At 39.1% G+C, this 60948-nt stretch overlaps 2 protein-coding genes across 2 annotated transcripts; one reads left to right on the top strand and one right to left on the bottom strand.

Annotated features, from left to right (window-relative positions):
• Positions 1-32020: 32020 nt before the first annotated feature.
• tsc1b (TSC complex subunit 1b) lies at positions 32021-46776 on the bottom strand. Its single transcript, XM_028462162.1, is given in 23 exon segments — positions 32021-33350; positions 33815-33988; positions 34076-34165; positions 34167-34261; positions 34340-34462; positions 34621-34731; positions 35303-35485; positions 35556-35722; positions 36471-36514; positions 37375-37981; positions 39337-39444; positions 39503-39596; positions 40031-40137; positions 40251-40416; positions 40724-40842; positions 41465-41643; positions 41716-41789; positions 41861-42015; positions 42695-42839; positions 42961-43113; positions 44467-44570; positions 44660-44843; positions 46664-46776. Coding segments are annotated over 22 exon segments (3627 nt in total). The 5' UTR covers positions 44769-44843; positions 46664-46776; the 3' UTR covers positions 32021-32830.
• Positions 46777-54667: 7891 nt separating this feature from the next.
• gfi1b (growth factor independent 1B transcription repressor) lies at positions 54668-59792 on the top strand. The gene is made up of 7 exons (XM_028462180.1): positions 54668-54870; positions 55708-55811; positions 56696-56851; positions 56922-57127; positions 57198-57335; positions 58468-58633; positions 59467-59792. Exons 2-7 carry the CDS (start codon positions 55715-55717, stop codon positions 59643-59645), a joined length of 942 nt encoding a protein of 313 aa, XP_028317981.1. The 5' UTR covers positions 54668-54870; positions 55708-55714; the 3' UTR covers positions 59646-59792.
• Positions 59793-60948: the final 1156 nt, after the last annotated feature.

A 60948-nucleotide genomic window follows, 5' to 3' on the forward strand; every position in this document is an offset into this window, starting at 1 on the left:
TGAATGGTTTGTGTCATTAGGAGAATAAGGCAAACAGGGGGAGCTGTTCTCAGGAACCTGCCGCTAGATTTTCTGAGGGGAAGGAAAGATTAAGGAGATGTTCAGAGGCCCTCGTCTGTCAGCACTTCAAAGGCCGCGTCGACACCCCTTGTTTCTGCCGACGCAGCGACCAAATCGCACACACTCCGCTGCCTCTGTGGCTGTCAGAGCTGCTCTGACATCCCCTTCATCAGGTGCACACGCTTTAATCCACACACACATCAATAAACCAACACACGGGGGCCCTTTAGAGCGCCCCCTGGTGGAAGGGTGTGTGTGTGTGTGTGTGTGCGTATACAGCCAGAGAGAAACAGAGAAGTCATTAGTCGTCTGCTGGGATCCAAAGAAAGGCCAATTACAGAGAACTGATACATCATACTCGAGTACTGGTACGTAAATAAAACAGTACAATAATAATGGCTAGGATTTATAAAGCACTTTTTCCAAGGAGACGTAAAGCGCATTACAGAAATCATTATTCATTCACACCATAGTCACTCACATTAGTCATACCGGTGGTGTTAAGCTACAATGTAGCCACAGCTGCCCTGGGGCATACTGACAGAAACGTGGCTGCCATTTCACCACCAACATTCAGGCACAATTCACACCCATTCACATGAGGCAATGTGGCTAGAGTGGGATTCAAACCCCCAACCCTTTGGTTTTTGAACGACCCACTCTACCACTTATCCACAGTCGTCCAAGTAAGTCATACATAAAATACTCAAGAACAAGTAAAAAGTAACTCAGTTAAATAGTTATCAAAGTAAAAGTTATGAATTACTTTCACCGTCTACGTTTATTGTTGGTAATAAATCTTGGTACGGGTCCTTTCTACATCTCATGTAGAAACTTCAAAAGGAAAAGACCAAATATTCCATAATTGGAACTTCATTTATTTTCTACAGACATCTGTATAAACTTAACAAAAGTTAATTTAATTAAAATTTTAATGTATATATATAAGTGTATATATATATATATATATATATATATATGTGTGTGTGTGTGTGTAGATACATTTATCATTTATAAAACACATCTTGAAAAGACAATGAAACAGTAATAAAAAAATCAAAAATAATAAAAATGTACTCACTCATAATTGGGTGTAGATATTTAACTGAATAATTTACTTTGTTTAGAACATACTTAAGTAAAATGACTGATTTAGAAATATACTGTAAAAGTACAGTTAATAAAAACAACTCAATTACCGTAACGTGAGCATTTGTAATCTGTTACTTTCACATCTGGAACAAAATCACACGACTCGAGCGCCAAAAAAATTACAAATGAATTCCTTTATATTTGGTACAGTCACTGTTTTTTATGGCACTTAATAAAATATTTGTATATTATGTACATTATATTAAGAATTGTATTTTTCCAAATGAATTTGGGAAAACTGTACAATTTTTTAAAAATAAAACAACACCAATGAATTAAATTCAAAATAATAAAATTATATAAAGTTTAGCTACATTTATGAACTATAAACAACCTCCATTTAATGCTGTTTTGGTAACGGTTGGGTGTAGAAATGTAACTAATTACTTTTCTTCTTTTAAAACGTACTCAAGTACAAGTAAAATGACTGATTTAGAAATATACTAAAAATAAAAGTACAAGTACCATAAAAACAACTCAGTTACAGTGTTTGTAATCTGTTACTTTCACCTCTGATAATTAAAGCCATGTTGTTATGGGAACGGTGAATTGTTGTTCCTCCTGCTGTAGTCGGACCAAATGATTGGCTGTGAATTAGAAATAAGGAATAAAAGGAGCCGCTGAGATGGGATCACTTCCTGTCTCACGCCTCAGAGGAATTTCAAAGTCCATCTTTCAGTTCCGACAAACACGGAAATGTGTTTTGTTTCCTGTCGTTTTAAAAATCCACGGAGCAGACGAAGAACAGAGGAGTGTGAATTAGAGCCGACACCACCGTGTCCATCCGACGCTAGCTCCGACCTACCAGCACAAATGGAATTCTGAGTGTGATTGGAAAAGAACAGCGAGAGTGAAGGAGGAGAATGTAATAAACGCAGAGGGAAGCGTTCCCAAACACAAACACAACACGCTCAACCACACGTTTCCTGGGAAGTGAAACAATCACAGAATGTGGGAGAAACACACGTGTCTGCGTGTGTTTCCACTGATTCCTTTTACTTCATTTCAACAGCGACAGAGATCACCACAACAGGAAACGCTCCGTGTGAACTGAGATGAGAGCTTTGCTGCTCTATTGTTCTGTCTGTTTGTTTTAAAAAAGACCAGTGAAGGAGAAGATGACGACAAAAGATGCCTTAGAGGCAGTAGCAGTGAACTTCTATGCTGATGACTGACTGGTTGACAAACATGAGGGTAAAACTACATCTCTGTTGTGTAACGCTTGAAGGAGGGGGGGGGGGGGGGGGCATGCATACCTGGATAATGGGTAAATAACTACAAGAAAAACACAAGGTTAAAAAAAGGAGGACTGAGAGGACCAAAAACCCTCATTTATATCTGATGAGAGAATTGTGAGTCGCCCAGTGGGGGCCTCTAAGTTGTGAAAAATTAAAGGAGATGGATTCAAACTGTCCAATTTCCACATCAAACAAACCCTGGGTGCTGAGCTCCAGGAGAGTCTGACTCGCTCCAGCTCTGAGAGACGGAAAGAGGAGAGAAAGACCCCCCCACCAGCACCCCAGCATGGAATATACCACATTGGCCACAGTTACATGATGTTTTTTAATTCAGATTGAGTTATTCCGAATGAAATTAATTGGAATTAAAGTGTTCTGTTTTGTGTTTACATGGAAATAGTCATTCTGAATTGAGGTTTCGATGGAAAACCGATTTATTCTGCTTTATTTAATTCTGATTTAGGTCTGGGGGTTGGGAAGGTTCTGATTGGACAGGGGGCAAACGTGACGTATTCACGTCTATCAGGAAAAAACACACAACAGACCTTTTCTTTTAAGCGACAACATAGAAGACCATATGATGAGAACTGTTTTCACTTTATTTTGATGTCGTTTTGAAGCAGCAGCTGGACAATAACACGGTTTCACTTTGCTCTGCGGAGCAGGAGAGAGATAGAAGACGTGCTTTGGTCAATCAAAGCCAGTAGTTAATGTTCTATCTCCACGATACAGGATGTTGAGTGAAAAATGAACTTTATAATCATCTGCGGATCATTAGCGAAGCTCTGGTGCTTCATGTTCCGTTTGTTGAATGTCCACATGTTTATTCTTCCGTTCATTCACTGTTTTCATTATATCCATGTCTCGGCTTCAGTCCAGGCGCCATCTTGGACTATGTCGTCACCAGTGGCGCATGCTCAGAACGACCGGACTTAACTTAAAGCAGAATTTAGTATTTACAAGAAAGAAGAATTATTTAATTTGGAATTAAAATTGGAATAAACCAGCCACCTAATCCAGATTTAAGTTTAATTTGGAATTAAATTAGCTTTAGGAATTGTGTTTACAAGGTCAGTTTAAAGAGGATTTAACTTTGATTTAGAATTAAAGAGGAATTAATGCTCCCATGTAAACGTGGCCAATCTTTATCACCACCTTTAAAAAGCAAACCCTAGACTGTATATAAATATATATACACATATGACCCCAGTCTTTAATCCCCTTAGCAAAGCACTGGTTCCACTGGTTCCACTGGTTCCACTGGTTCTATCCTGTCTAATTATACCCTGGTGACTCCGTTAATCAACTTGTGAATTATTGAAGACGAGGAGCTCTTGTGCCTGTAACTGGCTTTGACAAAGTGAAGCAGAGACTGAAAGGAAAGACAGCGGTGATGGGATTGGTTATGGTTGGCTGGGGGGGCTGGGGGGGCGGGGGGACGAGGGCGACAGTGGGTGGGTGGAAGGATGAGAAAAGCAGTAAAATGGAAGAATATGGAGGAAGTGTAGATGGAACCAGGGTCTTGGTGCGAATGTCCCTGGAGGAGAAGCTTTTCTGTGCACACGCTGCACCCAGACGAGAAGAACTCCCCCCCCCACACACACACACACCCCCACCAACCACTCACCCCTTTTTTCCTGTTGTTTGTGTTGTTTTTTCCACTCCTACCCTCTATTTTCATGCATAAGTTTTTCATGATAAACAGGAAAGTCATGAATATATGGAGTTATGCAGTTGTTGGGGGGGGGGGTGAAAAGAAATAGAGTCAAAGAGTGAGGTGCGACCGAGGGGGGAGTGGGTAGACAGCATAATACACACACACACAGGTCCTGTTTGCTGTGTGACAGGAGGCAGCAGAGGAAATGTGGTGTTGCTGGTTGTGGTGATGATGATGATGATGATGATGAAGATGATGATGGTGGCTGTTACTGAGGAAGCAGACACCCCCCCACCCAACCACCCTCCTCTGACCCCTGTGATGACACCCATCCACACTGACACCATCACATGGAGATTTCATCTAAGAAAGGAAGTGATTTATAATGTGACTCAGAGCAAAACCGTTTCTGATCTTTAATGTTTTTTATTTCATTCTACAAGTAATATATGATTTGTCTTTCAATAAATAAATGGAAATGGGAATATTGTTATCATTCATTATTTCATTTAGATAATTATAATTTATTTTATTCTCATTTATTTGAATAATTCCAGCAAGATTATTTTGTCTTCCTTTTTAATAACTTTCTTTTTGAATAATAATTTTTATGCGGAACTCAAGGAAACTTCAAAGGACACATCAAAGGGATTAGCAGACGCCTCTGACAAAGACTGGCAGTTGACAGTCAAAACGTGTCAGGAGATCAAGGTGGATTTTCCATGTTAATTTAATTTAATTTTAATTTTATTTACTTATTATATTTATCCATTCGTATCCATTTTCTTTATCAGGGTCATAGGGTTAATTTAATTTAATTTAATCTGATTTAATTTGATTTTAGAAAATAAAGTGTTAATTGCAATCTGATAATGAATAAAGTCTCACATGCATGTTTAGTAGCACTCAGTCTCTCAGTCCAGTAAAGACAGATCTACTATTCTTCACCTTCATTAATGTGATCCTAAGGAGAAACACTGAACTATTCCTGATTCATTCATGCTGTAATTTTACCTTAAACATTTAGCGTTAGCATTTAGCGTTAGCATTTAGCGTTAGCTCACTGATTGTGAATCTTTTCCAGTGTCTTATATGTCATTCACCTGCAAACACTGGGACATCTGTGTGATTTAAATCCCTCTGAACTCTTACTTTAAGCACTCCAGCCTGTGTTAGTGAGACCAGTGTGTAAATTGTAAATTTGTCTCATTAGCCATTTGTCTGAGGGTGAACATCTCGCCTGTCTCCGTTGGATGTTTATGAAATTAATAAAAACGAGCGACGTCCAGGAGAGCTCAGGCCCTGATTGGCAGCCTACGTTCTCCCTCTGGGTCCATTTGTGTTTGCTTTGACTAATGAGCCATGACTGAGGAGAACAGGCTTTCACACAGAGAGACCACCACCACCACCACCAGCTGATCAACATTCACAACTCAAGTCCACAACACTATTTAAAGTACAAACTTCAGGAAGAAACATAATCAACTGTAAAATTTTAATTTTACACATTTCCAATATAAGTTAGGTGAAGTAACCGCCCCCCCCCCCCCCCCCCAACAATACTTTTTTACTTTGTCCTCACATGCTGTCAAAGGTCAACACTATAAGAAGTGTAATCTTTTAATGACAGCAATGCATGTTTTGTTATTGCAATTAAATGAATGAATTTATTTTAATAAATTCATTCATTCATTCAATGCATAATTGTGACCATCACCAGCCCTCCATAAGGAAGGGTGAAAAATACTTTATTATAGGGAGGATATAAAAAGGGAGAGCAGTGTTACACCTGGGTGAGGGGGAAAGGAACAGGGAAGAGGAAGTCAGGGTAGGACAATGAAAGTGTGGATAATAGAGTTGACTGTAGTTGTACATATTGTGTTGCGTAATCAGTATAATGGTGGTGTCTGTGGACAGAGGGAAAGAGTCAGTGGTAAAACCTAAAACAGGTATTTAGGATCAACGTGTCTAAAGATAAGCCCACTACCAATTTTATCCCACAGTCTAAGACATGTCAGTGCATCATAGACCAGTGTATGTGTAAGAACCACTTCTGAGAACCCAGGCGCCGCCCCGTGCCCGAAGATGCAGCCTAGCTCCAGAGTCAGCAAGGACTGGACCCCAGGCCATAAAGAACTAGCCCAGCCAGGGCCCGAGGGAACCCCACCAGCACCAAGTGCAGCAGCCCCCAGCCAAGGGCGCCCGGACCCACCCATCAGCCTGCTGACAGCCAGACAGTCCTACCAGGTGATTGACAGTGCCCCCAACTGTCAGAACAGCAAGCGCCACCCCTCAGCAAACAGCAACATCCCAAAGGGCCACGCAACCCCGCCCCAACCCTGAAGCCAGCACCTCTCCAACATGCCCACCCCCCCACACCGGCGCTACGGGCCGCCCCAAGCCAACACACTATAGAGACCACCCCCAAGACCACCAGGAGAGAAGGCCAGCACCCAGCCACACCAGAAGAGGAGAGGTACCCCCTCACCCCGCAAGGCGGACACAGCACGGAGAGACCCCGCCAAGAAAAGAACCTTGATGAGGTTAAAGTTGGTGTGAGAACAGGATCGTCTACAAATGTTTCACAAAGTAGAAAACTTTCTTTAAAACCTCACATTTACACTTCAGATGATAACGAGAGATTGTTCTGTTCCGTTATGCTGTGTTTAGTCTTTTACATTTTCAGACAATCTGGTATTTTTTATGAAGAAAGGAAACAGAAAGAAAAATTAAAATATATCAACCTCTTTCAAAAATAAACAAGACAAAGACAAACAACACAACAGGAATGTTTCACACTGATTCCTTCACTTCTGATTCCTGCGTCTAGCTAGCTCGCTCGCTAGGCGTGCGACTCTCCTGAGGAGGAGGAGGAGGAGGAGGAAGACTCATTTACATATAAACTGTGAGAAGCCGGTACTGTCGTCAGTGGCTCGGTAGACGCAGGGAGCACGAAGGCACAAAAGATTTTCATGTGCAAATTTCAGCCTCAACAACTGTGTGCATTATTATTTCATCAGCTCCTGAGAAAGAAAAACCGTGTTCGGTCCCTGAACGCACCGTCCTCCCCGCGGACGCTTGAAGATTTAGACCCAATCCCCAGATGTTTCCTGTCCTCAGAAGACCCTCGCACGCAGCAGGGTATCTGTTCACGCCGAGGCCCAGACGGGTCGGATCAGATCAGGTCATACTGTATATATACGCATCAGTCTAATCCTGTCTGGATGGTCCTTTGCACTAATCGCCCGTAAACAGCGAAGATGGAGGTTCACTGGCTTTTAATTTTTATAAAAGAGATTATAGCCAATTAGCAGATTCTCTGAAGACCCTTTAGTGCCTGGGGATTAGCATCTGATCTCTGATGTAGGACAGCAGTGAGCAACAAAGGAACTGTGACAACTCCTCTTCTTTGAAAACACACACACACACACAGACACACACACACACACACACACACACACACAGACATATCATCTGACATGCAAACAAAAAGGAGCAAGTGATTGATAACAATAGCTGAGAAGAGCCATTAAAACCATTAAAAATGAATGAGTGCATAAATGTGGCAGCAAACAGACTAAAGGAAAACGTGTGTGTGTGTGTGTGTGTGTGTGTGTGTGTGTGTGTGTGTGTGTGCGTGTGTGTGTGTGTGTGTGTGTGTGTGTTCCCAAAGTGACACAAGCACTAAGAGGCACGGAGGTAAATATGTTTGAAAAGGTGCGGGAAAAAAGGTTTGTATCTCATCCTCTTAAATCAATTTGTCAGGCTGCTTTTGGAGCCACTTTCCCAGCAGCGCCGAGTGTTTCTCTGTAAAATGCCATCTTTAATTTCTTTGTGTGACACGCGCTCTACTGTACCACGACACACCAGAGACGAGCGTGAGGTGAGCAGAAGGTTCAAAGCCCGGCTGGGAGCAGAGCCTGTGCACCCCTGAGTACCGTGGATTACCTCATGCACTCTCATGTCAAACAGAAGGAGGAGGAGGAGGAACACAAAGTCTAAAGATCTCCACACGCTCCGTAATCTACCGCGATTCATTCGTCTCGCTTATTTCCTTCTTCCTCTTTTTCCTGATACCTTTCATTCCTCTCTTGTGTTTTTGTCTTTGCTGTCACCCATCACCACCTCCACCCCTGCTCCCCCAGCCCCACACATCAACTCAGAGAACTAACCTCAGTCCTCCTGGAACACATCTGGTACCATCAGGATTATTGGGGTGTTGATCTGTTTTGTCTGACCAGCAAAGTTTGCACAAGACTTCAGACATTATTTTAGAGTTATTTTAAGATGAATAAAAACCAAAAAAAAACCTAATTAAGACTATTTTATCACTGGGAAAGTCCTGGACCTGGACTGAATATTTGGAGAACTGCTGATGTTTCTCTCGGGTTCTTTTATTTCTGGTAGGCCCTGACACTCTGTCGCTTTGGTTTGAACACTCACAACTGTGCACTGTTTTCATGACCTTAAGGTCACGGTGAGCTAGACTGTGATATATGTCCCGGCCTCCTCTGTACGGTGCCAGGAGGGCCCAGCCATGAAGATAACTGTGACAGACATAGATATAGATACACAGGCATAGAGACACTTAGGTGTCTTCCTGTAACTAGAATAAACTCCTCAGAGCTGTTCAACTCAAAGATCCAGTGTTCACACTTCCTGATCCACTCCAAACAGCCTCTGGTGCAGTTACATAAGTTAGTCACTTGGTGGCGCTGTTCCTGGAGTAGAGACTTCTCTAGGCAGACGAGCAGAAAAGAGAAGAAGAGGTTCTCATCTATGGGTCAAAGTGAGCTTGTAAGAGTGTGCACAACAGTCAACAACAGAGCAGCAACAAGTTGTCGTGTTTTTAATGGTTTTAAAGCCCTGGTTTGGGCCCTCACCGGTTCTCCCACAATGGCATGCGCTCTACTTGATCTCCAATACTTCCTGTGTTTGATCCAATGAGAGCGGTTGTGTTCACGGCGTTCCTAATCGCTCTAGACTTTGTTTGCGTGTTCGAGGGTCCGTCAGTGTGAATGCACCCTAAAAGCTCAAACATACTTGGGCGGACCCCATGCACAGACTGTCAACAGAGCTAACATACTGGGGCCGACCGCCGCGTAGTAGTTTTCATTAAAATCCTACATGTCCCATGATTCTTAGTGGTTCTCTGTAGTCCTTGTTCTCCTGGGACGTGTTTTAAAGGCGTTTCTACTGTCGTAGCTCGTGTGTTAGTCTCTCCTCTAAGCTGGTGTTCATCTCTCCGCTGTTTCACCAGGAGGTGAAATACAGGTGTGTTACATTTAATGATGGTCGACACAATACTGAGCATTGTTTACTGTGACACCAACTACACAGAGAAGTCAGCGCTGTGGTGAAATCTGAGCTTTGCATTTAATTGGCCTGGTGGATTCCGTTTTGCGAGTGTCTGCGTGAGTATGTTTGAGCCGTTAGAACATCCCTGTGTGTGTACCCCGCTCAGCACAAAAATGGATACAAAATTGGATGTGGACATGTTTCATGAAAATGCAAATATTTTCTAATCGGCAGCAGTGTCGACGCAGAGCTTTTCAAGTTGAAGAACATGGAAAAGATGAAGTCAGATCAGACTGTTTGTGTCTCTTTTAGTTTCTGTGTCTGAGTCTGTAATTGTCAGTGTGTGTGTGTTTTGGTCTGAATGCTCACAGGGAAGCAAACAGCGTCTCCCTGCCTTGCTCAGAGGCCATCAGACCATTTATCAGCCTTTAACACACCCCAGTTTTCCACTTCCTCCGCGGTGAGGACGTGAAATAAAAAGTGTGTGAGACGCTGACCAGAGGCTGATATGATTCTAACCTTCTCATCAAACAGCATTTTTTAATTAAAACATAATCAATATTCAAAGCAAACGCGATTAGCACAGCTCAGACACCCATTAAATATCATCAATATTTCATGTTTTAAAAGTGGACAAAACCCAACACTCCCAAATTTTTATTCCCTAAGTTTGTAGCAGAAATGATGAATTATATATGGATCCATTACAGAGAGCTTCACAGGCTCGTAGCGTTCACTCAGCCATGGGTTCGTTTGGTAACGAACTCGTGTGTAAAAAAGTCACCGCGTTTTCTGACTCGACTTTGCTCCGCGTTGTTTCATTTAGATCAAAAACACAAGAAGAATCAGAGGAAATCCAGAATATGTGATCATCAGGAGAACAGGAAGCCGCTGTGCAAACACAGTCTCATTAAATCCCAGATAAAGAGAATCACACGACAACATCCTCACTGTTGTACGAGTCACACTCAGGAGGTGGAAAACACACGTGGACAACGTAAAACACAAAGACTTTCATTTCCCAGAAAAGAAAAACCACGACCAGAAGTGATAAAAGTACTGATATATCCACTACTTAAGTAGAAATACTAAGAGGAAAGTTACATTTAAACCTTCTAAACAACTTTGAAAAGTTTGTGTCAATTTGTGGAATAAAACTATGGAACAAAATGAATGTGAAGCTGAAACAATGTTCAAATATAATTCAGTTTAAAAACAGGAATAAATAAATGATTTTCACAAGGTACAGGAATATATCTGATCACTAATCAGCAGATGGTTTTTTCTGTTTTCATGATTATTTATTAACTATTTGTGAATATTCAGATGGTTCGTTTAATGATATATGGGTAATTAATTGTATTATCATATGTGCTTAAAAGAGCTAAATCGGTATTGATTACTACTCCTTTTTAAGTGTTTGTGGATCATATCATTGGTTTATATCTGCTGTTGTAATTCATCATTTTTTGTTTTCTAAACTATTGTTTCTTTATCATTGAAGCTGTTATAGTTATATATATATAGATATATATATATATATAGATATATATATAGATATAGATATATATGTCTGGCCTCTGGAAACACTGGCATTTTAGTCTTACATGAATTTTATTGTAAGCTATGTTATTTATTAGGGATGTAACGATTAATCGTAAGGCAGTTAAAAATCGATTCATAGGTATCACGTTCACATCGATTCTCTGAAAATTGAATCGCAGTACTTTTTTATATATTTATCCTTCTCTTGTCCAAATGCTGAGGCCACGGGCGAAATCCGATACTACTTTCTTTCTGGCCGCCTTCTACTTTTAAACATGTTCATAAATGATTCCTTACCCCTTTAGCACCGAAAGAATATCTGTAATATTACGTGAATATCTGTAAAAGTCACGTTTTTCTATTAGCTCTATCTGCTAGCATAGCATCTCTTCTTCACTGCACAGAATTGCTACATCTCAACCAACCACTGGGTTACAGCGCCCTCTGCTGGTCCAAACAAATATCTGATGTGAATACAGTGCAGACTGTTTTTTTTTTTTTTTTTAAAGTCCAATTGTTAAGGCACAAAATACATTTTCAGTTGCACTTTTAAAAAGAAAAAGAACTATTCCGCAGTTTTGAATTGTTTACTATAGAACTAGAATTTAAATTAATAGGCTTCTTCTTCATTTGTATTATTCCTTTATTTATTTCATTCAAGATTTATTTTTAGTTAAATTGCATTGTTTTGAATAGTTTATCAAGAGATTCTTTTGACAATGAAAAATAAAATAAAATAATACAGTATTTTCTAGTGTTTTTCTCCAAAAAAATAAAGGAATATTTTTCAGTCATCATTTGTCTACAGTCCCATTTTGTAAAATAAATCGTGAGAGAATCGTATCGTGAACCCAGTATCGTGAATCGAATCGGGAGTTGAGTGAATCGTTACATCCCTATTATTTATTGTATTGTACTTCCTTCATACTTTTCATTTTTATCTATGGATAAATTGTGTGTCTCAAGTAAAGTTATATATGTACATACATACATATATATATATATATATATATATATATATATATATATATATATATATATATATATATATATATATATATATATATATATTTCACTTGTTCAAAATAACACATTTATTGTTGGTAATAAATCTTGGTACGGGTTCCTTGCATACAGTAAACATCTCATGTAGAAACTTAAAAAGGAAGAGATTAAATCTGGCTCAATTGGAACTTAATTTGTTTTCCACAAAAGCATCTTAATAAAATAAAAGGTTTGTCAAAACGTACGATTCTTTTTTAAATAAAATAACACCAATGAATGAAACTATAGCTACATTTATGAACTCTAAAACATGCTAAATGTACCGTGTGCACCACATGGTTCACACATGGTACATGGTATATAATATAATATAATATAATATAATATAATATAATATAATATAATATAATATAATATAATATAATATAATAGGTAAAAACCATAACCTAAATCACAGAAAGTGGCTTTGATCAGAAATGGAAAGACTAACAACATCTGGATTAAGTTCAATGAGACCATAAAACAGAAATAAAAACATAATAATCAGAAAAAACAATAATTTACTCAGTAATGGTTGGGTGGAGAAATGTAATAAATTATCTTACTTCATTTAAAATGTACTTAAGTACAAGTAAAATGACTGATTTAAAAATGAACTTTAAAAAGTACAAGTATACCCCATAAAATTACAGTAACGTGAATACTATTAGTAATCTATTACTTTCACCTCTGACCACGATCAAAAATGTCATGAACTACTTTTTTTTTTTTTTGAAGCACCTTTTGCTAAAAGAAACAAGCCAATAATATCACGTAAACACCAGCGACTAATTCAACTAAATGTTAGATAAAAGAAAGATGAGTCAGCGTTATGGAGCGACAGCTGTTAAATCTGCCATGTTTCAGCACCAAGGACAGCGTAACGTCACCGCTAAATTAGCCCCGCCCATAGCAGAACTTTCCCTGTCTGTCTGTCCCAGAGCATGAACGTAGTGAAGAGAGAGGACGACACGTGGCTACGACATCTGGGAGCAGAGGGTTTGAGGGCAGGGAGGGGCAGGCTGGGGTGGGGGTTGCCAGGTCTGCTGCAGGCCACAGGGGGCCCCCCTGCCTGTGGTCTAGCCTTGGGCGGGCTCTGCTCTAGCAGCATCAGGTGGGCTACACACACGCTCTACACACTGTGCACTAAACAAAGACACGCACACACAACATCTGCAGTGATAACTACATCAACTGACCTGCTCTACAGGTCACTGCCTTCCATGTGGGCGTGGCCTATGACCTGGTCCTATCAGAAACTTCTCCTGTTCAACGTATGCGTCGTCTAAAAACATCAGGAAACTAATAGACTTCACCATCATGAAGGTTCACGGAATGAAATCAAGTACGTTGTTGGACTTTTAAATGTTTTTAATCCTTATGTTTCCTTTTTATTCCATTTTATATCTGTGTCTAACTCACACACAGTCTGTCCCTCCATGTTATCACATCATAAAGCACACGTATCCAGTGTTGTATCATATATCATGTAGAACAGCGGTTCCCAAACTGGGGTACATGTACCCTTAAGGGCAGACATAGGTAACTGGCAGCCCTCGGTCTAATTTCATGCGACCCCAAAGTAAATGTACAAAGTGACAGAAAAATACACAAAACAAATACTCCAGAAAAAACTCCAAAAACACACAAAACCACTACAAAAATGAACAAAACAACAGTAATACACAAACTTACTGAGAAAAATATACAGAAAATGACAAAAGTTCACAAAAAATGACTCTGCAAACCCACAGTACTAACAAACAAGCAAAATGACAACAGAAATACACAAAAAATACTGCAAAAAAAAAAAACACAAAGTACACAGGTACAGTTTAAAAACATACAAGGAAATTAACTCAGTAGTTGGAACAAAAACACATCAGCACACACATATTTAATTGTATTTCTGTCACATTTCATGCATTTTTTCTGTGGTTTTGTATATTTTTCTGACATTTTGTGTGTTTTTTGAGTAATTTTTGTGTATTTTTTAAAAGTTTTGAGTATTTTCTTGTCATACTGTGTGTTTTTGGATGAATTTTGTGTATTCTTGCTGTGTGTTTGTGTAGAATAGTGGATTAGAGTCTCAAAGCTGACATTTGAAGTTGTTTCCCGAAGCAAAAATCCAGCAAACGTTAAATGATTCACACAAACGCATGCACGTGTGTCTTGTCTCTGTGATGAGCTGTGGATGTGTTCCATACTTCTACATTTGACCTTTGACCCCAGAGCTCCCTGACGTGCCATCCTCTGAGCTCACAGCAGGAGGTGAAGATCAGGGCAGCTCTCCCTGACTCACCCTCCCCTACCCTGACCTGTGAGGCCTGTGAAGCCTCTGGCATGACTTTAAGCCTGGGAAAGTGCAGCTCTAGCCCTGCTCAAATATTCATCACACACCTTCTGCTGCAGCGCGGTTCATCACTAGACAAGCAGGTCTCCATCAATCCTCCAACAAGAGTCACTGATTTACAGCAGGAGGCCATTATCACAGGCAGTGTGTGTGTGTGTGTGTGTGTGTGTGTGTGTGTGTGTGTGTGTGTGTGTGTGTGTGTGTGTGTGTGTGTGTGTGCGTGTGTGTGTGTGTACACAGACAGAATAACAGACAATAGCTCACATGTTTAGTCTCCTCACTCAACATGGAAAAACTAAACGTCTCAGTCTGATATAAAGTAGGTTTTTAAACGCATGTAAACAGATTGACTCAGCTAATAGTTGCTAATAGAACATGTAGCACGTTAGCAGGTTGATTCAGCTAATAGTTGCTAATAGAACATGTAGCACGTTAGCAGGTTGATTCAGCTAATAGTTGCTAATAGAACATGTAGCACGTTAGCAGGTTGATTCAGCTAATAGTTGCTAATAGAACATGTAGCACGTTAGCAGGTTGATTCAGCTAATAGTTGCTAATAGAACATGTAGCACGTTAGCAGGTTGACTCAGCTAATAGTTGCTAATAGAACATGTAGCACGTGAGCAGGTTGACTCAGCTAATAGTTGCTAATAGAACATGTAGCACGTGAGCAGGTTGATTCAGCTAATAGTTGCTAATAGAACATGTAGCACGTTAGCAGGTTGACTCAGCTGACAGTTGCCAATAGAGCATGTAGCATGTTAGCAGGTTCACTCTGCTAATAGTTGCTAATAGTGCATGTAGCACATTAGCAGGTTGACTCAGCTAATAGTTGCTAATAGTGCATGTAGCACGTAAGCAGATTGACTCAGCTAATAGTTGCTAATAGAGCATGTAGCACGTTAGCAGGTTGACTCAGCTAATAGTTGCTAATAGTGCATGTAGCACGTTAGCAGGTTGACTTTGCTTGATAAATGTGATTGACAATCACGCTGATAGTTAGCACGTTAGCAGGTAAACTCAGCTAGTAGTTGCTAATAGTGCATGTAGCCCGTTAGCAGGTTGACTCAGCTAATAGTTGCTAATAGTGCATGTAGCCCGTTAGCAGGTTGACTCAGCTAATAGTTGCTAATAGTGCATGTAGCCCGTTAGCAGGTTGACTCAGCTAATAGTTGCTAATAGTGCATGTAGTACGTTAGCAGGTAAACTCAGCTAACAGTTGCTAATAGAGCATATAGCACATGGGCAGGTTGACTCAGCTAATAGTTGTTAATAGAGCATGTAGCACGTTAGCAGGTTGACTCAGCTAATAGTTGCTAATAGTGCATGTAGCACATTAGCAGGTTGACTCAGCTAATAGTTGTTAATAGAGCATGTAGCACGTTAGCAGGTTGACTCAGCTAATAGTTGCTAATAGTGCATGTAGCACATTAGCAGGTTGACTCAGCTAATAGTTGCTAATAGAGCATGTAGCATGTTAGCAGGTAAACTCAGCTAATAGATGCTAATAGTGTATGTAGCACGTTAGCAGGTTGACTCAGCTGATATTTGCTAATAGAACATGTAGCATGTTAGCAGGTTGACTCAGCTGACAGTTGCTAATAGAGCATGTAGCCTGTTAGCAGGTTGACTCAGCTAATAGTTGCTAATAGAGCATGTAGCCTGTTAGCAGGTTGACTCAGCTAATAGTTGCTAATAGAGCATGTAGCACGTTAATGCCATAGAAATCAGACACGGCGTGAACTGCTTTTTAACCAGAATACTTTTTGATTTTCAATATCACCGAGTGGTGAAAAAAGCCAAAGTTGGGGTGTGAAATAAAAATAAAGATGTTGCATTACTTAAAATTAATTTGTATCCCAATGACGAATAACCTTTAAATCAGTGGTTCTCAAACGTTTTAGGCTCTAGTCCCCATGTCTCTTATTTCTGAATCCTAGTCCCCTCTTTTGTCCGACTACAACATTTTACTTAGAAAACTATTTAAAAACATCTATAGATCATAATGATGTAATGAATGAGTGATAACACACATTTTAAAGAATCTAACTTCATATATAAGTGTAAAAAACCGTATTTAGTTAGTGGTTCTCAACCTTTTTTGGATCGTGACCCCATTTTGAATATCAAGAATTATTTGGTGACTCCAAAGACATTTTTTTCTAGAATTAAGTTTTGATCAGGTTTGAACATGATCAAACATGACTGAACTTTTCTTTTTTACTGAATAAAACATTTAAAAATCTGTGTGATTTTTTTCTGAACTTTCAGGCCTCCCCACATGGGGTCCTGACTCACTGATTGAGGGGCTCCTGAATAGAGTTATTTCTGTAGTTTTATCAATGCTGATCATCTCACGCCTGGGGGGGGACCAAGACTGACAGTTTATTTGTTATTTTTCCACTTTCTCTCCCTCAAGTACCCCCTGTAGTGTCATCACACTACCCTATGGGTACACGTACCCCCATTTGAGAAACACTGCTTTATACTATAAATTAAAACAGAGATCAGATTTTTCTATTACATTCCCACATGCAGTTATGGTCCAATGAAAATATTAAATATGTATATTCTGAGATAGTATGAGCTGTATTACTAAACCACATTTATCTTTCCTATCTGCTGGAGTTTGACATATTGGAAGATGAACATGGAAGAACAATAAAAACACACCCCCTCAATATATTATCCATATCTCAAAAAGTTTTCATCAGATTGAACTAAACATGTACAGTGTGACTGTATTAAATTTGTAAACTTTGTATATTTGTATTATTATTAATCTTTTTTATATTTTTTGTACTGTAATGTGTGCACTTGTATTTAATCCTTATTTAATTAACAGTCTTTTACTTAATTATGTACATTTCATTCTTTCTTTGTTTAGTGTTTATTCTTTTTATTTGTAATATTTCTTGAGCCTCTGGAACAAAAGTAATTTTGTTAAAATAATTTGTAAAAACTTCAGAATTTTCTGAAACCAAAGTGCATTTGATTTTCTGAAAATGTGTTGAAGTGACATTTGTGGGATGTTTAATTTTTTTTAATTTATTTAACTTTGTAAAAACACTTTGAGCTGCATTTATTGTTTGAAAAGCACTTTTTATAAATAAATGTCCTCAAAGCTTTGGAAAGAACTGTTAATGTCGATGTGGAGAAAGGTTTTAACGAGTCTGACGAGGCCTCACCTCCACTGCTGACCTGCTACCAAACCATTTTGTTTTTCTTCACCTTTTCCTTTTTTAAAATCATTATCGATATGAAGCAAACAGCTGGAGCCATAAACTCTACAACGTTTGTGCTGTTTTTGGACTACGTGGCATTAAAGAACAGAAGGAGCCATTAAACACATAATGTGCAGTGTTTACACTGACTCCACTGTGTGCGCACACAAGTTAACTGGCACTGCACAAACACACAAACAAAGTCAAACTATGTCGCCACGGCGACGTGGAGCGGAACACAACAGCACATTAGACTTGGAAATGTGGCAAAGTGATGATGATGAGAACCTCGTGCACTCGCTGGAGAAGGCGCGACGAGGGTTAAATGAACAAAGCCTTGAAAAAGAGTCCAATTCTCCAGCTCCTGCCCCAATCCTCACAGTTACCCCCACAAAGTACACAAGAAAAAAAAGAAAATAGCATCGCGCATATCATTCATTAGCAGCAAATAAAAGAAATCCTCTCTAATAGTGCCCCTAAATCCCCGAGCTCCCCGCGCCGCAGAGCGAGAACTGAGGAAACTGGGGGAGATGCAAAGGAAGCCGTCTCCCTCAAGTGCTTGTTAGGCCCAAATTATTACAGCGATGAATAATTTTAAAAATAAATAAGAAAATAAATAAATAAAAAAGAAACATTTATAGATGTAAGTATTATCAGAGGAGCAGCAGGCGTGTAGCTGCGCTCTGAGGGCCCGTCTTTGTTTTTCACTTTGATCTCTAACTGCTAACCTATCCATCCTCACCTGATTCCCTGCTTCACCCTCTCCCTGCGCTAAGTGCTAATCACACTGCATCGTTAGCTCCGTCCCTCCACAACAATCATTAGCATGACGCACAGCAGCTAGCTTCTTCTACTTTACCTGTTCCTTTTCTACTCGTCTATTCACTATTTCTTCCTCTGTCGTTTCCTTCTCTTTCTTTACCACTACTCTGACTCCTCCTCCTTTCTGTCCTTGTTTTTTGTTCTTTCAGAAGCTTTCCTTAAAGTTTTCTAAACTTTGTATCCTGTTTTTGAACTCAGCCTGTTAAAGAGGCGGTATTATGAATCACTTTATAATGGTTTAGCTACAGTGATATATATTCCTTTAGCCTCATTCAGAGGGACAAAGTGTAAAAAGTTATGTTTCCTCTCTCCCTTCTTATTCCATATTTTGTAAAAAATCAGCACCAAATTTTTCTTGCATTGTGACGTCACCTAGCAGAAACTCCTCCTCCTGACAATCCTGGCTTCTTCTACCCTATAAGAATGTGAGCTCCTCCCTCTCAAACTACCTCACAGGTAAAACAAACACTGTGGTTTATTATATAATATATTTTATACTTTGTCATATATGTAAAGCTACATACACTAAATGTGTTCTCTGCATTTAACCCCTCCCTGAGGAACAGTGGGCAGCCACGATGTAGAACCCAGGGAGCAGTTACAATCAGTTCCATTTTTAGTACCAGTTATATCACCTCGTATCATCTTTGAGATGATCTGACATGTTTGGAACACAATGCGATGCAGCGGTCGCACAAAACAGTGACTATCACCTTAAATGGACTAGTTCTGTAATCAGTAAAAGAGAGGATGAGAAGAAAGCAACGTAGCAGCTCTGGTGAGTGTTTGAAACACATGAAACAGCTGACTAACTCTGCTGCTGCTGTGATAGATACACACTGTGGAGCAGCGTTTTTGTCTGACTCACAATAACAATAGCTTCTTAAATATCCATGTGTTTTACTGTAATGTGCAGTTTTTTTTGGCTGAAAACAATAACAACAGTGTGTGAATAGCAAAATAAAATCACTGGTGATTACTGATCTCCTCTCAGAGGGAGGCATGAAGTCTGCGTCTATAGACACGCCCACTCATGAATATGCATAAGTAGGCCTTAAAACCGCCTGTTTTTAGAATTACTCAGAAAGTTACTTTTCAGAGGCTAAAACTCTGGAAAACAGGGGAGTTTGGGAAAATAAACCTTAAATACTATGTCGTTGGGGTTCTTAGAACAAATGGAGATGGGTGAAAAATAGCATCATGCTGGACCTTTAGTTTTTTGTCTTTAACAATGATTGATTCCCAACAGTTTATTTGTTGGAACCTCCCGACTTTCTCACTGACCTTACCAACAGTGTTGTGGTAATTAAAGGATCCTCCACTGTTTTTACAAGTTTGACCTAAAATCTTTGAAATGTCCTTATTTAGTCGATCTTTGTCTAACAAAACACATTATTATGCACCGTATTTGTTTTGTTAACTTTTAAAAACAGGACTACTTTACAGTTTTAGAGCCTGTGTTCCTCCATCTTGAAATCATGTGACTGATGATGTCACACGGCCCCACTGCCTGTAAACATCCCATTGTTTTCTATTGGAGTGAAACATTCAGCCTGATTTTTAGATCATTTAACAGCGTTTTCAGTCAAAAGGGTTATTCTACTCTCCCTTAAACAGTGCGCTGACACGTTCTGGTAGCTGAAGTTAGCGAGTAAATCACAAACTGTTGAAGGACTCCCACCCGAAAGTCCTTCTATCCTTAGGGTTTGTGTGTCTTCAACAGTCTGTGATTTACTCCCAAACTTCGGCGCACTGTTTAAGGGAGAGTAAAGGTCCCTTAGGAGAGCTCTTCTTCTCTGCTTCTTTGTACCAAACCTCAGAGTTGGAACTGTCGCCCCCTCTGGTCACTGATTATTTTCTGGTCACAGCTGTTTTTATCCTCGTTCTGTAAACAAAAGGTTTACATCGACATTAACTTTTCCTGGTTTTTTTTAGATCAAACAAAAGCAGCACAAGTTGTTTTTTTGACTGAAAAAGAGAATGTGGAACATTTAGTGAGATTCTATTTGTTTTTATATTTCACACATGGTGAAATACTATCATCACCACTGTTATCACTTTAAAGACACTTTGCAGACATTTGCATTTGTTTTAAAGAACCAGATTGATTTGGAACAAATAGCCTCTTTTATTTTGAAGGAGGAAGTGGATGAAAGTGGTCGACTTCAGGGAAATAAACAACTTCAACTGGTAATTGTGAGTGCTGTAACATTACCAGTTTATGAAGATATATGGCTTTATTCTTACACAATTACAACCCTATTCTCACAATATCACAACTTTAATTTTGAAATATTCCAACTTTAATCTCGTAGCGCTCAGATTTCTTTTTATTTTAATGTGGCCGTCGTACACTTCAGATTTCTCTTCTCTCGTCACTGTGAACTTATTGTTTTTGTATCTTTCACCATCTTTTCTTCTGGTTTCTATTTCTGTTTGACATTGATTTTCCTTCTTTCTGCAGTCGGTCTTTGTCCTGAAAAGGACTTCATCCTGTTTCCTCCTTCATAGCTCAGATCTCCCTGTAGTCGTCCACCGTCTGCTGCTGCCTTGCCCCCCCACCCCACACCGCCCTCTGCTCCCTGGGCCCCTCAGTGGCTCGCTACATTCTGTTTCATCACACATCAAACAGGAAGTGGATCCAGGAACTCTAACATCTGTACTCAGACATATGTGGGTGATGTGGTGAGAGCATGCTAACAGATGACGGGGGGGGATCAGGTGCCCCCCTTGAGCCCAGGGTCCCTCTGACCAGCCCACCTTTACCATCCGTTGACAGTATGATTAGTTCATTAGTGAGTGCAGCCCTAATTAACCAATCATTACATGTCTGTTTGTTCTCACTTCGTTTCTAAGCATGTGTCCTCCACATTTACCTTTGTGCTCATAACCCCACCCCCCAACCATCACTACCCCCCACAGTTGGGTGGGGTTCCCCTGAGACGGTCCGGATTGTTCTCACATCTATTAACAGCAGTGGGGGGGGGGGGGGGGGGTCACATCACATGTCAACTTCTACGTCATGTGTCAAACTTAAGGCCCAGGGGCCAAATCTGGCCCTTTAGATCAGGGTTTCTCAAATGGGGGTACGTGTACCCCTAGGGATATGCATTGGCACTACAGAGGGTACGAAAGAAAATTAATTAAAGGAAAATTAACAAATTAAAGCATTAAAAAATATGGGTTTATGTTTATTTTGAGTTAAAAATGGTAATCATACTAAATATTACATCAACTCACAAAACAACAACAAAACACATAAAAATACACCAAAAACACACAAAATCATAACAGACACAAAATAAGAGAAAAATATACTGAATAATAAAAAATAAAAAAAAACAACAGACAACAAAATACACAAAATGACACAAAATGATGATAAAATGATGTTGATTAGAACATGAACTGAAAATACAAGAGTCAGTGTTGGTCCATTTCATACACTTATTTACAAAATATTATTCTTTAAAATCATTGTGATCTTTATATGTTTATTCACAGAATTCTGAGTAAAATGTTGTAGTCAGACATAAGGGACAAAAGTTAGAGAAAGGAGAACTAGATCCATAAAAGTGATTAAAGCATCCATCGGCCCACAGAAAACATCAAAATGATTCATTATTGTGTACATTACTTGAAGTTTTCCCACTCATATCACATGAACGCAGTCATTTCTGATCACAAATTATGGAAAGAAATCTCTTTTTTTTTTTGTTTTTTTTTTAAATCTCGCAATTTTTCCACCTAAAATCTGTGGCCCATTTGAGATCAAACTGGTCCTTATTTGGCCCCTGAACTAAAATGAGTTTGAAGCCCCTGTTCTACGTGATTTGTCCTCAAACTCACTTCATTCTCTCACATTTTCTGAGGAAAACTTCAAATTATTTTTCTGTTTCCTCAGAAACAGAAAAGAGAAAGTCAGGACTTCTGTGTAAACTGTGAGGAGGTGATGTCATCACGCTGGGGAGCTCAGCACACACACAAACGCACAACAGAATTAATTCGAACAGACAAAGAATATACATTACGTGAAACAACAGCTCTCACGTTGTCATGGAGACGTGTAAACATGGTCTGGCTGTCAGAGATTTAACTGGTAACACATCGTGACCTTCGCACAAATCAACTTTAGTCCAACATCAGCAGCACACACACATGAATCTGATACGAGTTATGACAAAAACATGAATGTATCTGATCTGAGGGTCACATGATCAATATTCATGTCAGCATTTAGAATAAAGACCAATGTGAACCAACAACATTTTGTTATTTTCTTACCTTTTCTGTGTTTTTGGAGTCATTTTGTTTCTAACACTGATAAATTCTTAAAAAAAAAAATTAATAAAATGAAATCGCCACAAAAAAATGAGATTTTGTGGTTTTAAACAGTATTTTAAGGGCTTTGTGTTTCAGTCCTAATTAGAGGCTCAGAGAGAGAAAGAGAGACGTAAGAATGGAGGAGTGAATGATTGACAGGTAGACAGGTGAGGAGAGGGGGTGGTGTCTGAGATGTTTCCAGTGACAGACGTGTGTGAGGGTCCTGGAGGAGTCCAGCGCCGTTTATGCAGATGAACACGTCAAAGTACAAATGAATAAATGAAGTGCTAAGCACCAATCAGACGTTTAGCCTGAGGGGACGGCGTCATTAACAGACTAAAGGAAGTGACTAATCACAAATACCAGTGTTTAAGATAACAATCATTATTCTGCAGCACAATGATGACAGTTTTTTAACATCTTCTTTCTGACAAAAAGTGAAGGTACGACATCATCTCCACGCTGACACTCAGCAGAATGGGAATTGAAAGTTGAATTTTAAAAATCAAACCTAAAAGGTGCTTTGAGCTGGAGATGAGAAGAACGGGACAAAGCACATCCAGGAAGTGGAAGTGAACCTTCTCCTGGGAACGTTTCAGGGTCAGTCTGAAGAAAAATAAGAACAGAATCAGACCCCAGTGTCACATTTAGACGCTCAAAAGAAGACGGAGAGTCCTTTGAAACACAAATGAGTGACACACGGGAAACAATCAAGTCTGATGTTTGAAGAACGTCTCATGTACAGTAGCATAGCCTCCTCATGCTGTGACCTCACGTATCCATACGCCGTAGGCGTTGGTGACCTCTGACCTTCCCAAAGAGCCACGGCCCAAACTCTGGACCATTGGTTCTTCTTCTGATCTGTTTACTCCTTATCTGAACTCTATCAGCTGTGTTATGGAGAGCAGGGATTAGCCCGGGGCCATCAGCAGGCGTTAGCTTGTTAGCGTCTTTGATCATCGTTCACATGATGAATTAACATATGCACACGCTCGTCCTCCACTTCATCACAAATCTGCCTCCTCCTCTTCCTCTCTAGCTATGATACGGACAAGCTGTGAAGTGTCCATAAAGATCAGACTCAGAACAACAGAGATTAAAAACCAACCAACGTGTTCACAGTGAACCTAATCACTTTGATTGGAAACGCTCTGACACCCAAAGAAACAATCACTCTGGAATGATCCGGTTTGATCTGCTCTAGACTTGGTTTGTGTTCACACGGACCAAATGAGGACCATCAGACCAAACGAGGAGGACCATCAGACCAAATGAGGACCATCAGACCAAACGAGGAGGACCATCAGACCGAACGGATCCTACAGTGTTTTAACCGCTCTAACAAAGTCTAAATGGATTCAGGAGCTGTGAACACAAACGTTATTGGCACAGGAAGTGTCGGAGATAATGTAGAGTCCAGGACTCACCTCAGCTTGGATTTCTACTAGATGCGTAACTTCTCCATAATCCGCTGTCCGTCATTCTCCACTTCTGAGCTTTGGATTATGTCTGAAAAAAAATATCTCAGGTACAAGAGTTTGAAATGAGTTCCCTCCGTAGGGTGACTCAGCACTATTGGTGAGAAGCTCAGTCATCCAGAGTAGAGCTGCTGCTCCTCTGCATTGAGAAGAGCCAGATGAGGTGACTCAGCACCTGATTAGGAAACCCCCCAGACACCACCTGATTAGGATACCCCCCAGACACCTCCCCAGTGAGGCGTTCAGGACACGTCCCTCCTGAAGGAGAACCAGAGGAAGACAGGACACACTGGATGACGTCACAGGGTTAAGGAAAGGTGTTAGGAGACTTTGTAAAGGAGTTAAGAAAAGGCCATCGTTTGTTTAGACAATCAGACACTTCCACTAGGTGACATCATAATCTGACGTTTGCCGTGATGAAAAAACTACAAATTTCTGAAAAAAACCCTAAACCACATTTATAAACATTCCACTGATATAAACTTATAAATCACAGGTTTGAATGTAAATCAAAGGAAAAGAGGTTACCATGGCTACGAGGAACTAAAGGTAAACTAAAAGAACATCACATTGAGAATGGTTGATCACACTCACATTCCACTCACTAATATGAATTATGATGAATAAAACATCATGTAGATAAAAATGTCTCTGATCCATTTCTATGTCAGTTAATAATAATATAATATGTCTTACATATAATAATATGGGTTTTAGATCATTTAAGTTGTTCAAGTCATATTATTGCATTGGTAACTTCTTGGTAAAAGTCTGGGCCTCTCTGCTAAGGATGCTGCCTCCAGGACCTGACCATGGATGAAGACAGAAATAAACATGATGTTTTATTCTATGACTGTGCACTACTTCCTGTTCCACACAAGCTTATCTTTGAAGAACGTATGCGTCGTTTCTCCGTCTGTCAATAATAGAAGTTCTGAGTTTGTGTTGAAGGCTCTGGACTGACAGGGTCGTTCACAGAAACATCACCTCGTTCACTTGTTCTAGTGGATATCGGGGGTCAGAGCTCACAGGGTGAGGTGTGGTGACCCGTAACAGGAGGAGGCGGGGTCATACACTGATCAGTGTTGGTTCAGAACCTCCACCTCCAAATATGGGCTTGTTTGAGGTGATCAGCAGATATTGATCACAACATGCTGTGTTAAGGTGGACACGGACAGGTGTGTGTGTGTGTGTTGTGTGTGTGTGTGTGTGTGTGTGTGTGTGTGTGTGTGTGTCCCTGAACAGTTCAGAGCTAATGATCGTGCGAGCCCAGTGATGGAGACTCTTCCTCTTATTAATTAAAGCTGCGGTGGAGCCGTGTGACAGCAGAGCAGTCTGTGGATGTGGCGCTGACCGGGCCCAGCAGGGGAGGGGGAGGGGGGGGGATGGAGTCTTTGAGGGGGGAAATGAGGTGGTGGGTGGGTGGGAAGCGGGAAGGAAAGTAAGGGGGGACTGCGTGATGCCGACAGCCAGGCCTTCCACGTCTGCGTGCACCCTTTGAAGTGTCACCTTGAGGGAGGGGGCGATGGCCGGGGGCCCACAGAGGAGTGGCATCGGCATCAGGGCTGGCATGGGCCCACATGTTGAATATTACATGGACCAGAGCTCAGGACGCTCCACGTGTCTGATCTGGTTTGAAAAGAACACCTTTGTTTGTGTGTGTGTGTGACACACACACACACACACACTGAATTAATCACTAGTGTCACACTCTCCTGTTTGGAATTCATCTGGACTATATTTATAGGGTGACAAACTCATGAATTCTGAGTAAAATAAACATCATGTGTGTGTGTGACCAACACAACCACAGCAGCTTTATGAACTCACCTCAACCATAAAAACACTTCCTCACCAACAATAAGACACAACGACAGAGACGAACCTCACTTTTACATTCATTTCACATCATTGTCATTAAAAATCATTAAAAGTTGATCTGCTTTTATTTTACAATCTCTCTCATTTCACTGTTTTATTTTTTATAAACATAAAATAATTATTTGTCATATTCTTTAAACACAAATATTTTCCTCTCTTACATCACAGATTCTCGTCATATTTTTGCTTCTTTTAATGCATTATTCCCATTTCTTTCATTTCTTTGTTATTTAACCACATTCACTGTATGTCATGCCCTTTATTTGCCATTTTAAACTAATTGTTCCACTATTGACACTTTTTCGTCCACTCTAATTTGTAACCTTTAACCATTTTCTGTGGTTTTTAAAGTTTTTCTCAGCGGTTTAATGGAAGTGATGCTAAACATTTCCTCATCTTTTATTCACTCCCTCACTCTCCACGTGTAGCCTGTAACCTGCTGATGCCGTCTCAGCCAATCAGATGCTCAGACTAACTCAAACATACACAAAGTGTGAAGTTGTGTCCAGCTTAGTTTGAGTCGATCGACGATGAATCGCTACATGATTAGTTGTTTTTTAATTAATTGTACAATTAAACGTCTGTGTCAGTGGTTCCCAACCTTCTTCTTGTCGTGACCCCATTTTTATATCACACATTTCTGGCGACTCCAAATACTTTTTTATCTCTAAAATATTTGTTATAGTCGTACAGTATAGAGCGTTACAAATACAATAGTAGTAAAGATTCGTGCACAAAGTGACGAGATGTTCAGATATTTTTACAATGCATTTTAATTTAACTAGATTTAAGAAAGTGAAAATAGAAAATACAATTGTTTGAGATTGTATTGTAGTGTTTTAAGAATAATTATTATTTAAGCTCCTTAGGCTTTCTGCCTCTTCCTGCATTGTATGTCTATTTTTTCCATATGTTTATTAATATTATTATTATGCAGCAAAATAGATAAATAAATAAAAATTAATTAACAAATTAAAAATTGTTAAAAAAAAAATCCTGGTCAAAATTTCTATATTTTTAATTTAAAAACTAATTAAACACAAAAAAAGTCCTTGAATCCAACATGTTGGTTATTTTTACCCAACAGACCACATGTCAAACTCAAGGCCCGGGGGCCGAATCTGACCCGTTAGAGCATCCGATCCGGCCCGCAGGAGAAACCATGAACTCTTGTGTAAATTACAACCAACTCAGTTGTAGATATCTCCAAATTAATGAAACTTCACAACATTTACCCATCTTAACATTTATTTGTTCAAATTCCTGCAACACTTTTTCAATTCATTCCACAGATTTTCCCAAAATTACATAAAACTTGGTCACAAAATCAAATAAATTGAAAGTGAAGATCCTGCAGGAACTGAAATCTGTCACTTATTGCTTTGATAATATTAGTGTTGTACATATTTAATCATTTATTCATACGTGGAAGTGTAAACTAGAGAATAATGATTAAATTACTCCTGCCTTTTACTTTGAGTACTTTGTAATTGAGCTATTTTTTACATGTACTATTTAAATCCACTAACAGTACTTCTACTGGAGTAGCATATATCACTACTCTTTCCACCTCTGCTCAGCTTCTTTGCTCCTCCTTTAGCGTAGCCGCGACCTTTGACCTCCTGAAGAACGACTTTTTATTCACAGATGTACAAAAGTGTTTTTCAAGTTGAGTAAAAATGCATTTCTTTCTGCTGTTTTTCTCTCTCCACTGGAACACAAATAGCTCCTTTACCTCCCTGATTAGCACCGACATCTGCAGCCTTTCATCTCGCCTCCATCTTGCTTTTTTTAATCACATTAACCCAAACGGGCATCCTTTTAATGGCCTCTTTTTTAAGTAAAGCTGAAAGAGGAGAGATAATTAAAATAATTAAACCGCTGGGACCGGGGCTGTGCATGTGTACGTGCGCGCTCTTTTCTTCTTCTTTGTAAAGTTTGGGATCGGGCGGTGCTTTCGGATTCAAACGGCAAACACGAGGAAGGCAGAGAAACGCTCATCATCCGCTGCTAATTGCACTAAGTTGACTCTCGAAGGTCCAATTTCTTTGTGCTGAACCAACAGCCGAGGCTCAGGAAAACGTCTTTGGTTCCATGTCAGCGTCTAAATGTGGAAGTAAAGGGTCGAGCTTCCTCTAAACAGCCTGGTGGAGCATATTTACTCCGTCAGTGGGTGGATGCTCGAGCTCAAGGCCCTGAGATTAGACAGAAAATGAGCTGCTGAGCATCTACTTTAATGATTATTTATTCATGGACTTTTAAGCTTTTAATGAGGACAAATGAAGTCGTTTTTCACCTTGTCAGTATTAAGTAGGCTTACCAAAAAAATACCATCATACAGCGTCTTCATAGGAATAAACAGAATTTATCTTGATTTATTTCACCTGTGTTTCATATGAAGGACTGTATGATTTGGACCAAAACTCATATTTCAATATTTTCACTCAAAATGCCGATAAAACATAAATCTTTATATTTTAACTAAAAACTCCCAGTGTCTCAGGACACCAAATGGGGTCCTGACCCCAAGGTTGAGAGTCCCTGCTCTAAGGGACAGCATGTGTGAGTGAGTAGAGAAAGCAGTGACTCCTAGAACAAGTATTTTAATAAGATCAAATAAAAATAAATCCCTATAGATGATATTGTACTTTCTTTTATCACCAAAATAGAAAACTCAATACATCTTAAATCTGGTTATTTTTCCCATCCCACTGTGATGAACCAATCAATGTAAAATCACTCTTATTGATTACTTATTGATTACTCTGTCTAACTTTTTTTTCGGGGACTGTTCTGGTAACTTTTATCAATCATCAACAGCTCTGATGATGAAGTTCACCAACGAGCTGCTTTGCATCCATTATTCACTGCATTCTAATTTATTCTCCGTGTGTCACATGTTCTCTAACTTCTACACTGACAGCTCAAAGAAGAAGAAGAAGACGAGGAGGACGAGGAAGAGGAGGAGGCCTGGTTACATTTCCCGCTCTCACATTATAGGTGTGTAAGACGTGGTATATTGAATATTATTATAATTACAGCTCGGGATGAGTTCAAACTTTGCGTCGCTGTCAGAGAGAATCTAATGAATTATTTTTTATTGAGAGCAACAGCCTCGACACGCTGAACTTTACACGCTTGGATGTGTTCTTCTTCTTCTTCTGCTCTCCTCACACACTTTGGTTCAGATCATTTTCACACAGATTTATTTCAGTCGCCTACAAAAGGGTGGAGTACTGATGGGGGAGTGGGTGGTGGGGGGTTGGAATCTCTTTGCTGCAAATACTTAGGAATGTTATTAAAATTTTCATGCATTCTTTGAGAACATTCAGGAGCAATTTCACATTTGCACCGACATCTAATTCTCAAGTTCAGTGTGAGAACACAAATGACCAGATTCCCAACGTGCCCAATTAACCAGCATCACTTTCATTGACCCTGTGGAATGGTGATAAATTAATCATTCTTTTTTTTTTTTTAGTTCAGTTCCCTATGCATGAGTAAAGTAATCTAAGTACATGTGTAATACCCACAGCCCAGCAGCAGTAACCCCCAAAAGGTGAAATAGTTCTTTAACTCGTTCTTATCAAACATGATCTCACCGTCAGAAGCTTCTGCAACAGAGGAAGAACCGTGGGAATGTTCTCCATCCTTCTCCACCCTACACAGCCCTCACCTGTTGCTCTGCAGCAGTAGGGTTTAGGTGAAGCAGCAGCGCCCTCTGCTGGACACAGGACTGAAGAGGAAGTTCACAGCATCACTCATGGTTGAAACTAAGGACATGATCATTGATCTCACACTGAAAAGATTCAAACACACCTGAACAATGTTTATTCCAGAGAAACGATAATAATTCATCAACATTGGACCATATATGAACATTAAAGTATTTAAATAAGCAAAAAAAAAAAAATACAAGTTTCTCCAGGTTCTCCAAATTCTTCAATCTTGTGACCAATTTTCTTAAAAATATAAATGTACAGGTTAATCTGTGGGAATATTTGTGGAGAAATTCTAGGATTAGAAAAAATGTGTGCAGTTCTCAAAACAATTAGTGATGAAAATCTACTGCAGTCATAATATGTTAACATTTCATTTAATCAGACAAATCTTTTCAGGAAATTTACTTTGCTCTCCTGACACGTTTCGACTGTCAACTGTCAGTCTTCCTCAGAGGCATCTGCAGATCACTTTTATGTGTTCTTATGACTTCTTTCTGGGCGTTGGGCCTACTTGGTTACGGGGGCAGCATCCTCATGCTGCGTTTGGATTCAACTCGGAATCCAGATAAATCCGACAGAAGGAATCGTAAAAGTTGAGTCTGACCTGGCTCTTCTGAATGTGGAGGAGCAGCGGCTCTACTTTGAGCTCCTCCTGGATAACTCAGCTTCTCACCCAATCTCTAAGGGAGAGCCCAGCCCCCCTACGGAGGAAACTCATTTCATACCTTGTTCTTTTGCTTCTGACCCAAAGCTCAAAATGATTCAAATGTAAATATATTATTGTTTATAAAGACATACAGGCCTCACTGTGTCTGCTGAGGAAATGAACAGTTTATCTTCTAAAGTCTTAAGAACACGGATGTTAGTCAAAAGCTGTGTTTCCATTACCCTTGAAAATGTGCAAAACCTAAATAGCTCAAAAAAACTGGTGATAGAAATTTTGAAAAAGCACTCAAATATCGCAAAAAAGTTTCTAGACGTTTCCATATTGAAATGTGTCGCAAAAGCGCTATGAAAACACTTTCCACAAATACACATCACAGGACGTGACATACCTGGTCACATGACCATTTCTCCCTGAGGAAACATGGTGCAGTACGTGTGGACAGAAGAGGAGGCGTTTGTTAGCATCATGCTGTGTTCACATCAGACGCGTCACAAAATGTTTGTGCAACAAAATTACATACAAGTCAATAGGATGGATGCAGTGTTGGGCGGCGCAGTTGATCTACGCAGCAAGAGCATTGGCCGCAACATGCGCACTCCTCAATTTTTCTGTGACATTTGTCATTCACTTGACTTGAAAATATTGAACTTCTGCAAATGTTTCGTGTGACGCAGCTGCAGCTGTACAGCGACGCCCCTACAACCACGCCCTTGCAAAACAATTTGTCAATGCGCTGAGCCGTTAAGTGGATGGTGAAGCATTTTTTTCAATGTAACCTCAAATTTAGCCATGAAGTGGAAGCGTAGCAGGAAGGGTTCGAATAAAAGGAAATAAGTTTTGCAAAGTTTCCCCAAATTTGTCAGAAATTTGGAGGCTGTAGCAGTTGAGGTGAATGAAAAGGTTCATGTCGAGGTATTTGCTCAAGGGGATCAATAGGGCACGGTTTGTAGTAGGGGGCGTGGCTGTAGGGGCATCGCTTGTACAGTTTCGTGCCTGCAGCTAGACCCTTCTTGTCTTTTCACCATTTCAGCACAGAGTAGAAAATAATAGTGAGTGTGTGACCACCCGGAACTCTATGACACGGCCTGTTTTTTTTTTTTACCGAGACCAGAACAGAAAAGATTTGGCGCAGCTCCTGAGTTGGATGTGTCGCTGGTAACCTGGTTGAACTCAGGAACACCAGTGTCAGCGTGTTAACGGCTCCTAGCTTCCACAGATGGTACTGAGCATCGATTTACTGAGGTCCTCCATAGTTGATAGTGAAAAGAAAAGAAGTCTGGTTGGTGGCGCTTTCATATTAGCTTCAGACGCACTATGAACATATGAGAAAACGTTTTTCAATCTGCAGAAGCTTTGGCCGTGATGCGTCCGGTGTGAACGCAGCATTACACTTAAAATGATTAGTGCACTTAGACGTGAAACAGCAAAAAGAATGCAGAGTGTTCTATGGCGGTTTGGAGCGTCCGTCTTCCTGCAGAGAAGTCTCATGGGATGAGATTTCAGCAGAGTTACCAGACTTCACAACAACTTTCAATGGAAACACCTTCAAAGCGCAATTATATTTGGTCGACATTTTGAAATATCGCTTTTATTTTGCAAAAATCTGCAATGAAAACACAGCTAGTGATGGACTAATAATCACCGTGGTCCTTGGTCTGGACCTGTACAGCACGTGGGAGCCAGAGGATAAAACAGGAGCAGTTGTAGTGCAAAACATTGACTGTCTTTATTGTTCACAGTTACACACACTCACTGCTTTAAGAACGTCTCCATCTGAGCTCCTTTGTGCTGATTGGACCTTCAGTTCAGTCTCTGCAGATGCTAACGTTGGCGTTTAGTGGATCGTTGGACATGCTGGAGTTAGAGAGGAGGAAGGAAACGGCAGCAGGAGGAGGAGTTTATGAAGAGCTGAAAGGAAATGATTGGTCGATGAAACATGAAAGACTTATAGTGCTTATTCAATAAGGACAGAAGCATGTGCTCAGCTTCAAATCCAGGAACTAAAGTTAGTCATGGTCCTCATCAACGTCTGACACACACACACACACACACACACACCAAATTAAAAACAACGAAGACAAACAGTCAGTGTAACTTTTCCTCCCATTCAAACACATGAACTTATGATCACATGACCTCTCGTTCTCCTCCAAACTTTGGCGATGAATCCTAAACGTTGAGCAGTAAGTGAAACTCATGGGACCCTGTGGATTAATTTATGAATACAAAGGTCAAAGGTCACATGATTAGCTTAATGACATCGTGTTGGCAAAGCTTCGAGTCCTGATTGGCTCGTCTTGTCGTCCAATGGGAACGCTCGGGGGGAAAGACAAGAGTAACACTGACCAATCAACTTCAGTCTGAGTCTAACTGCGCTCGTGACGCGTCTCATTGTAGTCCATGATCTTTAGCTGCTGATTGGCCCGCCCTGAGCTAGCCTGGCTACGCCCCCCACCCAGCCCCGCCTTCCTACGTGGACTCTCCTGGTTGTTGCTCCTCTGCCTGGGCTCCTTGGAGGGCGCGGCACGAGGCGGAGGAAGAGCGGCGGGGGGAGGGGCCGAGCACAGCGGCTCAACACACAGATCGGTCTTCAACCCGTGGGCCAGCCCGGCGAGGCGCGGCGGCGGCTCCTCGTCGCACTGGCTCTCGCTCTTGTTGCGGAATAGCTCTCGCGCCCTCATGCCCAGGAAGCTGTTGGTGCTGGGGTAGGAGCCCACAGTGAGAGGGGCGTCGCCCGCAGGGCGAGGCCGCGATGGAGGCGGGGCTGTGCTGCCGTTCAGGGAGTGGGCCAATGACTTGGAAGAATTGTTGGCCTTTGGTTGCTGCGTCGACAACGTGCTGCCGTTACCCTGAGGGGAGTCGGGACGCGCTCGACGTCTGCAAGCGCTGTGGGAAGATATGCTAACGTTAGCAAACAGTAAAACGCTAACATTAGCAAACAGTCAAATAAACATTAACATTAGCAAACAGTCAACAAACGCTAACATTAGCAAACTGTCAAACAAACATTAACGTTAGCAAACAGTAAAACGCTAACATTAGCAAACAGTCAAACGAATGCTGTTAGCAAACAGTAAAACGCTAATGTTAGCAAACAGTCAAACGAATGCTGTTAGCAAACAGTAAAATGCTAAAGTTAGCAAACAGTCAAATGCTAACGTTAGCAAAAGTCAAATGAATGCTAACATCAGCAAACAGTCAAATGAATTCCATTAGTAAACAGTAAAATGCTAACTCTTAGTACAACAGTCAAATGCTAACGTTAGCAAACAGTCAAACAAACGTTAACGTTAGCAAACAGTCAAACGAATGTCTGTGTTCTTATTTTAAACGTGCATTTAAGTCCAAACCTTTTGTCCGACTGAGAGCGCTGGTCGTCCCTGCCGTGTGGTGGACAGGTGGGGGGGGCGAGGGGCGGAGCCTCCATCTCCACCTGGCTGTAGAGCTGCAGGAGCTCCGTCTGCAGCAGCTGAGTGATCCTCCTCTGGGTCTCATACCTGTGGTCAGACGCCTGTAGCTCCGCCCTGCACAGATCACACAGGAACCATGACTCAGCAGCTCCACCTCATCTTCTCACCTGGTCTCCGTAGCAACCACATGTTTGGCCGTACTTGGCCTGACATTTGACGTCTTCCAGAAACTTCTTCTGCTCAGCAATGAGGTGCTCCTTCTTGGACAGATGGGTCTCCAGCTCTGACACCTCTGCTGGTGGCCTCCACCTTCTGACCCTGGAGCAGCAGGCTGGTCTTCAGGGTCTCCACCTCCTTTCTATGAGACATCTGGAGCATTTGGAGCTCCTGGTGCACAGGGAGCAGAGGGAGATACATGTTAGGAGTGTATCACAGATGATCAGGTCATGTGATGCTAACTCCTACCTTGGAGTTGTCGGTGCCCGTGTGCTGGAGCTCCTGTTTGGACAACTTCTGAGCTTCACCGAGGAGCAGCAGCTGCTTGTTGAGGAAACTCATCTGCTGCTGAGTGCCCTCACTGTTCCTCAGCTGGAGGACAAAGAACATGAAGAACAATGATGAAGAAGGAACAACGATGGAGAGGAGACAAGTTTGAATAATCTATTGAACACATTTGATGCTGAGATTGATCAGAATATATGATCAGTGTTTTATTTTGAAAAGCCAAACTCAGTTCATTTCCTTACCTTGACAGTCATTTGGTTGAGGAGGTGACCGGTGTGACACACTCTGTTATTGGCTCTCTGAAGCTCCGCCTCCAGCTGGTCCGTCCTTTTCTGGCACTCCTGCAGTTTGCTCTGGAGATAAATTATAAACTCAGGATATTTATTCGGTTCTATGTTGTTAAGTTTGCTCTGCTTAACCTCCTTTGGTTTACCAAAACTAAAACATCAATAGAAAAGTAAAATCACAATTTACTTAAATCATTCAAACACCAACTGTTTTATTGTTTATTTCTTATTAATAACAGAATATCACTAAAGAAAACGTGTGTTCTTTAAAAAGTCAAAGAACAGGAATATTTCTAATGAAAACACTGAAAATCTACAGGCTGCAAGCTAAAAAAAAAACGTCCACTTTTCAAAATAAAAGCATCTCTTCTTATACGCTCTTGTTTTGAAGTTACTGTAACAGGAAGTTTAGTCAGGTCTTTGAAAATGTCTGAAATATGTCTATGTGAGTTTTATGGATGAAATGAGCACATGATGATATTCTACTTGGTCACTTTCTCACTTCAAATGTTTTCAGAACTTTCAAAGTAAAGGTGGAAAATCAAGAGATATTTAGCCTCAGTGTGAACAAGGTTTTCACGGGAACCGGAGGTTTCAGATGCAGGTGAACTATTTCCCGTGATGTGGGCGTGTCTACCTGCAGCTCCTGGGTCCTGGTGTAGTAATCATCTCGTCCCTGCTGCAGCTGTCTGATCTGAGTGTGAAGCCTGGTCACCATGGTCTCCCTGTCATCCCAAAGCTGTCTGTAGCGCTGCTGCTCCACCTGCAGACTGTCCCTCAGAGACAGGAGGTCCACGCTCTGCAGATTCAGCTGGTCCTTCTGCACACGCACACACACACGAAGTGACGTTGACATATTTTCTCTGAATCTGCAGTGATTATGAACTTGCCATGGCGTTGTTCTGCTCCTCCAGGGCGGTGGTGTTGATGATGCGTCTGAGGAGGCGTCTGTTGCGTATGGCGTGCTGCTCCCTCTTATAGCGCTCAAACAGCAGCTGGTTGTGCAGCAGCAGCAGCTGACTGCGCAGCGTGTGCAGCTCGTCCACAGGAGCAGAGCCTGGAGAGGAGGAGGAGATCAACACTGAGAATTTATTGTTTTACTGCATGTTCTTCTTCTTCTGAGGAAATCCTACTTCCCATGTGCAAAGATCACTAAATGTGACACAAACGTCCAATTCCATCCCAGAAAAACAAGCCAATCGTCCTTAAGGTGGCGCGACAACAAGTTTCTAAAATTCAACATTTGGAAATTCACAAATCAACCAAATTTGCTACAGATTTGTAACTTTGACCAAAATGTCGCCCCAACACTAGAAACTTTAGTACATTTAAACCTATTGAAAATTATAAAGTCCATCACTTGGTTTTTATAAAAAACTCCCACAAATTCTGCTAAATTGTCATTTTTCGATCTACAGCTCATCTTCAGACTGTCCTACACAAACCATCCACACACATTTATAACTGAACAATAAATCAGCCTACAGTGCATCAAAATGGTAAATAGATTTGTAAAATGTACTTACATGTTTTTCAAAGACATTATGGAGTCATTGTCGATGTTTGGAACATTTCAGAATTTCATTTTTATAGCATTTTGAAATTAGCTCTAATGCTAACTATTGTAGTCAATACAAAAATGTCTTTTTCAAACATTAGTTTTCCACTTATGGAGCCAAAAACTCGATATTAAATATGTGCATTTTTGTCTTAACTGAATTTCTGACACCTGTCAGTAATATGTAACAGTGTGTTTATGTAGCTAGCTAGCAGCTTGTTCGCTAACGGAGGAGAAAGTGTCTTACCTCCAAAGTGAGTCCAGTCTGCTGATTTACTGGGCAAAGGTAATCTGAAATAAAGAGAAGAAGTCAGTGTTCTAGTTTTAGTCATTTTTGTTGTGAATTTATACACTTTTCTATTACTTTTGTGTATTGTTAGCCATCATTTTGTGTTCAGTATTTTTGTAAATTCTACTGATTATTATGTACATTTTTAGTTGTCTTTTCATTCTCCACGTACGCTTATTAAGAATGGTAAACAAATAAAATATAACTCTCTTACAACCATGTCTGATTCTTACACAAACTGACTCCAAAATATACTCAATACACAAAATATGACAAAAAAATATACAAATGACTAAAACAAATACAAGGCAACTAAAAATGTAAACAAAATGATTTCAAAAATCACAAAATTACTCCAAAAATAAACAAACCCGACTCCAAAAACAACACTAGACAACAAAAAATATTTATAAAAGACACAAGGCGAAAAACACAAAATGACAAGGAAAAATACAGCGACTGCAAAGACAGATGACTAATAAATACAACTTTAAATTACATAAAGTGACACTAAAGAAACAAAAAACAACAAAAAATACAACAACAAAAAACCCCCAAACAAACACCAAAAATACGGTACACATAATGACTCTAAAAACACATAAAACAGGAAAAATACACAAAGTTACTCCAAAAGTCAGACAAAAACCCCCAAATAGACAAAATAAATACAATAAATGACCACAAACAAACAAACTAACAAAAACAAACCAGAAAACACACACAAAACAACCATAAAAATAGACACAAAGCATTTGTTGAGTCCTGGTCGTTATTTAAATGTTTAGATGAATGTTGGTCATGTGACCCTATCACATGTCTGGTGTCTGCTTGAACCTATAGTGGAGCTCCTCCTCCTCACCTCTGTAGCACTTTATCGTGGGCATCACTCCCCTGCTGAACCAGGCGATCCAGCACCTCCAGTGGTGACGCAGACACCCCCCCCTCCTCCTCCCTGTCCGCTAGCCCCTCCTCCTTCTGCACCAGCCTCTTCATGGCGTCCTTGTGAACTGCCTCAGATGTTTTCTGTCCCAGAAACAGTGACGCGGCTCTGGGCAGCGCCAGGTCAAAGAAGGACTCGTAGGGCACTGAGGCAGGGGTCTTACTGCCTGGACTGGGCAGGAACACCCCAAACTTCCCTGGATCGTCGTCTGGGGCCGACGGGCTTCGATGGAGGTGGTGATCGATGGGGGTGAACCCAGACTGGAAGGACCAGGACTGCTCCAGACCTGGACCACCATCTCCTCGTCCTCCTCGTTCTAAGCTGTTATTAGGAACGTTCCCGCCTCTATCTGGTGTGGATAAGGACCTGACGGGACCTGCAGGGTGAGGGGTGGGGAGGGGCTTGTCCTGAGCCTGGAAGCCTGTCAGTGTTTCAGTGGTGTGATAGAACGGGGAGTCAAAGCCCCTCAGGACAGACACTTCCTGCTGGTCTTCATTAATCTTCAGAAGCTCCTCCGTTATGGCAGCTGCAGCAGGAAGAACAGGAGGAGGAAGGTTAGACCCATGTGATGTCCCACAGCCAATCAGAAGAGACAACAGAACCAGCATCTTCATGAAAAAAAAACACATTACAACTTAATCAAAGAGTGACAAAAGACGACCAATTATTAAAGATCCACGAATGAATCAGAGTTAAAAAAGAACAAAACACCCAAAAATAATAAATATGTTAATTTTATGTACAATATGATGAGCATCCACCAGTTTGATTTATGTTGGCTTAAATTATTTATTTAGCTTTTTATTGCCACTTAATAATTTGTTCATGTATTCATAATAAAAAAGCAGTTTTGATATACTTTAATTTTAGGGCCACATTAAAATAAAAAGAAATCTGAGCACTTCGAGATGATAGTCGTAGTATTTCAAGAATAAAGTCAGAATTTTATTAGAGTAAAGTCAGAATATTTTGAGAATTTCTGAATATTACAACTTTAATGTTATGATTTTATTTAGATACAACTTTATTCTCGAAATATTACGACTTTAATCTCAAAATATTATGACTATTCTCGGAATATTATGACTAATCTCAAAATATTACTATTAAAATCTGAAACTTTACGACTAATCTAAAAAAGCTACGATATTAATCTCATAAAATTACAACTTTGTTCTCTAAATATAAGACACATTGTTATTATTATTCGTTGTCAGCATTTAGAATGAAGACCACTAACACTAGACAGAACAAAGGGTTTTGTCTTTGTAGTCCTTGTGTGTGAGTTTCCTTGGTATTTTTTTAATTTTTAGACATTGTGTGTTTTGAATTCATTTTGAAGATTTTCTCGTAAATATGGCAATTTTTTTGTTGTCTTTTTGTATGTTTTTCAAGTCATTGTGTTTTTGTCATTTTTTTCTGTTCTTGTCGTCATTCTGTGTATTTTTCTGTCATTTTGTGTAATTTCATGTCTTTAAAGTCCTTTTGTATATTCTGCCTTTGTTGTAGTCATTCTGTGTGTTTAAGTGCTTGTCAAGTGTGTCTTTGTTGTCATTTTGTGTGTTTTAATATTAATCATTTTTGTATTGTTTTTATCTTTACATGGGTTTTCTTTGTTTGATTTTTGTACTTTTTTTTGACATTTTGTTAATTTTGCCATTTTCTGTGTTTCTGGAGTTTTGTGTATTATGTTTGGCTTAATATAACTTCCAACTTCATGAATTACTATTTTGTTTTGGGGGCCACACAAAAAGTATTCAGTCCAAGATAATAAGGTAGTAAACAAATCAGCGTTTCTTTGTTGGTTCAGATCTCCCTCCTGTGACGATGCTGAGGTATTAAACACACACACACACACACACACCCACCACCTGGACTCACCCTCCTCCTTTTCTTTCTCGGTCCGCAGCTGAAGCTCCAGCTCCTGTTTCTTCATGAAGACCGACAGCTCCGTCAGAGTCATGGAGAGGCTCTCGGCTGTGGCTGGGTCTGGATACAAAGCTAAGCATTAACAGGACGTTAATCATGAATAGAAACGTGATCTCACCTCCACTCGTGGTAGCGTCTCCACTCTTCTCCGTTTCCTTCACTTGTTCCTGTCTGACCAGCGCTGGCTTCACACTCTCCCCCTGTCTCCGATCCTACAAAAGACACATTTTTCTTCTTTAACACACATTAAAACTTAAACATTTGTATTTTAACCTCGGGGCCCTTTTGGGGACCAAACGTGTACCTTCTGCTTATTCAGTGTTTTAAACTCAATATCTCATTCAGTTTAAAACCTTTGGACAGGAGTTTTTTTTATTGTCATGTTCATAATTCAATAATCAATAATGACTCCCATTATAACCACATATTTTGGATATACTGTTATCATGACATATAAAAGTGGTTTTCTCAAAAATACCTAATAAATATAAGCCTCTACAATCAAATTACAGGTAAAACAGGTTTTAGGTGGGAAGCCCCCTTTTATGAAGGGTACCATTTTGGTACCTAAGCTCAAAGAGTAACTTTTTTTAAAGGTGCCCGAGGGTTAAACATGTGCAACGATGACAACGTGTGGAGGTTGAACCTTTCTGGGTGGACTGGACTGGACTGAGGTGGTTGGTAAGGAGATGATGGGGAAGTCGTCTGAGTGGTTGGGGGGTGGCGAGGAGGTGGCGGGTGTGCCTTTTCCCCCTGCACAGATCAAAGCCATCAGCAGATCAAAGCCATCAGCAGATCAAAGCCATCAGCAGATCAAAGCCATCAGCAGATCAAAGCCATCAGGACACACACGGTGAGTTAAATACCTGACGTGCAGTGGAAGCGTGAGGGGAGGTGTGAGACACTGTGGGACGGCTCCAAGTTGGGCGACATGCCCCTGGAGGAAGGGGGCGTAGCCATGCCGCACAGTGAGGAGGGGCTCCACAGAGGGTCCTTCCCTCCATAGGAAGAGTTCAGTTCACAGGTGGAGTTCTGAAAAGAGGAAGAAAATCTTTCAGCAATCAGAGAAAGTTTAAATTCTCTCTAAACATGAACACAACAGAGCTTCCCCAACTGTGGGAACAAAACCAACATATATTAAAACAATGAGAACAGATGGTTTTTATGCTGATTAAAGCAGGACCATTTCCTTACACCATGTGACCAATAGTTGGAGCTAAAGCCTATTTTTAAAAAGTCAGAGCTTTATTCTGACAACTGCATCTTTAATATTATTGATTTATTTGTTATATCGGTATAAACATGAGCAGATGAGGATCATCAAACATTAACACTTCACCTGCCGTCTGGAGGTCTGAGGGCTACGGTAGGACGTCTGTGTCCCTGATAAAGCAGGTAAAGACAGGGGCGGGGGAAATGGCTGTCGCGGCGTGGAGAATGGCGTCGAAGAGGAACTTCCTGTTAAAAAATAAACAAACAGAGAAGATCTTAGATCACACTAAAAGCAGGGCGGCTTGGTCATTGGGATCTACTTCCATTGGTGTCACTGAGGCCGACGACAGAACAAAAATATAGAATTAACTTCCTGTTATTGTCCCTAAATTCATGTTTAGGGACAATATCACACATTTCCATCATTAGCCCAATGTAAAACAGGTAAGCTAATGTTAGCTTTAGCAAGTGAAGCTAACGGCTGGACGTCAAATCTGGCGTAACATTACTTAATTTCTACTGTGTATAAATATGAAATTAACGACAATAATTAACTCCATTGACCGCATTAAGCATGTTTAGCACCATTTTAGGTAGTTTAATAAACTATAATGACTCTGATTAGGGGAAGATGAGGAAACAGAAACCAAATGAAAAACTCAAACTGCATTGGGGAAATTTACCATTCCATTCATTCCATGTAAAGCCAAAGGAATAAATTATGTTTAAAAATGAATAAAAGACTCATTCTTGAGCTGTGCACGTGCACTGGAATGGGTTTGGGCTTAAAATAAATCCACGTTATTTGGGTTCTGGCTGTATCACGTCAGATGAAGCTGAGAGGTGTGTAGTGTGAGTGTTTGCTGACCGTAGCTGCTGTGCAGGTCTGTGTAGGGGCTGGGTGTGCAGTCCTGTGCTCGGAGGTGGATGTGTGGGTAGAAGTTCTCAGGCATGGTGGCGTAGCCCTCCTCACACGACGCCTCCTTGGGGTCCAAAGACACTTTGGCACATTCGATGACGATGTCGTGGATTTCATATCTTTTCCACCTGCAGAGGAAAATAGCACCTGTGGTCAGAGCGCTGCAGGGGACTGAGGGGCGGGGAGGTCAGAGGTTTTACCGTGTGGGGTCCAACTCGTGGTCCTTGGTTCCCGTCACCAGCTCTGGGTGAATGCGTACGTGTTTCAGCATGGGCTGAGGGTGAAACACAGGTGAGAGTGAGGCTCCTCCCACCTAGCTAAAGGTGCTACACATCACAGTCTCACCTTCACTACTTCCTGGAACGTCTCCATGTTTTCCTTCATGCTGTAGTGGGAGCGCAGGTAGGACACAAAGTTACATGGATACATGCCGTAGAGCCGGTGGAACAGAGAATACACGCTGGCGTGGAGGTGGATCAGATAGACCTCAGACACGTGACCTGTGGGACAACAGGAGGTGGAAAAGCTACGTTTTAAAAATATAATTTATTACATTTGGAAATCTATCAGTGGTTACGTTCCTCCCACTGTTTTTGCTGCGCTCCATGTGTGTCACATTGACTTCTACATTACACTATTAGGGCTGTACATTGCCATGAATCTATTTGCATGTCACGATACGATATACCCCGATACTAAATAATACAATAATAATATCAATAAGTCTAAAATGACATGTTGGTCTGTCCTGATCTAATTAACAAAAAAAAGGCACAATTAGTGACACCATGGTTTTTTGTATGAGTCATTGTGTATTTTGTTGTAATTATGTGTGTGCTTTTGCTGTTGTTTTGTTTATTATGAGTCCTCAATTTGTGTTTTTGGGGTAACTTTTCATATTTTCTGTTATTCATGTGTTTTTTTTTGGAGTCGTGTGTATTTTCAAAGTTTTTGGTGTATTTTCAAAGTTTTTGGTGTATTTTCAAAGTTTTTGGTGTATTTTAATTATAGTTTTGTATATTTTATTGTAGTTTTGTATATTCTAATTGTATTTTTGTATATTTCAATAGTAATAGTGTATTTCAATTGTTGTCGCCCATGTCTGCCAAAGCCCTGGGTTGTGCCCGAGGGGTTTCACATACAGCTGCAGCGTGCATGCGTGCGTGCGTAAACTTTAACCTGGATTCTTCAGGTTCCAGGACGCCAGACGCCCAAAGATGTCAAAGTATTCCCAGAGGTGTTGTTTCCCGGCCTGAGGAATCATGGGCAGGAGAGTGATCAGCACCAACACTCCCGTTATTAGCACCACCACGTCTGTGTCCGACTGCAGGAAGTCAGAGGGAAAATGATCAGGATCTCATTTAAAAGTCTGAATATGAGCTCTCCATCAGCAATACATTATAGAGCCTAACTCTATCTATATTTATCTATATCTGAGTCCATACCTTGAGGCATTTGAGCAGAGACAGCAGCAGGGGGTATCTGGCAATCTTGTGGATCCAGGACGGCTGCTTACGTACGACGTGGCCCAGGAGGGTGAGCGTGGGAAGACGACACGCCTGTTTGGTCATACAATCGTTCATCTTGTCTAGAAGGTGCTGTGAGGCAGAGAGGAGAACATCAGAACAAAACCCATCACCTGAAAATGTAAACATTCACCTGGAGCATCCATAACATTAACTACAGCTGCTGAGAAACAACTGATTTCAGATTAGAAATTCTTCAGTTGGTTTCTTTGGTAAATTTACAGAGAAATTTAAAATTTACAACTTTTCAAATGTTTAAATGGTGCATCTATCTTTTTTTTAACTCAGTCACAGACTCTAGTTACAAAGGTGGTACAATTAAAAATCTCTTTGCTTGTTTTTCAGTAAAGATTCAGTCATTTTACCTTTAAATCAACTGAATATATTTAGCTGCTGATAATATTCACTCATTCGTTCTGGCAACATTTTTCTCCCTCCGTGAAGGCAGCTGTGATGTTTCCTTTTCATGTTTCTAAAAAGTTTAAATCCAAAGCTGCTGCTCATCATCTGTTTCTATTGGCTGTCCAATGGGATTAAAACCTGTTATCATGGATGTACGGTACTAAACACCCCCCACAGGACTGGCTCTGTGGCTCCATAAAGGAAACACTGGTTCCAGCCAAAAATCTTTGGAAATAGTATTATTTTCATATGAAATAATTTTTAAAGGTATGTTTGTTTGGGTTTTAGAACATATATAGAGCGGACTGACACTGCCTGACGAAAGCTGGAGATACACACCAGCAGACCCCCCGCCACCCTGAAAAGGAGCAAGAGGGTCAGAAAATGAATGAATGATGGAACATCAGCAGAGCCTCTGATTTTTAGTTAAAAGTTCTGTTTATATTTACACGTTTTCATTTTGCTCTTGTTTCATCATCTTTCCCTATAATCAGACGTCATTATGTGGTGTTAAACTTCCTAAAAATCATGTTTAATACGTTTAATGGAGTTAACTATTGTAAATAATTTCAGATGTAAACAGCAGAAAAAGGCATGAAACAAAATGCACTGCGATCACATTTTGTGGGATTTGACCTCAATCAGTTAGCTACGCATGCTAAAGCTAACATTAGGCCACCTGTTTTACAGTGAAAAATATGGAGGAAATGTGTAATATTGTCTAATCAACATGTGAGTGAGGGTTATAGATATATTTACATTTCAGAAAGTTTAGTCCGTCTCATATTACATCAGAAATTGTGCAAAAATTGACATTTCTATCTCTCTGATCAACTGTGTAAGACCAATTAATTGAGTGTAAATGTGTGATATTGTCACAAAACATGCATGCAAGGCGTTATTTTAAATAGTTTGTTATAAACAATGTTTCTTTCTGTTTCAGGAAATGAATCATGTATTCTATGTGTGTGTTTTGGCTTTAAATCCAGTGTGACTGATCAGATGATGAGTGATGCTCCTCACCTTGTCGTGGGGCTCTCTAACAGAACACAGGATATGTGTGGCCTGGGTGGAGTTGGTTTCCAGGAAGTAGTCGACCAGCTCGTTGAGTAGCACCGACCCTCGCTCTGAGGACAACAGGTCCACACGTGTTTAGATCAGACTTAATAATATTAATAATATTGAGCATGTGCAACTGGGAGGAGACAGTGCGCACCAGTGCTGAGCTGCTCGTTAATGTGGCCTCTGATCTCCTCCAGCTGGTGAAGGTCGGAGGTCTCCAGGAACGGGAGGAGGTCCCCCACGTTGGGCTGCTCCCGGGTCATGGTGGCTGCAGAGAAGATAGGTCCTCAGTTTGGAGCCTGGAGGACCCCAACCACCAGCTCAGTCTCCAGGCACCTCTGGGGACCACAGCAGGAGAGCATCAGCACCATCTCTGGACCTTTCTACAATAAAGTTCACGATATGATGCAGATCTCTCACTAATGTTAACCAAATAAAATCCAAGCTCACTGATTGGCCGGGAGCGAGCTTCGTTAACACCGTTAATTATAGCTGAATGGTTGAGTTCAGGCAACTTTAAGTAAAATTACACAATTCTGAAGCAGCGTGTTAGAGGACAGAGTAATTCTAATTTTATATCAGTTCAGCACATGGAAATTTACTAAAATACTAAGTGTTGCTTCGCTACTTTAATCAACTGATTATTTTTTACCCTTTTTCTGCAACTACACCAAACTTGTCATTTTCATCACTTTTTCTTGCCATATTTTTGCTCCTTTTAATGTATTTTTGCTACATTTCTCCCATTTCTGACACTTCTACATCACATTTTAATGACTTTTCTACACATTTTTTTTCCACTTTCCAGACATGTTCAACACTTATAAACCATTTCTACCACTTTTACACCTAATGTCACACATAATGATCCATTATTGTCATTTTTAACCTCTTTTCACCATATTTCATGCTTATTTTTGCCAATTGAACCACATTCACCATTTGTCATGCCCATTATTTTCCAGTTTAAACGAATTACTAATCCTGCACATGTTCCTGAGTCGGAGTCCTGAGTTCATGGCTTGTTTTATTGCACTTTTCCAATTCGTTCTGTCAGATTTATCCACGTTCCGAGTGCAGTTGAACACTGGTCACTGGTTCCTTGTTTATGGTTGGATTTAATATATCTATGTTTATGGATAAATAACAGACAGACATGAGTTTTACAAGGTAGATTTTTGTATTTATTTTATTTTTTACATTTTATTCGAGAAAATACAGTTTGCACAAGTTTGCCTTTTCTTATTGATCAGTAATTAATTAATTTTATTTTAACTTAGTAGAGTTTTGCCTCTTTATCTTGAATCATCTTTTGGGTATGATAAGAGTTTGTGTTCATGTCCATCAGTATACATCCTGTTTATATTAATGTTCTTATTCCATATATCAACAGATACATTAAATTGAATATTGGTTTTTAAAGCTCCACATGTCGGTACCGGCCCCAGAAATCCCATGAGTCAGGCTGTAGTTTTAATGTTTCAGTGTGACTTTATTTCAGCAGCCATCAAACAGCCAACTTATTAAATCTAATAAATATTTACATTGCTCTGATAATGTTCAGCACTTCTATCAATGTTGGAGAATAACCAGGATGATGATTATGATGAACCTTCTCTGACAACCAAGTTTCAGTGTTGACACTGTGTGTGGTTTCTTTAGTTATGCTGCTGTAGCTTTGATGATGATGGGTGTGTTTGCACAGATAGAGGCTAGTCCTGCTCTGGCCTGTTTGGTGACTTGTTTTTTCACTACGTGCACGGTGCTGACCTGCTGATTGACGTGCACGGACGGCAGTGCACGTCGTTAAACAGCTCACAGAGAACAATGGACAGACTCTGTTTAACACGTTAACACTGTTATAAAACCGATCACTGATTAAAGCACACAGGTGATAAATCTGAGAAGTGCGTGATCTGGAACAACCATCATCATCATCCTCATCATTGTGAACATTTTCATCCCCATCCGTTAAAGCTCAGTTCCCCGCACACACACAGCTAACGTTAGCCTTGAGCTGAGCTCCGCCGGGCCGGGCTCTTCTAAACATGTCACCCTCTCTCCGCTCCTTCTGGAAGCTGTTCTCGGTCCCGGGGGGACGTTGGAGCAACCACGGGGGGAGGAAAGAGCCCGAAGACGGATGAAGTCACCTGTTTACCTGCTAGAGAGTCTCCACTCCACAGGGCGCCGCCATCTTGAACAGCTCACGACCCCCGTCCCTCCTCCGCCGTGTCCCTCCGCCGACACGACCTAATCCCGCACAGCCCCCTCCGCGCTGCACTTTAAACTTTATCGCACAGTTTTAACAGATTAAATGATCGTAAAACAGGAAATGGTGTATTAAATAAACAATGAGCTTCCGCTGCGGAACAGGACATGAACTTTAATACTCGGAAGGATGCGGTGAGAGTGGTAATGCGGTTTCCAGTGACCCACATGCACTCAGCGCACGCGCATAGAGAGTGATGAACATCTGAAATGATCCACTTTAAAAGTTTAGTGATTACTGTATTATTTGGTTTATAAATAGTTATGCTCACATTTAAACTAAACTTTCCTTTTTAATGCAGCTTTGCTGATCACTTAAATCTATATTATAGGACAAAAACATACGTGTATATCAGAATCAACTTTATTGACCAAGAGTGTAGGAATACACGAGGAATTTGTCTTGGTGACCTATATATTTGCCTTGGTGATATATATATTCTTTATAATATTTATTTATTCATGTTTTATGACATCAATGCAGTTATTCTACTCTGACTTTGTGTACAATCAGAGCTTTGCAGGGTCTTGCTATTTTCCTGTGCTTCTATAACGACTGCAGTCATTTTTAATCACAATCTAATAGTAATTGTGAAAATAACTCTTCAGTTTTCTAAAAGTGCCTCAAAAGCTTTGATTGTACACAAAGTTCCCAGAAAAGCTGCTTTAAAAAGGAAAGTTTAGTATAAATCTGAGGAGAGGGCCAGGTTTAATTTCACTTAATTTTATTCATAAAACACCTAATATAAAATACAACAGTAATTTAAATCACTAAATATAAAGTTTTAATGAAAACTCCCAGCACATCACTGACTGATTCTAGTGTTCATTTATCTTTTGTTTGGTACACTGGATCATTTTGGATATTTTCATTGTGTGGAAACTCACCTTTTAGGGACAAATAATAATAATAAATTAAAAAAAATCAAGGGTTATTTGCAATTACATCTATATGATCTTAATATTAAATCAATGACAGCGTTGATTTTAAACTTTATTTTAATTTTTTTACTAGTTCCAAAATAAGTTTCTCATTGTGAGTGAATTAGTTTAGTGTATTTTGTGCAATTACTTGAAAATTTGCAGGTATTGTAGGTCTTTACATTTCTATAAATTGTTTTAAATATATATCTATATATTTATCAATAATTAGTTGGACAAGTAATAAGGCCACATATTTGTATTGTTGTAATCTGCACTTAAATTTGTGTTATTACTGACTTTAATACTCATTTTTACGCCATCATTTTTAGGAAGAACTTATTCAGGTTGATGTGCAAATACATCTGTCAAATGTTACAGAAAAAAATGTTTTTCTATTATACAGATTGAATTATTTCTATGCATTTGTTAAACACATTAAAAGGACTTTGAAAAAAAAAATGTACACTTCTAAAATAGTTCATACGTTGAAAATGATAAAACTAAAATTTTAAATTAAGTTGAAGTATAATAAACATGATAAAGGAATATTAAAGATTCTGAACCAAATCTTTCAAATATTTCTCTAGAGAAAAAGAGGAGATAATGTTTGTTTGCTACAGTGACCAGCATAAAATTATTTTAAATACAAAGTCAAAATATTTGAGAAAAAAACAACTCTACTTTAGGGAGAATTGGCAAACTACTAAATCCAGGTTTCAAACCCGGTTTAAAGGATTAAATACAAGATTAACAAAACCCTATTCTCTGATTATTTATTTAACTAAATTACTACAACATAAACACCTAGAAAAAGCTGATATAAAAGCACGCTGTGCTTGGGAGCCAACAACATATACATTACATTGTTCTGATTTCAGATAATGCCCAACACTTAATTTTAAAAATTAACAGAGATAGATGGGGTTAAAAATTCAATCAATTTATTATTTTTTTGCAGACATGCATATTTGTCAAGAAAAGATTTAAGAAAAGTAAAATTAAATGACAAGGAACCAGAAGTTTTCTCTAAGTAGGACAGTTACCAGACGGGTTCTACTTCCAGGTTCCTCCACTTTGAAGAGCTAAAACACTGATTCTAGGCTTTAAATCAGAAGCCATATTGCATAGACTAGCATGAATCACCTTATTCATGTAACAGTTGCTAGTGGCTATAGTAGGGACTAAAATATGAATAACTAGACACGGCGTCTGGAGCTGGTGTAAGCATTGAAGAGACAGAGGCACTATGAAGTTTAAATGGTGACGTTAACTTGTATTATAGTTAAAGTATTTACAAAACCAAAGGAAAACATGTTCACAATGATAATTTAAACAATAATACTGCAGCATTCCCAGTAAAAGATCAGAAGGATTATGATTTGGTGGTGAGATCCATTTGATTGTCCATGATGAAGGCAACCCTTGTCAGCAGCAGAGTTGGGGGGTGGGGGGATGGGGGGGATGGGGGGTGGGGCGCAGACTATGGAAGTCCGATAGTTGATTATTCCAGTGGTGTTTCCAGTAGTGGTAGTTGTCTCTGCAACAGGAACCTGGCCTGTATTGAAAAGCTACAATTAGGACTTATGTTTTTTTTTTTTTTTACCACTAAACCTATTACAAAATCAGGTTATCAATATAGTTATTTTACACAACTTATGGTCAATTATAAAATCATAATGAGTTATTAATACTTTTGACTCCAAATGCTGTTAGATGTGAATGACTGTAGCTGGCAAGCAATAATCTTATTACAACAGTGCAGCACAACACCCAAAATACATTCACAATAATAATTTCATAACTGCATTCATTGATAGTATTAATAAATGTCAGACAGGCAGAAGAACATTAATCAGCACTCACCAATTCCTCTATTGATGCTGCAGCTAATGGTAGCAACGGACTCCAACCCAGACCGGTAGTATCCTTTAAAACTGGGTTAGTTCTCAGAACAATGCAAAAAGGGCCGTTATACACAAACAATTCAGTTATACATCAGCAGATTATACATCAGAACAACGCAAAGAGAACCTTGGTTAACAAGAAGAGGAAAAAAAACCTGGGTCATATCAAAACAAGGAAAAAAGATCTGAAGAATGTAAAAAAAGACTTGGGTTATTTAGCGGAACAATGCAAAAAGAACGTTATGCATTTAAGCAATTAATCAAGAACCTTAGTCATACATCAGGAGATTATACATCAGATCAAAATAGACATGAATTATGCATCGCAACAATGCAAAAAAGTACCTGGGTTAGCACGAGAAAAAAAGGACCTGGGTCAGAGTATATCAGAACAAGGACACAAATACCTGGGTTATATATTGGATGAATGCAAAAAGAAACTTTGTCATACATTCAAGTAATTCATCATAATGCAAAAAGCACCTGGGTTAGCACGAACAGAGAAAGGAGCAGGGTTATATATCAGAACAATGCAAAAAGAACCTGGATACATAATCAAGCAACTGAACAACAACTTTGGTTTTACAGTAGAAACTGCAGATGTTGACAAAAAAGCAGGAGGTCAAAGATCTGTTTCAGCAACTTCTGTAATGAGAACGTCAGGGTTAGCAAAGGGTCCAAGGCTCTACATGTGATCCAGACGTAGAACCACACACTCCAGTTTTAGTAGCAGGGTTTTTTGATCAAAAGTAACCTAGAAATAGGTTAAAATGCAGAGAGAATTTCACTGTAATGTGAATAATTAAGCAAAACTCAGTGCTAAGGTTAAAATACTCTATTAATATTAAAATAATCTTGACATTAGAATAAATATTTAACCTTAGCTGGGGGCACGTAGCAACATTAGCCTGCACAAAAAAAAAATATTTAGCATTAGCTGGGGGGCACATAGCAACATTAGCCTGCACAAAAAAAAAATATTTAGCATTAGCTGGGGGGCACATAGCAACATTAGCCAGCACAAACATTTTTTAGCCTTAGCTGGGGGCACATAGCAACATTAGCCCGCACAAAAGAAATATTTAGCATTAGCTGGGGGGCATATAGCAACATTAGCCCACACAAAATAAATATTTAGCCTTAGCTGAGGGCACATAGCAACATTAGCCCGCACAAAATAAATATTTAGCCTTAGCTGGGGGCACATAGGAACATTAGCCCGCACAAAAGAAATATTTAGCATTAGCTGGGGGGCATATAGCAACATTAGCCCGCACAAAATAAATATTTAGCCTTAGCTGGGGGGCACATAGCAACATTAGCCCGCACAAAATTAATATTTAGCATTAGCTGGGGGGCACATAGCAACATTAGCCCGCAAAAAAGAAATATTTAGCATTAGCTGGGGGCACATAGCAACATTAGCCAGCACAAACATTTTTTAGCCTTAGCTGGGGGCACATAGCAACATTAGCCCGCACAAAATAAATATTTAGCATTAGCTGGGGGGCATATAGCAACATTAGCCAGTTCAAAATAAATATTTAGCCTTAGCTGGGGGGCACATAGCAACATTAGCCCGCACAAAAGAAATATTAAGCCTTAGTGGGGCGGCACATAGCAACATTAGCCCGCACAAAAGAAATATTTAGCATTAGCTGGGGGGCATATAGCAACATTAGCCAGCGCAAAATAAATATTTAGCCTTAGCTGGGGGGCACATAGCAACATTAGCCCGCACAAAAGAAATATTTAGCATTAGCTGGGGGCACATAGCAACATTAGCCTGCACAAAAAAAAATATTTAGCCTTAGCTGGGGGCACATAGCAACATTAGCCCGCACAAAAGAAATATTTAGCATTAGCTGGGGGGCACATAGCAATATTAGCCAGCGCAAAATAAATAGTTAGCTTTAGCTAGGTAACATCAGAACATAAGTCGGCACAGAAGGAACATTTAGCCTTCAGTGGGGGGAACATAGCAACATTAGCTGGAACAAAAGAAATATAGCCTTAGCTGGAGGATACATTACATTTGTCAGCACAAAATAAATATTTAACCTTAGCTAGTTAACACATCAGAACATTAGTCGACAGAGAACAAAGATAGCCTTAACAGGTGGGCACATAGCACAAAATAAACATTTAGCCTTAGCTGGGGGGCACATAGCAACATTAGCCTGCACAAAATAAATATTTAGCCTTAGCTGGGGGGCACATAGCAACATTAGCCTGCACAAAATAAACATTTAGCCTTAGCTGGGGGGCACATAGCAACATTAGCCCGCACAATTTTTAATCTTCATACACCGTTTTTGAATCTTTCTTCTGAAAATTCATAATTCTCAAAATTCTTAGATCTCAACAATTCATAGTTCTCAACAATTCGTAAATCTTCTCAATTTGTAAGTCGAACATTAGCCAGCACAAACATTTTTTAGCCTTAGCTGGGGGCACATAGCAACATTAGCCCGCACAAAATAAATATTTAGCCTTAGCTGGGGGGCACATAGCAACATTAGCCCGCACAAAAGAAATATTTAGCATTAGCTGGGGGGCATATAGCAACATTAGCCCACACAAAATAAATATTTAGCCTTAGCTGAGGGCACATAGCAACATTAGCCCGCACAAAATAAATATTTAGCCTTAGCTGGGGGCACATAGCAACATTAGCCTGCACAAAAGAAATATTTAGCATTAGCTGGGGGGCATATAGCAACATTAGCCCGCACAAAATAAATATTTAGCCTTAGCTGGGGGGCACATAGCAACATTAGCCCGCACAAAATTAATATTTAGCATTAGCTGGGGGGCACATAGCAACATTAGCCCGCAAAAAAGAAATATTTAGCATTAGCTGGGGGCACATAGCAACATTAGCCAGCACAAACATTTTTTAGCCTTAGCTGGGGGCACATAGCAACATTAGCCCGCACAAAATAAATATTTAGCATTAGCTGGGGGGCATATAGCAACATTAGCCAGTTCAAAATAAATATTTAGCCTTAGCTGGGGGGCACATAGCAACATTAGCCCGCACAAAAGAAATATTAAGCCTTAGTGGGGCGGCACATAGCAACATTAGCCCGCACAAAAGAAATATTTAGCATTAGCTGGGGGGCACATTGCAACATTAGCCTGCACAAAAGAAATATTTAGCAGTGTTAAACCAAATAACGCTAAATATTTGTTGCAGACGCAGCACGTCAAAAATATCTCACACACATGGCTGACAGAATAGTATTTACTACAGAGGAAATACCATTTATGTTTTTAAAACTGTGATTATTTAGAATAGTCATTTATTTATTTATTTGCTACCAAAGCAAGGCAACAATATGTAAAACATTTAAAAGTGATTATGTAAGGCATTAAAACGTGAAACGGCACAACATCAAACAATGAAAAATAGAATTAAAATAAAAAGCGATTTGAATGCATTTTAAAATCACTAAAACAGCTTATTTATAATCAAAAACACTAATAAATAAAGTCTGTGTTCAACTACACGACATGACTTCAAAAACACACAAAATGACTGCAAAAATACACAAAATAACTCCGAAAATAGACAAAATGACTCAAAAAAATACACAAAATGACTTAAAAAATATAAAGAAATACACAAAATTACTCCAAACATACACAAAATAACCCTGAAAGTAGATTAAATGACTACAAAAATACACAGAATCACCTCAGAAAATACACAAAATGACTCAAAAAATACACGTGACTTCAAAATCTAAAAAAGAAAAAAGAAATGAACAAAATGAAATGCAACAGAAAAACCCTAAAGAACTTTAAAAATACATAAACAACACAGAAACACACAAACCTTTTGTTGTTTCATGTTGTGCAGCACAAAATTATACCAAGGCTGCATATGGTACATATTTATGACAATAAAGTTACAAATGTCTGAGCGTGAGTAACTCTAAAATATTTAAATGTAATAAAATATTTGGGAAATTTCACTGTTCAGCATTTTAATTAAAAATCCCAATTATGGTCAAAGTAAAATCCTGAAAACACCATTAGGGAAATTATTCAAATATGAGGAAATAAATGCCTTCAAATGTTTAAAAGTTTTAATAATGGCTGTCAGTGGTAGAAAATGTAATACTTTGATTCACCTGCAGGTGTCACTACAGGCTCGTTTATATCATAATGCTTCGTGTTGTTGTTTTATAGAATTCAACCAAATTCAGTTTTTTTTATAAATAGCTGTTGAAAACATACACACACACACACACACACATATATACAAACACAGATATATATAAAACACAAATCTGTATATTTATTTATAAAAGACAAGTGCATCATCAGACAAAGTATTTATTTATTTTTGACCAGCTGTCTGCGACCCACTCAGTACACGTCCGTGACCCACTTTTAGGTCCCGACCCACCAGTTGAGAAACACTGGATTAAATCAATGAATATTTAAAAATGGGAGGAAAAAAACATTAAATCGTGTACAAGTAGTTTGATAGAATCAACGTAATGAAGTCACAAAATGTTGTTAAAATATTTAAATTCTACTTTATTGATTCTATTCTATGTTTTATTTTATTTTATTACTTCATTAGTCCAACTGAATATTGTAGAATTGGTCAAATGTAATTATTTTAGTTCTTTAAACACCACTTTTACTAACGTTGATCAGTAACTGTAATCTCAGCTCACTCCAACAGATGGCGCGCTTGTATTAGTGTTCCTCCTTCATCATCATCATCATCATCATCATCATCAGTGACCCCCTGCAATGTGTGTGTGTGTGTGTGTGTGAGAGAGGCTCAGTGTAAACAGAGGACTGGTTTGGTGTGTGTGTCTATGGAGGTGCTCACACTATTAACACTAAGTTTAACACTAACATCTCCTGGATCTTTTCCTTCATAAGAACTCAATCCTGGAAATCAAACATTGGGACGTGAACCCATATTTGTCCAGGTTTTTTATTTAATCTTTTCCCCTGACGTTGATTTGTTCATATCGGTGTGTTTTATTTCGCTGATTATTCCTTATTTGATTATTTGTGAAGTCATACGTACACGTCCCTGTCCTTGTGTTGTTGTTTTAGTCAAATGTCTCCTCCTCATCCTCATCCTCATGGTGATGGGTGTTTCCTTCCATTGGTGCAAAGCTCAGTCAGATTCTCTGTTAAATTATCTGATTGTAAATCAGGGCGTGGAGAGAAGGCCGAGCACAGAGGAGATCATTTCATTATTTTATTAAGAAGCTTCAACACTTCACCTGCAGCGGTAAGCCAATCACACTGCAGCACTTTAACACACTTTTATACTCAGATTCCAATATTTAAACCTATTATTAGAATTATATGTAACTTTACATATTTTGTGAGTTATTTTGTGTAGTTTTGTTGTCATTTTGTAGATTTATCTGTTATTTTTGTGCATTTTTAGTTATCTTGACTGTTTTTTTTGGGCTAATTTTGTGTATTTTTGTGGTACTTTAGGATCTATTCCATCCAGTCTGATTGTTTTTACCATATATAGATTTAAATACCATTAAACATCTCATTTAAAGATGTATTTTATTGGGACTGAAATAGTTTTCACTGAATTTATCTGTTATTTTTGTGCATTTTTAGTCATCTTGCCTGTTTTTTTAATGTTGTGTATTTCTGTTGTCATTTTATACATTTGTGTGTAATACATTTGTGTATTTTATGTCATCTTGTGTGCACACTGCAGCACATTTTTATACTTGGATTCCAACATTAATGACAGTTATTCTAACTTTTAAACCTTCTATTTTAATTATATGTAATTTTGTTTGTTTTGTGAGTCATTTTGTGTATTTTTGTTGTAATTTTGTAAATTTTTCTGTCATTTTTGTGCCGTTTTAGTCGTCTCGACTGTTTTGTTTGGTTAATTTTGTGTATTTCTGTTGTATCTTTTATGTATTGTGAATACACTTGACTCTAACAAACACTCACAGTTATACCAATATTTAAACCTAAACATTATTGAGTTTGTTTTTTGATGATGAATGAATTAAAACATGTCACATTGAGCTTTAATGAAGAATATAAAAGTGAATTTCACATGATTTCTTCTTCTTTTGGGCTCGTGCAGCGTCATCATGCCTCGATCATTTTTGGTGAAGAACAAACGTTGCTCGTCCTATAACGTGCACAGATCAGTGGAGGACGACGAGCCCAGACCCCCCCAGACCTCAGGTATGAATGACATCATGGGTTAATGTTAGTCGGACAACTTTAGGTTTTTTTTTATTACATTTTGGTTTATTTTTCTCATAAAATGAAGTCATTTAATGAGAATGAATTGAATGTATGAAGTGACAATATATGTATTATTACACATTTATCTTGTCATCCTGACAGCTTTTTGGTTAATTTAGTGCATTTCTGTTCCTTTTGTACATTTTATGTAATTTATTATGTTTTGTGAGTCATCTCGTATATTTAGGTTTTCATTTGGTAGATTTCTCTGTTATCTTTGTCCATTTTTAGTCATCTTGTGTGTTTTTTGGGGTTATTTTTGTGTATTTCTGTTGTCATTTAATATGTTTTTGATGTTTTTCCGTTGCCCTGTTGTGTATATTTCTGTCATTTTATTTAAAATTAATAATTTTGTGTATTTTTTGCACAAAACCAGAGCGAGGGCCACGTGTGGGCCTATTCTTATATCTAGTTTGATTTGTTGATCCTTTTAGGTATTTTATGTAATTTTGTATGTTTTGTGATTGATTTTGTGTATTTTTGTTGATTTATCTATTCATTTTTTATCTGTTCATTTTTTATCTGTTCATTTTTTATCTGTTCATTTTTTGTGTTTTAGTCATGTGTGGTTATTGGTTGATTTTGTGTATTTCTGTTTTCATTTTACACATTTCTGATGTTTTTTGTTGTACTTTTGTGTATATTTCTGTAGTTTTATATCAAATTGATTTTTTTTGTATTTTGTTCATTAAATTGATTACAATTAAGTACTTTGATTTGAATAAATGAAATAGATGAAATGATATTATATGTATTATTATTTACAGCTAATATACATGCATTAGTTTATAGATATTAAACATATAGTGAACTGTGTGCAGACTCAGAGGTGAGTTCAGAGCTTCAGGGTCTAGACCTGGTCTGCAGACCCCCCTCCTCTGAGGAGCTGGAAGCAGAGCCTGAGGGGCCCCCACCTGCTCAGCTGGGGGCCCCCAGCCCCCCTCTGGACCCCCCTGCACAGAACTACTACCTAACAGGTGGGAAATTAAATCATTAACAGACCCCCCTATCCTCCATCGTGTTCTCACACTGTACCCCCCCAATCAGAGACCAATATAGGTGAGTTCCCATCGTACTACAAGCCGTCCTTCTCCTGGGAGCGTCTGCCCCCCCCCTACAAGCCTCGACAGATGACCTTCAGCCCCACGGTGCTGCAGCACGAGAACCACAGCCCCCCACCACAGCAGCCCCTGGACTACAGCACCCACTACTCCCCCACCTCCAACACATACCACTGCATCACCTGTGATAAGGTACACACACACACACACACACACACACACACACACACACACACATATTAACGTGTAGACCCTGGTCCAGGTGTTCTCCACCCCCCATGGTCTGGAGGTCCACGTGAGGAGGTCCCACAGTGGGGTGAGACCGTTCGGTTGCAGCATCTGTAGGAAAACCTTTGGTCACGCGGTCAGTTTGGAGCAGCACATGAACGTCCACTCTCAGGTATTCTTCATCATCATCTTCATCACAGTCATCATCAATGTGTGTGTGTCAGCGTTTAGATCAAATGTGTCAAACTCATGGCCCAGGGGCCAAATCCGGCCCTTTCAGAGCATCCGGTTTGGCCCGCAGTAGAAAATAAAAATGATAAAAAAACAAATATATGCAAAAAAAGACTCCACAAACACACAAAGTGACCAAAAAACTATTAAATCAGAAAAAAATAGACAAAACAACAACAAATAAACACAAAAAAAGACTAAAAAAACACAGTAACCTAAAAAAGAGAAAAATATAGAAAATGACAACAAAAACAAAGAAGTGAAAATTAGGCACAATAATGTTGAAATTACTCATTTTCCCACATTAAATCTGTGGCCCACTAGAGATCAAAAGGCTCTGTATTTGGCCCCTGAACTAAAATGAGTGTGACGCCCCTGGTCTACACACAGATTTATCACAGTGTGTGTGTGTGTTGGCGTTCAGAATAACGACCAATATGAACAAAAACCTGTGTGTGTTTCTGTTTTCTTTGAGTCATTGTTGTGTATTTGGGTTGTGGTTGTATTTACTTTTCTGTCATTTTTGGAGCCGTTTTGTGTGTTTTTAGTGTAATTATCTGTATTTTCTATTGTTTACTTTGATGCATTTTGTTTTCCTTTTATATATATTTTGTGTATTTTTTTTTGTTGTTACTTTGTAGATTTTTCTAATATTTTTGTGCATTTTTAGTCATCTTTGTGACCTTTCGGTTAATTTTGTGTATTTCTGTTGTATTTTATACATTTTCGTGTATTTCCGTGGTCCTTTTGTAGATTATTTGTGTACATTTTTAGTCATGTTGACTGTTATTTTGATTCATTTTGTGAATTTTTGTGGTCTTTTAGGCCACGTCTGACCTATTCCATCCAGTCTGATTCTTTGTACCATATATAGATGTAATTACTACACAGTGATCTCATGAAACATCGCATTTAAAGTTGTATTTTATTGGGACTGAATTTGTTTTCATTGGATGCACAAAGTGTTTCAGTTTGAGAAATGTCAAAATGTAATTTCCCCTTATTTTGAACCTGTTATTATCAGTGTTTTATCATCAAATGTTTTTTATTGTGGTTTTCTTTACCTAAATCAGGAGAAGAGTTTTGTGTGTAAGATGTGCAGTAAATCCTTCAAACGCTCGTCCACTCTCTCCACTCACCTGCTCATCCACTCAGACACCAGACCGTACCCCTGTCAGTACTGTGGGAAAAGGTTCCACCAGAAGTCGGACATGAAGAAACACACCTACATTCATACAGGTGAACACACACACACACACACACACACACAAACATTTTCTGACTGATATAAAAGACTGAATTGTACTGAGAAAAATAGCATATGATATTAATAATTTTGTTGTTTTTGTTGACCTTTTGTAGATGACTCTGATATTTTTGTGCATTTTTAGTCATCTTGTGTGTTTTTTCAGTTAATATTGTGCATTATTTTTTATTGTCCTTTTGTGTAAGTTTGTATGTTTTGTGAGTCATTGTGTAGTCATTTTTTCTGGCTTTTGGGTTAAAATTGTGTATTTCTGTTGTCATTTAATATGTTTCTGATGCTTTTTTTGTCGTCTTTTTGTGTATTTTGTGTAATTTTGTAGATTTCTGTTATTTTATGTGTATTTTTAGTCATCTTAACTGTTTTTTTACATTCTGGGTTATATTTATTCTATTTTCATTAAAAATAAGTATATTAATGAGAATAAATGAAATGGATGAGGGATAATATAAGTATTATTATTTACACACTGTGTGCATTTTTAGTCATCTTGTGTATTTATTTATTTATTTGGTTAATTTTGTTTATTTCTGTTGTCATTTTCTATGTTTCTGATGTTTTCCATTCTCCTTTTGTGTAATTTTGAATGTTTTGTGAATCATTTTGTGTACTTTTGTTCTTTTGTTGTCATATTGTAAATTATTTAAAGTTCAGTAGCTTGATGAGAATAAATAAAATGTTTAAAGATATAATAAATGTATATACATATATAAATTGGTTTATAGATCAGAGGAATCCTGTGTGTGTGTGCGTGTGTGTACATTAATGAGTGATTTGTGTGTGTGTGTGTTTTTTTCACTGTGTGTAGGTGAGAAACCACACAAATGTCAGGTGTGTGGGAAAGCGTTCAGCCAGAGCTCCAACCTGATCACACACAGCAGGAAACACACGGGATTCAAACCGTTCGGCTGTGACTTCTGCTTCAAAGGCTTCCAGAGGAAGGTGGATCTCCGGCGGCACCTTGAGAGCCAACACGGCCTCAAGTGAAGCTAAACGCTCCTCAGGGCTTTGCTAACGTGTGTAAAGTGTGTCACACACACACACACACACGAAGCATCAATAGAAACAGGCTCTCAGACAAAGCATTGTTTACACTGTTTATTATCATTTGTATTTATTTACTATTTATTATAGAGGTGGACTTTTTAAAATACTGATTTTTTCTTGATCTATTCTTCTTTTTTTTAATCTTAACGTGGGAAAAGTGTCATGAAGGAGTTTTTCTGTATGTAAATAAAAACAAAATGACAAATAAAAAGAATCCGACTTCCATGTTGGACTTGAACTCCTACATTTATCTTTCAGATGTTGAACTGATATTGTTCAGGTTTTTGTTCACTTATATGTTGTTAATTCATTTAAAAAAATGTAAAAAAAAAAGCTTTGATGGTGGTTTTACTTTTAGCTGCTCAAATGTTTTCACTGTAGCACAAAATGTGTTCCAGTTTAACTTTTGTAAGATAAGATAAAATGACATAATAATCTAAACAGCTCTAAAAACACTAAAAGTAACACAAATATATCTAAAAAAAAAAAACACTACAAAAAGGAAAAATATACACAATGACAACAAATACACCAAAACATTTATAAATGACATAAAAATACACAAAATTACAACAATACCAGAAAAATATCTAAAATTACATAAAAAACACAAAAATACAGAAAAGTAGAGGTGTCCCGATTCGATGTTGATATCGGATATCGGTCCAATATCAGCCAGAAAATGAATATCATATTTTATCGGACTGCATCTAAATTCACCGATGTAAGCGCTCTGATAAGCACGTCTATCTATAGGTGACTGTGGTTACACTAGGGATGGGCGATATGAACTAAATAAATTATCCTGATAATTTCTGGTATTTATCACGATAAACATCACAATAAATAAAAAACTATAAATAAATAAAATGATTCCCAAGTATAAACAGATTCTTTACAAACACAAATACATTTGAATACATACATACATAAAATCAGTGCATGTGGGTCACTCTATTAGTGTTATAGTGAAAAATTTATTTATTTCCTCACTTAAAATGAAATTTATTTATGAAAAACACAAATAACTCCATCAGTGTTTTTACTGCTGATGAATCTTGTTTCATTTATCGTATGAGTTACATAAAGTTATGGTTAATAAATAACTATGATTTCCTATAATTAAACCAGATCAAGCTGATGATGTAATCATTCAGTATATTTATGTGTAATAATCTCAATAGTTACATTAGTCTAATAGGACCAGCTTTGTCTGTGAACACGTGAAATATCATTAAACATA

Source organism: Gouania willdenowi, chromosome 12 (assembly GCF_900634775.1).
Source record: "Gouania willdenowi chromosome 12, fGouWil2.1, whole genome shotgun sequence".
Classification (NCBI taxonomy): Eukaryota; Metazoa; Chordata; class Actinopteri; order Blenniiformes; family Gobiesocidae; genus Gouania; species Gouania willdenowi.

Coding starts and splice junctions, on each gene's coding strand:
- gfi1b (XM_028462180.1), top strand. CDS start 55,715: ATGCCTCGATCATTTTTGGTGAAGAACAAACGTTGCTCGTCCTATAAC. Junction 55,812..56,695: donor CAGACCCCCCCAGACCTCAG/GTATGAATGACA, acceptor AACTGTGTGCAG/ACTCAGAGGTGAGTTCAGAG. Junction 56,852..56,921: donor ACAGAACTACTACCTAACAG/GTGGGAAATTAA, acceptor CCCCCCAATCAG/AGACCAATATAGGTGAGTTC.